Source organism: Gossypium arboreum, chromosome 3 (genome assembly GCF_025698485.1).
Source record: "Gossypium arboreum isolate Shixiya-1 chromosome 3, ASM2569848v2, whole genome shotgun sequence".
Taxonomy (NCBI): domain Eukaryota; kingdom Viridiplantae; phylum Streptophyta; class Magnoliopsida; order Malvales; family Malvaceae; genus Gossypium; species Gossypium arboreum.
The window spans coordinates 31173706-31240170 of record NC_069072.1 but is presented as its reverse complement, the minus strand read 5'-3'; the positions used below and the strand labels follow the sequence as shown (position 1 = coordinate 31240170).

Genomic DNA, 66465 nt, shown 5'->3' with positions numbered 1-66465 from the left:
TTTAAGAATTCTTACACTTAGTGCTTTAATGGTTAGCCGAAGCTGAAACGATCCCGCACACTTAGTGCCATCTCAAATAACAGAAGTTTTCTTGGTATCATACACTTAGTACCTTATATAGCCGAAGCTATTCTATTTCGCACACTTAGTGCTATTTATAGCCGAAGCTATTTCAAATCTCACACTTAGTGTCGAACATAGTCGATTTATCATCTTACTCAAACCATAGTCAAATATATATACAATTTATGCATTATCAAAACATTAAAACTTACTTGTAACATCATTTATCACGTACGAACTTACCTCGTACTCGGAATTGACGATTCGGATCATTTACTCGATAATCTTCAATTTTCCTCGATCTAAATCTGAATTTTTCTTTTCTTGATCTATATTTATTCAAAATTAACCCTTTTATTCAACAAATCATTCAATTCAATCCATATACACATATTTAGGGCATTTTACAAATTAGCCCTCACATTTTCACATTTTAACATTTTAGTCTCTATTTCACAAAAACACAAATTACAAGAAATTTCCATACACACTTGCTTAGCCAAATATACATGGTGTTCATGTAAGCCCACACATTTTATTTATTTCACATTTTAGTCCCTTAAAATCTCATTTTTACAATTTAGCCCAAATTACTCAAATTCATCAAAAATTCAAGGACAAAACATGTTAACCCAACATCAAACCTCCATATACTATCATCAAACTTCATAAAACTCATAGTTTCATCAATGGCTCAACTCAAAATCATCAAAAATTTTAGAAATTAAGACATGGGTTTGATAGAACATTAAGCAACAATCACAAAAGCGTAGAAATCATCAAAAACCAAGCAAAACTCATACCTTAATAAAAAAATTCTCCTATCCAAAACCCTAAAACTCTTTTCCTTTCTTTTCTTCTTCAACTTTCGGCAACCATGGATGATAATGGCTTAATTGATATTTTGTTTTAATTAATAAACATTAATAAGCCATTTACATATTTAGCCTTATTATTTTCATTATAATTCCACTATCTCATGTCCATTAATGTCCATGCATTAATTCAATGGTATAATTGCATCATAAGGACCCACATATATAAAAACATAGCAATTTGACACTTTAGCCATTAGAACACATCCTTTGCATTTTCTGTGAGTAGGTCATTTTTGCAAATTAAGCACACAAACGATAAAATTTCCATACGAAACTTTCACACATATCAATTCACATATTATAAACACAAAAAATAATAATAAAATAATTTTCCAACCTCAAATTTATGGTCTCGAAACCACTATTGCTTCTAGGGTCTAAATTGGGCGGTTACATGAGAGCTAGTGTAAGACCATGTCTGGGACATGGCATCGGCCTTGAGATATGGGAGCTAGTGTAAGACCATGTCTGAGACATGGCATCGGTCTTGAGATATGAGAGCTAGTGTAAGACCATGTCTGGGACATGGCATCGGCACCGATAGATGAGAGCCAGTGTAAGACCATGTCTGGGACATGGCATCGGCCTCGATATACGAGAGTCAGTGTAAGACCATGTCTGGGACATGGCATTGACTTTGATGTGTGAGCCAGTGTAAGAGCATGTCCAGGATCTGGCGTCGGCATCTTACCCTGTGCTTGAGGCTAATTGAATATCCTGTAGTATTCTAAATGGTTCAGCGAGAAATTAACGGTTTATGTCGGAATAAGAGAGGTTATGACCATGATGTGAGTGATACAGGTACTTACATGAAATTCATGAAATACGTGCTCAATGTATGTTATATGATTAGTAAAGAATGAAAATGAGTAAGCTATGTTTATGATCATGTTGAAAGAGTACAGGTATGTACTAAAAATTCATGAGTGATGAGCTCCATCTATATTGGACTTTTGGTAAGAATGTAAATGAGTAAGTCATACCTATGAGAATGACTTTGTGATGACCTTGTAAATATTAGGTCGATACCTATGGTGTATAATTATGTGGTAAATTTGATGGATGATTATGTGTGAGGCTTTTAGGTCGAATTAAATTGGGACATGATATGTTTATCCCTTCACCTTGTGGCCTAATGAATGTGAAAAGAGAAATTAATTGGCATGAAAGCCTAGTTAAAGATAATTAAGAAAGGGTAAAATTAGCATTGAAACAGTTTTGGACAGCAGCAGCAGTCCAACTTTGAAAATACACCAAAAATTGTGGAAATCTAATTAGAGGCTGAATAAAATATTAAATTAAATCTTATTGAGTCTAGTTTCATATAGAAGAAATGGTGTAAGAAAAAGAAGTTCATATTATGAGATATTTTAATTGTTGCGAGACAGAGTCAGAATGATTTCGAAATCTCCTGTTCTGATTTGGGAAAATCATTAAAAATTGTAAAAAAATAATTATGGGTTATAATTTATATGATTAGAATCCTTAATGAGACTCTTTTCAAAAGAAACAAAAGAAAACATCATGAATCCCGTATGAGAAGATAATTAATTTTTAGTGAAGAGGGGTCGAAATTGTCAGACAGTGAAACAGGGGTGACTTTAAAGAATAAATTGTACTTATTAGCTTGACCAAAAATTTTTAAAATTTTATGGTAAGAAGATATGTGAGTCTAGTTTCAGGAAAAATTAGCAGATCTTAATTTAGAGTTCTGTAGCTCTAGATATAAATAATTTAGTGACTACAACTCGAGAAAATAGTTTGACTTGAACATAAGCAAAAGCGCAAATATTGTGGTATTACCTTGAGAAGCAAGTTGATAAATTGCTTATTAATTTCATATGGTCTTACTAAGCTATAAAGCTGACTCCCTTCCTTTTCTTTTCTTTAGTGTTGACAGGTTAGCTTGGGGTTGGAGGTCGTAAGAGGCAGCACCACACTATCAAACCATCATTTTTGGAATATTGATATATATATATATGCTAAGCGCCTTCAAGTGGGTGGCATGTATAGGGACTTGGTTTTTTTTATGATATGTGTTAACATGACTAGCCAAATGTATTGGCCTATATTGAGTTATTTGTATATGGCCATGAAGGGTGGCTCATATTGATTATGGTTTGTAAACCTATCTATCTATGCTATGTTCTAATGCTTGTGATGTGATTATGCTTGTTGGTCATATATGGTTGGTGTTATGAAATATGTGCATGTTGAATGTTTTATGACCAATTTAAATGGTCAAGGCCATGAATTAAATGTGTAATATGGAAATAAAGATGTGAAGGATTAAGGGTAACTTAAAGGCTTGGAAAATAGCCTAAGTGTTGGCCATACAGGCTGAGACATGGCCGTGTGTCTCAACCGTGTGGGGGACACGGCCTTAGCACACGGGTGTGTGGCTTGGCTGTGTGGTCCAAATTATTCGTTGACGTCATAGTTAGAGAGTTACACAGCCTGAGGACACGGGCGTGTCCCTGTGTCTACACGGGCGTGTGACCTTGTGTCATGGAAAAAGTTTTTAAGTTTTCCCAAAACTTTCTAAGGTTCTCGGTTTAGTCCCTAACTACTTTCAATACACGTTTAGGGCTTCGTAGGCCCGTGTATGGGACATTATGCATGTGTATGAAAATTTTTGATATAAATGAAATTTTGTAGCCCGGTTTTTGCATGTTTGTCAATGATTAAGTCTGGTAATCCCTCGTACCCTGTTCCTGTATCGGACACGGGTAAGAGGTGTTACATACTGACCTGATTTTTAAGAAAACCTCAGATGATACACGGCCGTGTCGCCAGGTCGTGTGTCTCATATGACTAAGTCACACGCTCGTGTCTCAGGCTGTGTGAACCCAAAATTACCTAAAATCAAGCCATTTCAAAATCACTTCATGCATAAACATTTAGACCAATTATGCACACTTTAAAAGCACTAAAAATCATCTAAACACACATATATTTGCCATTTCCAAGATTCTATTTTAATTAACCAATATGCCATTCAAAACCCATAATTAGTATCCAAACATCACATACTTAAACAATTTCATATGACTCATTTCATGTATATAAATCTAGTACGTTTAGGTACTAAAGCATACCACATTTAACCATTTCCAAACCTTTCAAGACATACCATAAGAGCCTTATTCTATTATGTACCTAAAAAACATCATAACTGACCATTTTTAAGCTAACAAATTGTACCAATATGTCATACACATCCATTATCAAAAAGTGACCGAAAGGACTTGCCTAAACAAGCATCATAAATCTATCAACCATACATGAACAACAAAGCACAAACATATCAAGTTACATGTTCATATACATGTTCATATTGCCATTTCCATACAAGCTAACCTAGTTCAAATATGAACTGAAACATGCCACAAGTAACCATTTTAAAACCATCATCAACACGCCAAAAGAACCTTATAAACAGGCACTTTAAAGCTACAAAAATCACATAACTTGGTAAGGCATCAAAATGAACCAAATCAACAAAGCTTTCCAAAGCTTATACATGTCAAGACATCATTAGCACATACACCACAATATCATTACAAAGCACCCTATACATGTCATTATAAACCTTAGCCAAAATACTCAAAAACTACCGAATTGTCTACTGGATAGTGTGATAGATCTCCCACGAGCTTCCAATTGATCAAGCTTCCGATAATCTATAAAATGAAAGAAAATAAATACATAAGCAATGAATGTTTAGTAAGCTCATATAAACTTAAAACATAACCTACCATTTCAATAAAAAAATTTATAGAATAAGTACAAACCGTTACCAATGCCATAAGCTTAGTAAAAACCTATATACCACCATTAATCTCACAAGTAAGAATATCTATTTATGTATGAAATCAATCATGTATAAACATAACATTTAATTCATCATTATTACCATACAACCATGGTTCATTCCATTTGCTTACTTACCGTTTCCAATACCATGAGTTTAATATAAGCCTTTCAAACATCATCAAGCTCACATGTTAGTAGAGTCATTATCAATCATATAAACTCATTTATAGCATAAATAGATTTCTTAAGATACATTACATAAGCATCAACCTTTTCATATAGTTATGAACATTTCCATTAATTCACTTACCATTCCATTCATTTTCTTACCTTTTGAACCATCTTGAATTACATCGGATACTCGAGAAAGCTCACATGAAGTGTGCCTTTACATATAATCGTAGTCTTTCTTTTATATCATTGCTCACACGAGCTGTGAAATGGGCCTGCTCACATGAGCTGTGGGTCGAAATGTAAGTTACACGATACGACTCACATGAGCTGTGGAGAATCCACAGCATATGTAAGACCTCAGCCATCGGTAGGACATTCAAGACCAGCATTCAAAACATGAAATCCCTAATGACCTGTCATTTGTATCCTAAGAATTCTTAAAGTTCAATCAGGACTTGTTATCCATCAATTCATCATAGCATTGATACATTTGTATATTGATTCATTTAGATCAAAACAACATAATAAACATTCAAATATAATTAACATTAAAATGATTACGATTCATACGAACTTACCTAACTAAATCACATCAATGACTAAGTACAAGGGCTATTTGGTAATTTTCTCTTCTCCTTAATTTCCAACTCATTCTTGATCTAAAATAATAATTCCATTCAATTCACAAATTCTAATAGAAAAATAAATTCATTTTATGCAATTAAGTCATTTTTGACATTTTTACAAAATTGCCTCCAACATTTTACTTTTATACAATTTAGTCCCTAAACCCAAAACACGTAAATTAACCATTTTATTCAATTAATCTCATTCCAAAATTTAGAATAATTAATTTAGCTTATAACCAATAATAATGAAAATTTACAAAATTACCCTCAAAGTTTACCCTTTGTGCAATTTAGCCCCTAAACTCGAAACTTGCAATTTCATCATTTTTAATTAAAATTCATGCTAACCAATTTTTACCTAATTTCATAACAGCCCATATTTATCATTAATTTGTAATATTTTCCTTTAGTTTTATCATTTTCATAAATAAGTCCCTAAACTTGAAAATCATCAAATATTACTTAACAAAATACTTATATTTAACAACCAAGCTTAAAATTCTACCATAAACTTTCAAGAACATCACAAATTCATCAATGACACATTCCATAACATTCGAAAATTTTACAAATTGACCCCCGGACTAGCTAGATTAAGCTAATACGAGCCTAAAAACATAAAAATCATTAAAAACGGGATCAAAACACTTGCCATGCATCAAAATCAATTTGGCCAAATGTGTTTCTCCCCAGAAATGGAAGAATCGGTTTTGCTTTGAGAAAATAAGAAGATGATAGCATTTTTGGGCATTTGGTTTCTTTTAAATTTTTATTTGAATTATAAATTTATAATTTTTCCATTGTAAAATTAATCAAATTTCAAGCACTTAATTACCCACAACCATCCACTAATAATACAAGTGGTATAATTGCAATATAAAACCTCCCTCATTTAATACTTAATCCATATAATCATTGCAATTCAATAGTGACTAGGTTTTACACCTTTTACGATTTAATTCGTTTTATTTAATTAACTATCTAAACATTAAAATTTCTTAATGAAACTTTAATACAACCTTAATATCACTCCATAAATATTTAATAAACTATTTACAGCTCGATTTATAGAAACGAGGTCTTAATATCTTATTTTCTAAAACCACTTGACTTTAGGGACATACCACTTGAACCGAAATATTCATTCAAATAACATAAATTATCAATTCAAAATTTATTTTAATACCATATGTAACTCATAAATATTAAATAATAACATTACGAACTTACTCATTGGATTTGTGCCCCGAAACCACTGTTTCTGACACCACTGATAAATAGGCTGTTACAAAAACCTAGAGTAACTAAAGCCTATTTATAGGTTGAAATCCGCAGCATTTATGAGTAGAATATCCCTAGGTTAATCAAATTTTAAGTGGGAAACTAAAACAAAATTTAACTAGAGAAGAAAGCCGAGAAACTTGAGGAGCACATCGTGACATGGCGTTTGGTTGTTCAATTTCAAATGAATCCTTCATCTCAAACTTAGAGTCAAGTATGATTTTAAGTCGTTTAATTTCAAATGGATCCTTAGCCACAATCAACATATCATCAACATAAAGAAGCAAATATATGAATGAACCATCATCAGTACATTGTAAATATACACAACTATCTTACTTGCTTCGTGAAAAACCAATATTTAACATGAAAAAGTCGAACTTGTTGTACCACTGCCGAGGAGACTACTTTAGATCGTACAACGATTTTTGAAAAAGGCAAACATGGTCTTTCTTACCTTCAGTTCTGAAGTCTTCCGGTTGTTGCATGTGTCTGTCCTCCTCAATGTTAACATGAAGGAAAGTAGTATTCACATCTAACTGTTCTAACTCAAGATTGTTTGATGCAACAAGAGCTAAAACTGCTTGAATGGATGCATGTTCTACAGTGGTAGAGAAAACATCATAAAAATAAACTCTCTTTACTTGATTGTAGCCTTTTTGTGACCAATCTTGCCTTGTATCTAGTTTTGTTTGGACCAAAACCTTCCTTCTTCTTAAACACACATTTGCAATTAACTATTTTCTTATTGATAGGTGGTTTTACTAACAGCCAAGTCTAGTTCTTTTGAAGCGATTCCATCTCTTTTTCCATATAAATGAGCCATTTTTTAAAATTGGAAGTCTAAACTACCTCCGAATAGTATGAAGGGTCAATCGAATTGATGCTCTCTGCAATACTTAGAGCATATGCCACTAAGTTTCCTTTACAATATTTCTGTGGTGGTCAGATTTCTCGTCTTTTCCTGTCACGAGCCAACTTATAATTAATTAATTGAGATGGTGAGGGTACTTGAAAGTTAGATGAAGTCTCAACCTTATCCGAAATAGCTTCAGCTTCACAAGAACTAGAATTTCATCGCGTTGTCGCGACGTTGTGTGTTTGCTCGTCGGGATGACGACCCTATTCGCCATAACATTGCAACGTGGCTTTTTAAGTCATCACGATGTCACGCCTTGTTTCTTCTTTCGACTCTATCTTGCTTGAGACACTCTGATTTGTTGTGTCTTTAAAAATAAATGACCTTTTTCCAAACGAATCATGGTTGTTTCATCGAATTTAACATATATACTAATAATAGTTTTGCTGGTTTCTAGACAACATAGTTTAAAACCTTTCGTATCGGATGAGTAACCCAGATAAATGCACATTATGTCCCTTGAATCGAGTTTTTCCTGGCTAACTTTAGCATAAGCAAGACAACCAAAAATTCTAATATTAGAATAATTTAGAGGATTACCTAACCATATCTCTTATGAAACTTTACCGTTCATTGCTAGATGTGGGGATTGGTTTACCAAATAGCTTGCCAAATTTACGGCTTCAACCCAAAACTCCCTCCCTAAACCTACGTTTGAAAGCATGCAACTCGCTTTTTCCAATAAGTTTTTGTTCATTCTTTCTACAACTCCATTATGTTGCTGAGTACCTACAACAATACGATGTCTCTCTCTATCACTTCCTCTTTGCAATAGTCATTAAACTTGGATGATCAAATCCATTGTTCGTTCTCAACCACTTCATAGACTTCCCGGTCTATTTTTCTAAAGTTTTCTATTGCTTAAAGATTCCGAAAACTTTATTTTTCTATTTCAGGAAATAAACTCAAACTTTTCTAGAATGGTCAATAATAAAAGTTACGAAATATTTATTACCTCCTTTTGAGATGTCAAGAGTCGAAACCCATAAATCAAAATGGACATAGTTAAGAGTCTATTTTGTTCTATGCACTGTTGAATTGAAACTTACTCACGTTTACTTCCCGTAAGATTAGTGTTCGTATAAACCTAACTTACTAATTCCAGTGTCTCTAAGAAGACCTTTTTTATAAAATGTTGACATACTTTCTTGCTTATATGAGTGAGTTACATGTGCCAAAGTTTGATTGAATCAAAATTTGTAGAGAAAGAATCACGTCGCATCGTCGCAAAATCAGTTTGGTTTTCATCGGACGTAGCAACAGTTCCTGCTCTTTTTTAGTATTTGTAGTTGCACTAGTAACCATTGACCCTTTCAAAACGCATAGGTTGCCCTTTTTTCTATCATTTCATTACAATGCAAGTTGTACGAGAAACATTTAAGCTATTTGACTCAATAATTATCCTACAACTGTTAGAATCCAAAATTCCCAATGAGATAAGATTTTTCTTTAAGTCAGGTACATACTTGATATCTGACAATGTCCAGATTATTCCGTCGTGCATCATGACTTGTAGTGTTCCGATGTCGGTTATCTTACATGGAGAATTATTCTCCATCAGCACTACTTCACCTTCAATTGAATTGTATGTGGAGAACCAGTTATTGTTAAGACACATATGATAGGAGCACCCTGAATCTAGGATCCATTTGAAAGTAAGCTTGGAGCTTTCACTCGTCGACATTAACAAGAAATCGTCACATCTATCCTTGGCTATACTAACATCAATAAATTCGGCTTTCTGCTTATCTTTTTGTCATTTTTGGCATCCCTTTTAATCTTATTTTGAAGTTTGTAACATTTTGACTTGATGTGGCCCTTCTTCTTGCAATAGTTACATTCTGTCTCGATTTCTGGATTTGGATCTCGCCCTAGACCTATTTCGATATGGGTTTTCTAATTGTTTTCTTCACCTTGCAACTAGAACTAAGGCTTGCCCATCTGACATTTTGTTTGGGCCTAACTCATTGTTGAGTTTATCCTTACTCAATAGATTCCCCTTCACGTCCTTAAATGAGATATGATCTCTCCCAAAAATCAGAGTTTCTTTGAAAGTTTTATAAAAAGAGGGCAAAAAACATAACAATAACAAAACTTGATCTTTGTTACTAATCTCTGTTTCAAGATTCTTCAGGTCATTTAGAAGGGTAACAAACTCACTAATATGAGCTCTAATAGACTCACCTTCGGCCATTCTGAACGTGTAGAGACGTTGTTTTAACACTAACCTGTTGGCCAATGATTTCGTTATATACAAGGCTTTCAGTTTCTTCTATAACGTATATATTTTTTTCTCCTTCAAAACCTCCTGTAACACATTATTTGTTAGACATAATTGAATTATAGATAGGACTTTTTTATCTAACCTATCTTATTCTGATTGATCCATGTCTGCGGGCTTATTCTCTGTAACAATCCTTTCAAGATCACTCTGAATTAGTATTGCTGACATACGAACTTGCCACAGACTGAAATTTGTGATACCGTCAAACTTATCAATATCGAACCTTGATGCTGCCATCTTTGAACGAGTTAAATGCGGAAATCTAACTAGCTTTAATATCAGTTTGTAGGGAATTAGCCCGTGTATGCAATGAATAAGAAAAATAGCTAAGAGATTGAAAAGATCAACACACAAATTTAACGTGGAAAAACTTCTCTAAAGAGGATAAAAAACTACGGGTAAAAGCGGATTTTACTATAATAATTGAATAGTACCAGAGGAGAGAATTAAAATAAAATCTGAAACACCAAAAGAAAAATCCTTCAAAAAAAAGAATTCTCTCAATATAAATATTTTTGTTGTTGTGTATCTAAAACCTATAGTAACTAAGGCCTATTTATAGGTTGAAATTCGAAGCATTTATAACTAAAATATCCTTAGGTTAATCATAGTTTAAGTGGGAAGCTAAAATAGAGTTTAAATGAGCGAAGAAAGCCGAGAAACTTGAGGAGCATGTCGCCATGTCGTGATGTGACGTTTGATCGTCGGAACGAGGGTTTTCTTCTCGTCGTGATGTTAGCTGCTCGTTAGGACGAAAAGCTTCTTCTTCTTGCGACGTCCCGCACTATTTTGGTCGAAATGTGATGCATACTTCCACACTGATTTTTATTCCGTTAAAATTATGATAACTTTATCATAAATAATCTACAAAAAATATATATTTAATTTTTACATTCAACAGATTCATAATAATCAATTGATTTAATTTCATTTTCAAACTTAAATTATTTAATTAATAATAATTTAAAATTATAATTATTTCTCAAATTATTTCCATAATTAATGAGAAAAACACATTTGTTTTCAAATATTTTCCATTTCTTTAACTTTATCATTTCTATCGAAGAGTAGAATAATTTTTCATCTACCCCATAATGTTTCATGAATAAATAGTTTATGAGTGAATTTTTTTTTCTTATTTTGGTAACGAATCAAAATTTGATTATTGGTTAATTAACAAGGTTGTTAAAACCAAGATCTGATAAGGTCAAAAGAAAAAAAAATCAAGATCCGATGGATATTATAAATTTGAGTGACATTTAACGGGTTGAAAGAAAAGAGTGAGAGGGTTGGAAGCAAGTCTAAACCTCAAAGGTGTTGAAATGGAATACATGGCTTCTCCAGAGAGTATATAATTATAATGTGATTGTAGGACCACCCAAATCAAGATAGAAGAAAAAGCAAATCCTGAAATTGAAACTGGAAAAAAAAATCAGCAAATGGCTCGCATCGCTTCAAACCCTCTTTCTGTTCCCAGATTTAGGCCTTACTTTCAAGTTTCTGACACCGCCCTCCTCTTCAAATCTCCTTCCCTTCCTCCTTATAGAACTCCCAAGTTTCAATCCATCATCTGTCATACAAATCCACTTCCCACCCAAACACAATCCTCCGACGAGGTAACTCTCTACTCTTTCTTTATGTCTCTGCTTTTATTTTTGCATAATCTTCATTTCTATAAAAGGGTTGCTGTTAATTTTTCCTGAGAGCAATTACGATGAGCATAATTTTAATCTACTTCTGCCTTGAAGGGTTGTTCTAGTATTAGAATAAGATAATCTCTTAATTTCCATAATTTAAGCAAACTAAATGTAAGTATGAATGAATGAAAATCAAGGTGCCATAATCTAGTGAACATTTTGTAGGTTTTGCTAACAGGCTTTTTCATAGCTCTTTTTAAGGTGCTGTGACTGTAAAAACTTCTTTTTTGTGCACTAAACAAAGTAATTGATGTTTAATCTATAATACTCAATTCGTTGAATGAGAATATTTCTTTTAATGGTAGCTTCTACTAATTTCCTTAGGGAACTCATAAGCAAATCCATTCATTTAACTGCTAGATTGAAATTTATGTAAAACTTATCATTGGCATAGCTAATTGTTTTTTTTTTCAATATAAATGGGGTTATCATGAGTGTGTGGATAGATTTAAATTTGGTTTAATTGAACAGGAGATACCTAATTTGATTTAAGTACGTAGATCGATGGGTATCTAAATTTTTATTCCATTACATATTAATATTAAATAAAATACAAAAATACATTCTTCCACCTTGACCATTAGTTCTGATAAAATAGTTTGAACTCTAGAAGATGGAGGGAGAGGGAGAGGGAGGGGGATGGTAGGGGATGGATTTTTTTAAAATATTAATATAATAATTATTATTTATTATTAATATAAATATTAATATAAGATTATTTTTTAATTATATTTTAATGGAATGATGATGTGGCAAAATTTGATTGCCTGACATTTTTTTTAACGGCATTAACGACAGGTACCAACTTCAATAACGGAATCAAAGTTTAGGTACCTAGATTAATCAAAAAATGGTTTAGGTACCTAACTCAAACAAATCCAATAGTTTATGTACCTCTTTTTCATTAAAGCCTTTATATTTATGTTGAGTATTGTTGGCTCTGAAAATTTTCTCCTTTTCTCTCTTATGCTGGCATGGTCGGGCTATGTTTTACTTTAATGCTTGATAAGTGAGAGAATCTAATTGAACCCATCTGTAAAGTCCAAGCGAGTTTGCACATACTAGATAATGTTTTCGGTTCATGGTATGCTCTTGGATGGGTCTGCATTAATGCATGCTTCTGTGGTCAGTGTTAAAACTTATGGTACTTAGACTCGATTGTGAGAGTCGGATATAAGTATGTTCAACATTTTCTATGTTTTTTCATATATTTGGAAGGTCTTTTGAGTGTCATATCCCTATTCCCATGTTTGAATATGTGTTGGATATAGATTTTAGACACGATTACTCCGAAAAAAATAAACAGTCAAAAGTAACATGGGCTAAAACCACATGCTGCAAGCCCAGCTTAAAAATGTCTTGGGGCCTCTTGTATTCTCACTTAATACATTATATTTCTTCGTTTATTAATACCATACTTCTGCTCTAGCATCATCTTCTTCTTGGATCAGAGAAAGGTACTTACTGAGCCTGATTCAGTATGGTAGTACCAGCGAAGCTACAACTTCCTCTGTTGGAGGAGGATTTTCCGAATTTCCAAACAAAAATATAAATAGGCGAATAGTAATAGGTTCTACCCTTGCAGCGGTGGGACTTTTCATGTCATCGCGATTAGATTTTGGTGTTTCTCTGAAGGACTTATCTGCTCACTACAGCAAAACAGGTTTTTAGAGGTGTTTGAATGAAAAACGCCACTAAAGAATGAGCATTAGCGGCGCTTTTTAAAAACGCTGCTAAAGATTGAGTATTAGCGGCGCTTTTTTAAAAATGCTGCTATATGTAGACCTTTAGCAGTAGTTTTTAAAAAACCCGCTAACGCCGCAAAAAAACCAAGCTTTTAGTGGCTTTAGCGGCGTTTTTTAAAAACGACGCTATATGTACATCTTTAACGGCCCTTTTTAGAAAACGCTACTAATGCTTGATCTTAAAAAACGCCGCAAAAGAATTTTGCAAAACGCCGTCGTTTTGTATTGAGCTTTTAGTGGCTTTAGCGGCGCTTTTTAAAAACGTCGCTAAAGATCGAGTATTAGCGGTGGTTTTTTAAGAAACGCCGCTATAAGTACACTTTTAAATTTATATGTTAAATATTTTCTTATATAATTGTGAAAGAGATAGTATTAATTTTAAAATATTGAATTAATTATCATTATAGTTTAGGGTTTACGGTATTTGGTTAAGGGTTTAATGTTTATGAGTTACTATTTTAAGGTTTATGGATTATGGGTTTAGGAATTATGGTTTAAGGGTGGTTTAATGGTTGGGGTTTAACGTTTAGATGTTAGGGGTTAAGGGTTTATGGTTCAGGATTTATGTTTTAAGATTTATGGTTTAGGGTTTAGAGATTAAAGTTTAGGGTTTAGATTAATTAGTGTTTTTTAATTTAATTTATATGATAAATATTTTCTTATATAATTGTAAAAGAGATAATATTAATTTAAAAATATTGAATCAATTATCATTATAGTTTAAGGTTTACGATTTAGGGTATATGGTTAAAGGTTTAAGGTTTATGAATTACTATTTTAAGGTTTATGGATTATGGTTTAAGGGTTGTGATTTAAGGTTTAAGGGTTAGGGTTTAGGGTTAATAGTTTATGTTTTAGGATTTTAGGGTTTAGAATTTAGGGATTAGGGGTTTAAGGTTTAGATTAATTAGTATTTTTTAATTTATATATTAAATAATTTCTTATATAATTGTAAAGATATAATATTAATTTTAATATCTTAAAATTATGATTATAGTTTAAATTATTTAAGAGATGATAGATAAACTTTATATATATTAAATGGTTTAAGATTTATGGTTTTCTTGATATTTATTAAATGATAAAATTTTTACAACCAATTAATACTTTTATTTTCAAAAATATTTAATTTAAACCATTTAATATATTTAAATATTAAATTTAAAAATATTGATAACAAATAAAAATAAAATACAAAAATAAAATGAAATATAAAATAAAGATTAGTGGCGTTTTTATGAAAAACACAGGCAGAGACATGCAACAGCGGCGTTCTTTTGCAAAAAATAGTCGATAAAAAATATGGCACCGTTTTATCCCCAAATTTCCCCCTGAAACCCCTAATTTAAACACCTCCGCCGCTTTTGCTACTTTCCAATTTTCCCAGGTAAATAGTTCTCTTTTAAAAATCTTGAATTCTTCTTGCATTCCTGTGCTCCACTGATCTGAAACTGTCATGCTCTTTCTTTTTCATTGACCCATTGCATTATTCCACTTCACTTTGTTCTAAATTTTCAGATTTCCATCTAGGCTTTTATCTTCCCCTGTTTTTATTTTTTGGGTTTTTGTTGTAATAAGTTTCAATCTGCAGCCATGGGAAAATAAAAAAAAGGCCCCCAAATTTGTTGGCATGAAGAAAATAGTCACTCAAAAAGCTATTAAACAGCAAGTGTTTTTTCCCCGTTTTCCTAATCCTCTTTTTTAAAATAAAAAATAAAAAAAATATTTTCCTTCTCTTTAATTTACTTTGGTTGATATAATTTTCAGGTAGTTGTTTCTTTAATTTTCAGGTAGTTGTTGCTTTTCTTTCTCTGTTTGATTATCGAGAAATTACTTTTTTTTCCTCTCTGTAAACAAACGGGATTTTGGATTTAAGATTTGTTTTTCTTATTTTTTTATGTAGAGTCTATACTCTATTAGATCTGTATTTAATTATTAGATTCTGTTTTCTCCTTCTTCTTTTTCTTAAGTTGAATACGAAGTGGAAGTATTCTTACAAAACATGGATAGACACTATTTCTGACCAAGGAACTACCACTGTTGAGGTATGGGATAACAGTTGGGAACTTTGAAAGAACAAAGTAATTGATACTGTTGATTTGGTTCTATATTGGCTTTCACATTTCATTTTTGTTTAAATATTCATGAGTACAGAGATATAATCTTTCAAAGGTGAAAAAACTTTTGAAAAATTTAACATATTCCCATAGTTGTTTCAGTTTAGTTAAGCTCGAAAAGAAGGTTCTGCTTGAATAATTTATAATTTGTATGTTTTAACCTGTCCATGTTATAGTATTTTGAAGTTTTATAGTTGGGAAATTTACATAGTTTTTTCATGGTTATTTGAGATGCCATAGCCCATTATTAAGCCCCTCTTTATATGGCACTGGTTTTGGTTCATATCATCTTGCATCAAAGAACCTTGTGCTTATCCATTATGCTAACCTTTGCCTTGTCATAGTTTGATATTTATCAAATAATAAGTATATTAAAAGAACCAGTAACAAACTAACGTCTATTTAAAATTTTGATTGTTAGGATGGTTTGTAGACGTGATGTTTATATTTGCTGGTTCATAGGTTCTAGGCATGGTGGTGTGGCTTAAAGCGGCTGTTATAAACGAAGAAGGAACTCAAGCTATTTTTATCAGACTATGAATGTCATCTGAAAGATATCTCCATAAATGTAGATGGTGGAGCTTCTTGGCTTTATCAAGGATATGCTATCGTTGCCTATTCAGACAACTATGCCAATCCAACTCTTCATTTTTATTGAAGCATCCACGTCCAACATATGTTCAAACATAAGAATGGGGATATGATCCTTCAAGGACCCTCCAAATACATAGAATCAATCATTATTCTGTCATTAAACCATAGGGTTTTTTATAACTTGTTAATAGTATTCTACAAAACTAAATTATGCTTCAGTTAAAAATCACATACATGAATCTTTTAGGTTTACCATCTTGTTCTTTAGGTTCTGCTTGAGATACTTATCTTTCCTGTTATGGTACTTATTGTATTTATTCAACTTATTATCCAGGATCATTGATGCTTTCCGAGGGAAAATCATGTCTGAAGTTGAAGATACGATTATCAAGAAGATCAAAGAGGGAATAATAAAGCTTGACTCATTGTTGCAGTCGCTTCCAAAACAACTGCAAGTTAATAGTATTGTTGCATTGAATGTGACTTTCATGGATGACCCTTTGTTTACTAATTCTTCCGTAGAGCTTGAAATTAATGGTTTATTCAACAGAGCAGATGAAATTTCAGTTTCAAACTATTACAGTAAAAGAGCACGGAATTTCCTTTCTTGCAATGGTTTCTGCTTGGATTGTGCTATTTCTTTTGTCTCTTGGCATTTGTTGTGTTTAACAGTTTCTTATGATGTTCTGTAGGTTTTATCTGCCCTTAACTGTACAGATTTGTATTGATGACATAAGTAGCAGGTAAAGCATAAGTTACTGGTTTATTGAAGTTGAGAACTTAAGGCTTCTCTTTTTGCTTGTAGTGCATTTCTTGAATTAATGCTGAGTGTATGATATGTATTTGTCAGGCATGGTTATTGTTCCTTTACACTGGTTTGGCTATGCGAGAGAACGTATTGCGAGCAAATGGAAGTGATATTCGTCCATGGTGATTGCATCCCTTTTTTTTTTCAAATGTTTTCTGAAAGCAAACTTGTACATGTTTATACTAACAAATTACACTTTTTTTCTTTTTTTAATTCCAAACAACTTAGAGACTAACTTGAAATCATTCAAATTTAAAAATTTGGACGCACTGATAGATGTAGGATACTGTTGAGTACTCTAGTTTTGCAGAAACCCCATGGAGGATATAGCCAAGAGTCTCTTACGGTCTGATAATTTAAAAATTTGAAGACACCAAATTTGGTTTCATTTTTGGAGAGTCAAGTCCCTGCTTGCCTTTAAATTTGCCCCTCTAGTTAAATTTTTTTAATAAACTCAAAATTCGAATATCAAATCTTACTTTTGTACGAGAAGTTATGCATGCATGTATATAATTTTGCTTATAATTCTGCAGCAACATAACTTGGTTGTTGATAATGTTTAACTCGCAGAACCAGCTTATGGTTGAATCAATTTCTGAGCTTCAGAAAAAGGTATGCCATGGTTTCTCTTATAATGTATATCTATGTGAATACTAATAAGGCTTGGAATTTTTTCTAGTAGTATTGCTTTGCAGTTATCTGTAATATATCTATGCGGTTTGTTTTATCTTTGTAGGGCAATGAGATTGAATGAAAGTGATCTTTTAAGAGAGTACACTGGACAACGATATGAAATTGAGATGCCCATGACGGTGATAAACCATTTAACTGTTCTTTGATTCTCTAGCTATACATGAAATCGCTGCTTATGAGTATTTTATAGAATAACTATGAGGTGGTTGTAAAGTTGCTTTATTTCGATAGCCATGGATTAGTTCACTTTGTACATGTGTTTTGATGTATATGCCCTGGTTTTTGTGAAAACCATAGTCCAAAGTATCCACTTAATAATTGAATTAACTGGAAATGATGAGGTTTATGTCAACTTAGCAAGATCATAGTTCCTGTTGTAAGAATTGCCTTGATCACTTGAATCTTATATAATATTAGTATGTGGAGTTTTGTTAGTAATATCTTTGATTAAATATTAAGACTATACCTTTCCTTGATGTTCTGAGAAAAAAAAGTGTGAAGAATAGAGACCATTGCGCATGTCATAGGCATTGAAGCATGTTTGGTACTTTGGTGTTGGGTAATCTGTATGTTTTGGTTCCCTATTAATCTCCTTTACTGTTTAAACTTGTGATGCAGTCTTGGGTGGGTAAAATACCAGAGTATCCTCATCCAGTGGCATCTTCCATATCCAGCAGAGTGATGGTAGAGCTTGGAATGGTAACTGCTGTAATTACTGCCGCAGCAGTTCTTGTTGTAGGGTTTCTAGCAGCTGCTGCATTTGCTGTCACCAGTTTTAAATTTAAATGTATTAAATTACATATTGAATCAATGTTTATGTATTAAACTTAAATTCATTAATTTTATATTTAGTTTTAAAGTTAAAATTTTAATAGAAAATTTAATTTAATTAATATTTTTTATTTATCCTTAAAAGTATATAGTTTAAAGTTTAAATTTCAAAATTAAACATAATATAATATTTATCATAGAAATAAATAATAAATATTATTTAATTAAAATAATTTTTTAAGGTCTTGTTCTTTAGCGGCATTTGTGAGAAAAGTGCCGCTAAAGGTCTACTTTATAGCGGCGTTTTTTGTGGTTCTTTTAGTTTTAGTGGCGCTTAAAAGCGACGTTATAGGCCTAAAAAAATGTTGCTAAAAGTCAGTTTTGCTGTAATGGTTGCAGCAGTGACTTATGAAGAGGTTTGATTTTCTTAGCTTTTCTACTCAATAGGTATATCATTTTGTAGGGTCTAGGTCTCAGGTAAATCCGTGATTGACAGGCTAGTTTGAAGTTGTGAATTCCATGTATCTAAGGCTAAGCTAACATGCCAACGACGCCTTGTCTCCTTGGCAAGGAAGAGGCTGCTGGGTCCAAAACCATTAGGCCTCTCAGGTTTAAGTCTCGTTATACGGGTTTGGTCCGGCTTTACGTTGGACTTTGCCAAGTAACATGTTGGTTTGTTTTGTTTGATTTGTTTGATTTGTTTCATTAAAGTACTATATGGGATGTAACAGTTGATTGTAATTGTAATTTGTAACTTGCTTGACATAAAGAAGTTGCATTGTTGGATGATGGCCTTCCTTCGTAGACAAGACATTTTTAGAGAGGCCGGGCTAATATAGTTTTTCGTCAACTGACTAGATATGTATTGTAGTGCAGTGCTAAAATCATTTTAAGATTTTAGTTTGTTTTGGTATTATAATAAGGGTTTGAACTTTCAGTCGATTAAGACAGTAGTCGGAGGAGACAAATGTTTGCTGGAATATAGAGTTGAAACATGATCTAACACTAAAATCTTTTGTTGGCTGGATTTAAAGGCTCTTTCAAATGGAAAGCCAACTGTTGTAGAGTTCTATGCAGATTGGTGTGAAGTATTCAGGGAATTAGCTCCGGATATTTACAAAGTAGAGCAGCAATACAGGTAACTGCTTCACTTTGTTACTATTCTTATTTACTCGTATGATTCCTTGGTGTTCTTTTTCATTTCTTTATGAATAAAATTGCTTTCTGGTTTCTGAATCATTTTCTAGAGATTGAGTCGGTCTCAGTTGTAGATTGATGAATTTGACACATTTGTAATCCCTGTGGAAACTTTCTGTGTTCCTAGTTCACTTCACTTCTTGACACCCAATCACCAATTTCGGTTCAGGGATCGTGTAAATTTTGTAATGCTGAATGTCGACAACACGAAGTGGGAACAAGAACTTGACGAGTTTGGCGTGGAGGGTATTCCGCATTTTGCATTCCTGGACAAAGATGGGAACGAGGAGGGAAACGTTGTAGGCAGGCTTCCAAGGAAGTACTTGCAGGAGAACGTGGACGCTCTTGCCCGCGGGGAGGCATCAGTTCCTCATGCTCGTGTGGTGGGACAGTATTCAAGCGCTGAATCGAGGAAGGTGCACCAGGTTGTTGATCCCAGAAGTCATGTGTAGATGTTATATTGTTTTGAGATTAAATTCCCCAAGTATTTCCTGACTTAGTTTTATTGTATATCAATGCAGCTATGGTTTGAATATAGAAGGGGTAACCCTTTGCTTAGCATGATTAATGTGACCAAATCTTCCACTATAATTTAAAAAGAGCCAGATACTCGAACTTAATTAAGTTTAAAACATAATTTGAGTTTTAACTTAATTGCTTTGAATTTTTACAGATGAAAGGGCATCCATCACACCATTAATATACATACACGCATAAGCTCAATTTTGAAGGAATTCTTGAACCTGCGGATTACTTTTTATTTAGATTAGTACACATTCCAATAATATTTTCTATTATCAAATTTTAAATATTAAAAGGTATTATATTAAAATGAAATTACACTTTTGCATATATATTAAATTTTATTCTAACTATAATTTAAATTATTCAATATTTTTTTGCTATAAAGAATAGGGATCTCACTGTTAGAATCAATGTCAAACACTCATTCCTTTATATAAGTAAAGACAATTGTTCAATTTTGAATTACATTTTTATTGATATTTTAATCATATAAATTAAGACTTAAGAAATATATGTTTTGAAATTCAAAATCCCAAATTGTGATCTATTTCATTGGGTATTTATCATACCTAAGAATAGTGATGAAGGTTTTTTGCACCAGTTTGGGAAAAACCTATCAAGAAACAATTGAGACATATCAGTCCAAGTATTAATAGATTCTGAAGGTAAATAAAACAGTCATTCTCTAGTTAAGTCAACTAATGAAAAAGGAAAAACTCTTAGTTTGATTTGATCATCGGTTACTCCTTCTGGTTTCATGCTTAGACAAACCATGTGGAACTCTTTCAGATAAGTATGGGGGTTCTCATTTTTCAAACCGTGGAAAGTAGGCAATAAATGTATTAGACTTTAACTCAAATGGTGTTTCACCTGCTGGATAAGTTATGCATAACGGTTGTTCATTTGGTGTAGCTGTAAGTTGGTGTATAGTTTGATCTGCCATTTCTTCTGAATCTTTGGATGAATAAATATCTTCGGTGTAAGATCCTTCTTCAAAGTCGAGTTGTAGTTGTTTACCACGTCGAATAGCTTCTCTTCAAAATGTTTGAGCCAACTTTTCGGAGTTTGATGCGGTTCTCACTCTGGCTTCCTTTTCGTCTGAGTCTCTTCCTCTACAAAAACTTGTCGATGTACTCATGGAATTTGAGAGCCGTCAAGCTTGTGCGGTGACCGATGCGTCCTTCCATGCGCACCTGGTGGAGGTTTCCTTGTCGATATCGGTGGGAGAGCCTGTGTGTGGTGGCCATCCGTCGTAATCTGGTCATGGGCGAGGGTTCCGGTCCCGGCTTCAATGTCAGATATGTAGTAGGTATGGACATGTGGCGTAAAAGTGCTATTATCAGTTTGATCGAGATGATGGTGGTTCATCCATTCCGGCCATGGTGTTACCGCCATCTGGGCTGGCTGGTTATGCTTCACGTGACCACGTGGCTGACGCAACTGGCTGGTATTCATCGACGGGTAGTGGTTTGGGATCGTACTCGGGTCCTTCGATGATGCATCCGTTCGCATCTACTTAGAACAAGAGGCTGCTGAATTTTGCTACAATAAATCAGCCTTCTGCTAGGGTTCCTAATTTTTTTAATGGTTGTGATATTGGTGTAGGCCAAGGGGGACAATCGGTTGGGCCGAATGCTGGAGCAGGCCCATGTTTTGGCGCAAATATGCCACGTGCTGTGGGTCCACAATTTGGGCCTTCCTCTCTTGGGCATGTTGCTGCATATAAACTGCCCACTACATCTCATGGAGTTGGGCCATATAGTAGGCCGTCACCTATGAATCAGATTCTTGGACAATCTCCTGGGCCGAATGCCACTTGGTTGGGCTTGCAATGTTGGTAATTTTTAGGCACAAAATCATGGGTCTAATGTGCCGTGGCGCACTAAACCAAGGGCGCGTGTTCATGACATTGATGCCTCGCCATGCGTAGGGTTGCCTCGTCTCCCTAATTTTCATGCATCCGATTATTTGACCACCTCTGGTTCCAATGCCTCAAAGAAAAAAACCAAGATCCGATAAGGCCAAAAGAAAAAAAAAACAAGATCTAATGGATGTAATAAATTTGAGTGACATTTATTGTGTTGAAAGAAAAGAGTGAGAGGGTTGGAAGCAAATCTAAACCTCAAAGGAGTTGAAATGGAATATATGGCTTCTCCAGAGAGCATATAATTATAATGTGATTGTAGGACTAACTCAAATAAAAATAGAAGAAGAAGCAAATCCTAAAATTGAAACTTGAAAAAATATCAGCAAATGGCTCGCGTCGCCTCAAACCCTCTTTCTCTTCCCAGATTTAGGCTTTACTTTCAAGTTTCCGACACTGCCCTCCTCTTCAAATCCCCTTCGCTTTCTCCTTATAGAACTCGCAAGTTTCAATCTATCGCTTGTAAGACAAATCCACTTTCCACCCAAACACAACCCTTCGACGAGGTAACTCTCTACTCATTCTTTGTGTCTTTGCTTTTAATTTTTGCATAATCTTCATTTCTATAAAAAGGGTTGTTGCTAATTTTTGCTGAGGGCAATTACGATGAGCACAGTTTTAATTTGCTTCTGCCTTGAAGGGTTGTTCTGGTATTAGAATAAGATAATCTCTTGATTTTCATAATTTAAGTAAACTAAATGTAAGTATGAATGAATGGAATGAATGAAAATCAAGGTTCCATAATCTAGTGAGCTTTTTGTAGGTTTTGCTAATAGGCTTTTTCATAGCCCTTTTTAAGGTATTGTCACTGTATAAACTTCTTTTTTATGCAACATAGTAATTGATGTTTAATCTATAATATTCAATTCGTTGAATGAGGATATTTCCTTTAATGGTAGCTTTTACTTATTTCCTTTGGGAACTCGTAAGTAAATCCATTCATTTAAATGCCAGATTGAAATTTATGTAAAACTTATCATTGCCATGGCTAATTGTTTTATTATATTTTTTACATTTTTTTATAAATCTAAAATAATTATTTTTTTTACAATCATTAGAATCATTCTATCAACAAAAAAAAAAAATCTAAAAACCAACGACACGGTCCTTCTTTTTCCCAGCGATCAAACGTCACGTCACGACATGGCGACGTGCTCCTCAAGTTTCTCGGCTTTCTTCTCTCAATTAAACTCTGTTTGGTTTCCCACTTAAACTTTGATTAACCTAGGGATATTTTAGTCATAAATGCTACGAATTTCAACCTATAAATAGGCCTTAGTTACTATAGGTTTTAGATACAGAACAACAAAAATATTTAGATTGAGAGAATTCTATTTTTTTTGATTTGAAGGGTTTTTCTTTCAAGCATTTGGGTTTTGTTTTGATTCTCTCATTCTCTTGTACTCTTTAATTATTATAGTGAAATCTCCTTTTATCCATGGTTTTTTATCCTCTTTAGAGGAGTTTTTTCACGTTAAATTTGTGTGTTGATCTTTTCAATCTCTTAGTTAATTTTTTGTTTGTTGCATATACGGGTTAATTCCCTACAAACTGATATTAAAGCTAGTTCAATTTCCACATTTAACTCATTCAGTGATGACAGCATCAAGGTTTGGTACTGAAAAGTTTGACGGTATCGCAAATTTCAGTTTGTGGAAAGTTCATATGTCAACAATACTAATTCAGAGCGATCTTGCGAAGATCATTACAGAAAATAAACCCACAGACATGGATCGGTCAGAATGAGATAGGTTAGATAAAAAAAGTCTTATCCATAATTCAATTATGTCTAACAAATAATGTGTTACAGGAGGTTTTGAAGGAGAAAATAGAGTACACGTTCTTGAAGAAACTGGAAGCCTTGTATATGACGAAATCATTGGCCAATAGGTTAGTGTTAAAACGTCTCTACACGTTTAGAATGGCTGAAGGTGAGTGATAGCAAGATAAATTTGTATTTTTAATATATTTATTTTTGGCTAATTATCGAATAAAATACTATTAAATTTGGGTTTTTCATATCAGGAATGAAGTTGATGTATTAAATTCAAGCTCTTACAAAGATGGGCTAAATTGGAACAAAAAGCAAAGAGGAGTGCTTGATTGAAAGAATGAAAATTTAAATATGACTGAATAAAGATTAAAGGGTTAAATATTTTTTTAAAAAAATGGCTGGATAAAGATTGGAGGATTTTTATTCTATAATTAGTTTAAATTTGATTTTAAATTTTAATTTATTTAGTGATAATATTTAGGATTATTTAGTCATAATATTTAGGAAAAATCTAAATAAATTTTAGCACTAGAAGTTTGTATAAATACCTAGCGGCTACAACCAATAAAACACACACTTGACTTTTGGAATCAATAAAATTCCTTAATTTATTTCCTTTCATGCGTCACTTTTCTATTCTGCTGTTTCATTCTTTTTTTTCTTTTACTTTCAACCTTTTGTTTTAATTACCTTCCAAGGCCCTTTCCCTTTCCACTTTCTTCAATTCTATTTGAACAATTTATTTTCAAGCATGATCTTTTCCATGATTAACTAAACCTTTTTTAGCCTTAGCCAGGTTATTGCTTCGATAGAGTAATCGTGAGATATGAACCCATACTAAATACTTTGCAATTCGCTATTTACTATCTCTCTAGTACATGAGATAGTAAAAATTCGTCCCTTAACATTGATTCAATTTCGTTTCCAAAAGCGCGCATTGGGTTGGAATCGTTTGGCTTATAGTTTTGAAGTTAAGTCGGTTGTGCTGTATTCAAAATCCTATGAACAAATTGGCGTGTTCAATTGGAAAAAGCTAGTTGGATTCCGTCAAGAGAGATAGTGATCGAATTTAAATGACCCACATGGTTGAGGCCGTTAATTCGAGTTGGGCTTTTCAAATCGAGACATATTAGTCCAAGTATTAATAGATCCTGAAAGTAAATAAAATAGTTATTCTCTAGTAGAGTCAACTAATGAAAAAGGAAAAACTCCTAGTTTGATTTGATCCTCAGTTACTCCTTATGGTTTCATGCGTAGTCAAACCATGTGGAACTCTTTCAAATGAGTTTGGGGGTTCTTATTTTTCAAACCTCAGAAAGTAGGCAATAAATGTATTAATCCCGACTTTAACTCAAACGGTGTTTCGCCCGCTGGATAAGTTATGCATAGCAGTTGTTCATTTGGTGTGTGACAGCCCTAAAGTGACCCTAGTCAGAAAGCGGTTTCGGGACCGCTAAACCGAGTCACCAAATTATTTGAATGTGATATTTATTGTCTAAAATATGTGAATATGAATGTGCGAAAATTTTAAGCTTCGATTTAGTTAATTGCATATGAATGTAGTACATAGGACTTGTGTGACACTTTTGAAATGTGATAGGCTAATCTATAAGGATCTAATAGTGCATGTAATCAAAAGGGAGGACTTGCATGTCAATTTTCCCCTAATTAGTAGTGGCCGCCATGAGCATGAGGGTGGACAAAATGTTATGGCTAAAACATGTCATAAACATGTTGGGTTGATGCTTTATGTTAGGAATAATAAAATAAAGAGCATGGGCAATAAAATATTAGTGTTAGTAGGAGGAGAAACAAAAAAAAAATGAATGTGTGTGGTTGTTTCCCCCCCCATTGCCGTGAGTTGAAGAAAAGAAAACAAAGAAAAAAAAAGTGTCCATCCTTTTTCATTTCTTTTGGCCGAAAGTTCTAAGGAAGAAGGAAGGAGCTCTTGCTTCATGTTCGACTTGGAAGAGGATTAGGAAGAGGTTCGGCCATACTTGTATCTAGGTTAAGGTATGTTTGATGTTGTGCCATGAGATTCATGCATGTTTTTAGTAGTTAGCTTGAGTTCTAACTAGCCCATGGTTCAAATCTTTACTATGTCATGGAGATGATATTCGGCTAAGGTGGATTTGTGTTGATGTCATTTGCATGCTAAAAGTGAAGCTTTGTAATGATGCATGTGATGGTGGATTGATGACTCTTGAATCTTCTTTTTAGCATTTTTGAGTGAGACATTAAGTTCTTTGTTTAACCATGACCAAAATTGAAATGGTATAGTGTTGTAATGCATTCGGCCATGGTAGGGAGTAGAAGAGAAATATGGTTGTTGTTCACGTTATTTGGATGAGAAATGGTAGTAAGGTGAAGTGCAAATGTTAGTGTTTGATTTACTAGTGTATATATGTGTATTGGCCAAGTTTTGAACTTGAAACAAAATGGTGCTTAGTCAATACAAGTGACCATACTTGTAGAATGTATTAAGTGTTGCAATCGGCCTTAACATAGACATGCATGTTCGGCCACATGAATGAGTACATAAGTTGATGTGTATGTTCGGCCATAGGTAAGCATATTGATGGTTTTATCTTGACTTAGAAAATTCGCTAAGGGAATATTAGCTAATATGTTGAATTTGATTCGTGATTTCGTACATATGTGACTCTAATGTCTAATGTATATATGGGCTAAGTACCTTGAGCTTCTCTTTTGATGTTCGAATGAATTGTATTAAATTGCTTAATGTGATTAAAAATGCGTATGACCATTTTGTATTTGAGCTAAAGGTGGCCATATGACCCATCAAATTCATTGTCATGTTCGGCCATAAGCTAGCATAATGAGACTTTAATAAGTTAAATTTGTTTGAATTAGCTCAAGAGCTTAGAGGACCAAAGTTGGATAAGGGAAAGGAAAAAGTGATCGAATAGCCGCCGAAATCGTTTGACAACATCCGAGGTAAGTTTTCGAGTAATGGAGCTTAGATTATGATTCGATTAGATTATGTCTTAAGTAAATCAAAATCATGCTCTTTGTATGTGGCTATTGAGCCGAAATTTATAAGTGTGATAAGTGTTTTGTGTTTGAGCTTTGGTAATGAAAATGAAATATGGATGTGTCATGATTTATTGATATATGTGCATGGTTATTCAATGATATCCGGCTAAGTCTCAAGGCTTTTGTGCTAGGTGACTATAACCGGACTAAGATCCGAAGGCATTCGTGCGATGCTATATCCGGCTAAGACCAAGTTGCTATATCCGGCTAAGACCAAGGCATTTGTGCTAGCGACTATATCCGGCTAAGTCCGAAGGCATCTGTGCTAGTGACCATATCCGGCTAAGACCAAGGCCTTGTGCAAGTAGTTATATCCGCTAAATCCGAAGATTACTTGAGTTTGGGAATGAGCGATCTGCTGTAATAATTTCAATTAATACGCTCGTAAAATCTCAACAACGAGGTATGTGTTGTACATGCATTGGATTAATTGATTCCTCTTAAATAGCATTTGCTCAGTCGATTAAGGAGCTTCTGGTTTTTGGTTAAGTTGATCCCTTATGTATGAAAATAAGGGTTGGAAATGTGAAGTAGGACTGATTTTTGAGAATAGATGTGTATATGAAATTATCCGTTTAGTTATATGAATGCTATACTTCAGTGGAGCCTAATTTCATTGCTCAAAACTTACTAAGCATTAAATGCTTACTCCGTTTCTTTGAATCTCTATTTTATAGATTTTGGTTTGTCAGCTATCGGACTCGGGAGTGTCGAAGTCGAAGTCGCCCACACTATCAAAGCCCCTTTTGGTACACTTTTGGTTGAACTTTGAAATGGCATGTATAGGACTACCCTTTTTGTTGTTGGTCATGGACCCTTTGGTTTTGTATAAATTTGGATAGCCATGCGAAAATGGCTTATATACACTTTGAGCTTAATATTATAATCGTCTTGTATGATGTTCATTAAGAGGTATGGAAATGTTTGGGAACGATTAGCCATTGGAATGGTTAATCATGATCATATTTTGTGCTATATATGCTAAAGGGCTAGTTGAATCATGGAAACTATGTAATAGGTAAAGTCTATCTTAAAAATAGATGCTGATAGCAGCAGTGATGTGAATGTGAAAAATAACTAAAAATAGTAGGAATGGAATTAAATAGTGAATAAATTATGTAATCGAACCTTGATGAATCTATTTTCATAGGAAAGTAACGAAATGATCATATGAAGAGTATATTATGAGATATTTAAGTTTTCACGAAACAGGGCCAGAACGGTTTCTGGATTCCCTGTTCCGACTTTTGAAATTCATTATTAATTAACCAGAGATAATTAGAAGTCATTCCATATATGTACAGATTCCTTTTCAAGTCTAGTTTCTATAGAAACAAATGTCATCAGTATTGAAGCCCTGTACTGGGAGATATACAAGTTGTAATGCGCAAAGGTCAGTGTAGTCAAACCCTAAAACAGGGGAGAATTTAACTAATAAACTGTACTAATTGGCTCGACTAAAAATTCAAGAAAAAAATTTGTAGATGAACATATGAGCCTAGTTTCAGGAAAAATTTACAGAACTGGTTTTCAAGTTTTGGAACTCGAGATATGATTTTTAAGGTGACAGTGATGCAGCTTAGCCACTCGTCTGAAATGTAAAATGGATTGCAAATAAGTGATTTAAGTCTGCGAACCCCTCGTGTCGACTCCAAGAACGGTCTCGCACGGGTGTTACAATTTTATTGGTATCAGAGTTACGGTTTAGTTGATTCTAGGACTACCGTAATACGTTTGGGTCTAGCTATACATGCCATTTTGTGATTATTCGATAGTGTGGTGATTTCTGACATTGCAAATGTGTTTATTTATAGTAATGGATCCCGATCCCGACAGAGCGGTAGCTGATGATCTTGAGAGTGTAGCGCCTGCTCCCGCACAAGGGATAGCGCCGGCGGACTCTCAACCTATTGCTAGCAATCCGAATGATGAGGCTAGGCAAGCTTTTTATAGCATGATGAATGATTGGTTCAACCAATACATTCGAACTAATACGGCTGTTCCACAACCTCCATTCCCGACAAACACAAACCCCGCACCTACGATACCTCCGGTAGCTGACCAAATAAGGTCAAATAAGCCCCCAGTTGACAGAATCCGAAAGCATAGGGCTACTGAATTTAAAGCTACGGACAGCGATGATGCCGAGCAAGCTGAATTTTGGTTGGACAACACTATCCGGGTACTCGATGAGCTATCTTGCACACCCGATGAGTGCCTAAAGTGTATTATCTCCTTGCTACGTGATTCTGCCTACTATTGATGGAATACGTTGACTTCTGTTGTGCCCAGAGAGCCAGTAACTTGGGAGTTTTTCCAAACCGAGTTTCGGAAAAAGTATATCAGTCAGAGATTCATTGATAAAAAAGGTTCCATGTCGGTTACCGACTATGAATGAAAATTTGTAAGGCTTAGCCTGTATGCGCGAGAATGCATTTCTTCAGAAGCAGTGATGTGTAAACGTTTCGAAGATGGACTGAATGATGATATAAAGTTGTATGTTGGTATTTTAGAAATCCGAGAATTTGTGGTGCTTGTCGAGCGAGCTTGCAAAGCCGAGGAGCTCAGTAAGGAGAAAAGGAAAGCTGAGGTGGGAGCAAAGGAGTTTCGTAAGAGGTCTTCGGGGAAGCCCTTCCCACAATCATCGAAGAAATTTAGAGATGGCTTAGGCCGGTCTAGAGACACTTCGGGCTTATCTAGACGAGATCGCGATCGACCCCCTATGAGTGCACGAGTCACTTCAGTCGCCAGTGTAGGAAATGATCGTCGAGATAGAACGGAGTGTCAGTATTGTGGTAAATGGCATTCGGGGAGTTGTAGATTCCATGACCGCTCCTGTTACAAGTGCGGGTCAGTTGACCACTTCATTAAAGATTGCCCGAGGTTGTTTGAATAGAATGCAAATCAGAGTGGGAAACCGGGTGCTACCACTGCTCGAGGTAGACCATCTAGAAATACGGGCAATGCTAGTGGTGGTCAGAGAGGATCTAGGGATGCTACGACCAGATCTAAGGCTCGTGCTCTGCTAGGGCTTATGCTATACGCCAGCGCGAGGATGCTTCCTCGCCGGATGTTATTACCGTACTTTTACTCTCTTTGATACTAATGTGATTGCTTTGATTGACCCTGGTTCTACTCATTCTTATATATGTGAAACCTTAGCATCCAGTAAGACTTTACCTATTGAGTCTACTGAGTTCGTAATTCGAGTGTCAAATCCCTTGGGTCGTTACGTGTTTGTCGACAAAGTGTGTAAGAAATGTCCCTTAGTAATTCGAGGTTCCTGTTTCCCGGCGGACTTGATGCTTTTGCCGTTTGATGAATTTGATGTTATCCTCGGTTTAGATTGGTTGACCGTGCATGATGCGGTTGTGAATTGCAAAAGTAAGACTATTGATTTGAGGTGCGCAAATAACGAGATAATCCGAGTTGAGTCTACGGACTTAAAGGGGTTGCCAGCTGTAATATCATCAATGTTGGCCCAGAAATATGTATGAAAGGGGTGCGAAGCATACCTTGTGTATGTACTTGATGACAAAAAGTTAGAAAAGAAGCCTGAATCTGTGCCAGTGGTTTGTGAATACCCGGATGTTTTTCCCGAAGAATTACCGGGTTTACCACCTGTTCGGGAGGTAGAGTTTGGTATTGAGCTTGTACCTGGGACTACGCCGATTTCGATAGCTTCGTATTGTATGGCACCAACCGAGTTAAAAGAGTTGAAAGCTCAGTTGCAAGAATTGACGGATAGAGGTTTCGCTCGACCAAGTTTCTCACCATGGGGTGCACTAGTATTGTTGTGAAAAAGAAGGACGGAACCATGAGGTTGTGCATCGACTATCGTCAGCTGAATAGAGTGACAATAAAGAATAAATATCCATTACCGCGTATTGATGATTTGTTTGATCAACTAAAGGGAGCCTCGGTGTTTTCAAAGATAGATTTGAGATCGGGTTATTATCAGTTGCGAATTTGAGATTAGGATATACCCAAAACTGCTTTCAGAACGAGATACGGCCACTACGAGTTCTTAGTGATGCCGTTTGGGCTCACTAATGCCCATGCGGTATTTATGGATTTGATGAATCGGATCTTCAGACAGTATTTGACCGATTCGTAGTTGTGTTTATTGATGACATTTTGGTTTATTCGAGAAAAGAAACCGATCATGCTGAACACCTGGGATTAGTGTTGCAAATTTTACGGGATAAGCAGTTATATGCTAAGTTCAGTAAGTGTGAGTTTTGGTTAAGAGAGGTTAGCTTCTTGGGTCATGTGGTATCCGCATCGGTATTCGAGTTGACCGAGCAAAATTTCAACCATACTTAACTGAAGCCTCGAGAAATACTCACGAGGTTCGAGCTTTTTGGGACTTGCTTACATTACTACCGACGGTTTGTGAAAGGTTTCGATGATAGCCACACCAATGACGGCTACTTCAAAAGATGTTAAGTTCGAATGGACGGAAAAATGTCGAAAAGTTTTGATCAACTGAAAACTTATCGACTAAAGCTCAATTCTAGTGCAAACCCGAATCGTGCAAAGAGTTTGTCATTTATAGTGATGCCTCCCTACTTGGGTTGGGTTGCGTATTGATGCAAGAAGGTCGAGTTGTGGCCTATGCATCGAGACAATTAAAGCCACATGAGAAAAATTATCCGACCCATGATCTCGAACTAGCTGCCATCGTATTCGCTTTGAAAATATGGCGACACTACTTATTTGGTGAGAAGTGCCATGTATATTCGGATCACAAAAGTCTCAAATATTTGATGACTCAAAGAGACTTGAATCTGCGACAAAGACATTGGCTCGAGTTGTTAAAAGATTATGAGCTTGTCATTGACTATCACCCGGGAAAGGCTAATGTGGTTGCGGATGCCTTAAGTCGTAAATCAATGTTTACTTTACGAGCGATGAATGTACACTTGTCTGTTCTATCCAACAATGTGTTAGTGGCAGAATTAAAGGCCAAACCATTATTGATTCATCAAATTCGTGAAGCTCAGAAAGTCGATGATGAATTGGTTGCAAAACGGACTGAATGTGTTCCGAATACGAAATCAGAGTTTCAAATTGATGATGACGATTGTTTGAGGTTCAGAAGTCGTTTGTGTGTTCCAAAGAATTCAGAACTCATTTCGATGATTCTGAACGAAGCTCATTGTAGCCGAATGTCAATTCACCCGGGGAGTACGAAAATGTACAACGATCTGAGACGTCAGTTTTGGTGGCATGGTATGAAACGAGACATTTTCGATTTTGTTTCGAAGTGTTTAATATGTCAGCAAGTAAAGGCGGAACATCAAGTGCCTACAGGTTTACTTCAGCCGATCATGATACCTGAATGGAAATGGGATCGAGTCATGATGGATTTTGTGTCTGGGTTGCCATTGTTGACAAGTAAGAAAGATGCGATTTGGGTTGTTGTTGATAGACTGACTAAGTCGGCTCACTTTATCCCCGTACGCACGGATTTTTCATTGGAAAACTAGTTGAATTGTATATTTCTCAGATTGTGAGATTACACGGGGTACCTATTTCTATCGTGTCGGATAGAGATCCGAGATTCACCTCACGATTTTGGAAGAAATTGCAAGAAGCTTTGGGTACCAAGTTGCATTTTAGCACCGCTTTTCATCCCTAAACCGATGGTCAATCCGAGCGGATAATTCAGATACTTGAGGATATGTTGAGATGTTGCATCCTCGAGTTTAGTGGTTCATGGGAACGGTATTTACCTTTGATTGAATTCGCTTACAACAATAGTTTTCAATCAAGTATTAAGATGGCACCTTACGAGGCTTTGTACGGGCGTAAATTCCGTACGCTATTGTTTTGGACCGAGCTCGGTGAAAGTAAAATTTTCGGAGTTGATTTGATTAAAGATGCTGAACAGAAAGTAAAAGTAATCCGTGAAAGTCTGAAGGCAGCCACAGATCGCCAGAATTCGTACGCGGATTTGAAACGAAAAGACATTGAGTATCAGGTGGGAGACAAAGTGTTTCTTAAAGTTTCACCTTGGAAAAAGATACTCAGATTTGGCCGTAAGGGCAAGTTGAATCCGAGATTCATTGGGCCGTACGAAATCTCTGAACGAGTTGGTCCAGTTGCGTATAGATTGATTTTGCCCCCTGAACTTGAAAAGATTCACGACGTCTTTCATGTTTCGATGCTTCGATGTTTTAGATCTGATCCGTCACACGTGATTAATCCATCAGAAGTTGAAATTCAATCTGACTTGAGTTATGAAGAAGAACCGATTCGTATCCTAGCTCGTGAAGTGAAAGAGTTGCGAAACAAAAGGGTTCCGTTAGTAAAGGTGTTATGGCTCAAACACGGAGTCGAAGAAGCTACTTGGGAAACCGAGAACTCTATGAGAGAACGATACCCAAACCTATTTACCGGTAAGATTTTCGGGGACGAAAATTTCTTAAGTGGGGGAGGGTTGTGACAGCCCTAAAGTGACCCTAGTCGGAAAGCGGTTTCGGGACCGCTAAACCGAGTCACCAAATTATTTGAATGTGATATTTATTGTCTAAAATATGTGAATATGAATGTGCAAAAATTTTAAGCTTCGATTTAGTTAATTGCATGTGAATGTAGTACATAGGACTTGTGTGACACTTTTGAAATGTGATAGGCTAATCTATAAGGATCTAATAGTGCATGTAATCAAAAGGGAGGACTTGCATGTCAATTTTCCCCCCCAATTAGTAGTGGGTTGATGCTTTATGTTAGGAATAATAAAATAAAGAGCATGGACAATAAAATATTAGTGTTAGTAGGAGGAGAAACAAAAAAAAAAATGAATGTGTGTGGTTGTTTCCCCCCCTTTGCCTTGAGTTGAAGAAAAGAAAACAAAGAAAAAAAAAGTGTCCATCCTTTTTCATTTCTTTTGGCCGAAAGTTCTAAGGAAGAAGGAAGGAGCTCTTGCTTCATGTTCGGATTGGAAGAGGATTAGGAAGAGGTTCGGCCATACTTGTATCTAGGTGAAGGTATGTTTGATGTTGTGCCATGAGATTCATGCATGTTTTTAGTAGTTAGCTTGAGTTCTAACTAGCCCATGGTTCAAATCTTTACTATGTCATGGAGATGATATTCGACTAAGGAGGATTTGTGTTGATGTCATTTGCATGCTAAAAGTGAAGCTTTGTAATGATGCATGTGATGGTGGATTGATGACTCTTGAATCTTCTTTTTAGCATTTTTGAGTGAGACATTAAGTTCTTTGTTTAACCATGACCAAAATTGAAATGGTATGGTGTTGTGATGCATTCAGCCATGGTAGGGAGTAGAAGAGAAATATGGTTGTTGTTCACGTTATTTGGATGAGAAATGGTAGTAAGGTGAAGTGCAAATGTTAGTGTTTGATTTACTAGTGTATATATGTGTATTGGCCAAGTTTTGAACTTGAAACAAAATGGTGCTTAGTCAATACAAGTGACCATACTTGAAGAATGTATTAAGTGTTGCAATCGGCCTCAACATAAACATGCATGTTCGGCCACATGAATGAGTACATAAGTTGATGTGTATGTTTGGCCATAGGTAAGCATATTGATGGTTTTATCTTGACTTAGAAAATTCGGCTAAGGGGAATATTAGCTAATATGTTGAATTTGATTCGTGATTTCGTACATATGTGACTCTAATGTCTAATGTATATATGGGCTAAGTACCTTGAGCTTCTCTTTTGATGTTCGAATGAATTGTATTAAATTGCTTAATGTGATTAAAAATGCGTATGACCATTTTGTATTTGAGCTAAAGGTGGCCATATGACCCATCAAATTCATTGTCATGTTCGGCCATAAGCTAGCATAATGAGACTTTAATAAGTTAAATTTGTTTGAATTAGCTCAAGAGCTTAGAGGACCAAAGGTGGATAAGGGAAAGGAAAAAGTGATCGAATAGTCACCAAATCGTTTGACAACATCCGAGGTAAGTTTTCGAGTAATGGAGCTTAGATTATGATTCGATTAGATTATGTCTTAAGTAAATCAAAATCATGCTCTTTGTATGTGGCTATTGAGCTGAAATTTGTAAGTGTGATAAGTGTTTTGTGTTTGAGCTTTGGTAATGAAAATGAAATATGGATGTGTCATGATTTATTGATATATGTGCATGGTTATTCAATGATATCCGGCTAAGTCTTGAAGGCTTTTGTGCTAGGTGACTATAACCGGACTAAGATTCGAGGCATTCGTATGAATATCCGGCTAAGACCAAGGCATTGCTATATCCCGGCTAAGACCAAGGCATTTGTGCTAGCGACTATATCCGGCTAAGTCCCAAGGCATCTGTGCTAGTGACCATATCCGGCTAAGACCAAGGCCTTGTACAAGTAGTTATATCCAGCTAAATCCCAAAGATTACTTGAGTTTGGGAATGAGCGATCTGCTGTAATAATTTCAATTAATACGCTCGTAAAATCTCAACAACGAGGTATGTGTTGTACATGCATAGGATTAATTGATTCCTCTTAAATAGCATTCGCTCAGTCGATTAAGGAGCTTCTGGTTTTTGGTTAAGTTGATCCCTTATGTATGAAAATAAGGGTTGGAAATGTGAAGTAGGACTGATTTTTGAGAATATATGTGTATATGAAATTATCCGTTTAGTTATATGAATGCTATACTTCAGTGGAGCCTAATTTCATTGCTCAAAACTTACTAAGCATTAAATGCTTACTTCGTTTCTTTGAATCTCTATTTTATAGATTTTGGTTTATCAGCTATCGGACTCGGGAGTTTCGAAGTCGAAGTCGCCCACACTATCAAAGCCCCTTTTGGTACACTTTTGGTTGAACTTTGAAATGGCATGTATAGGACTACCCTTTTTGTTGTTGGTCATGGACCCTTTGGTTTTGTATAAATTTGGATAGCCATGCGAAAATGGCTTATATACACTTTGAGCTTAATATTATAATCGTCTTGTATGATGTTCATTAAGAGGTATGGAAATGTTTGGGAACGATTAGCCATTGGAATGGTTAATCATGATCATATTTTGTGCTATATATGCTAAAGGGCTAGTTGAATCATGGAAACTATGTAATAGGTAAAGTCTATCTTAAAAATAGGTGATGATAGCAGCAGTGACGTGAATGTGAAAAATAACTAAAAATAGTAGGAATGGAATTAAATAGTGAATAAATTATGTAATCGAACCTTGATGAATCTATTTTCATAGGAAAGTAACGAAATGATCATATGAAGAGTATATTATGAGATATTTAAGTTTTCGCGAAATAGGGCCAGAACGGTTTCTGGATTCCCTGTTCCGACTTTTGAAATTCATTATTAATTAACCAGAGATAATTAGAGTCATGCCATATATGTACAGATTCCTTTTCGAGTCTAGTTTCTATAGAAACAAATAGAATCAGTATTGAAGCCCTTTACAGGGAGATATCCAAGTCGTAATGCGCAAAGGTCAGTGTAGTTGAACCCTGAAATAGGGGAGACTTTAACTAATAAACTGTACTAATTGGCTTGACCAAAAATTCAAGAAAAAAATTTGTAGATGAAAATATGAGTCTAGTTTCAGGAAAAATTTACAGAACTGATTTTTGAGTTTTGGAACTCGAGATATGACTTTTAAGGTGACAGTGATGCAGTTAGCCAGCTCGTCTGGAAATTTAAAATGGACTGTGCAAATAAGTGATTTAAGTCTGCGAACCCCTCGTGTCTGACTCCGGCAACGGTCTCGGGTACGGGGTGTTACATGGTGTAGCTATAAGTTGGTGTATAGTTTGATCTACCATTTCGTCTGTATCTTTGGATGAGTACATATCTTCGGTGTAAGATTCTTCTTCAAAGTCGAGTTGTAGTTGTTTTCCACGTCGAATAGCTTTTCTTCGAAATGTTAGAGCCAACTTTTCTGAGTTTGATGTGGTTCTCACTCTAGCTTCCTTTTCGTCTAACTCTCTTCCTCTACAAAAACTTATCGATGTACTCATGGAATTTGAGAGTCGTCAGGCTCGTATGGTGACCGATGTGTCATTTCACGCTCATTTGGTAGAAGTTACCTTGTCGACACCGGTGGGAGAGCCTGTGCATGATGGCCATCCATCGTATTCTGGTTGTGGGTGAGGGTTCCGGTCTCGGCTTCAATGTCAGATATGTAGTAGGTATGGACGTGTGGCGCAAAAGTGCTATTATCAGTTTAGTCGATATTATGGTGGCTCATCCACTTCGGCCATGGCATCACTGCCATCTGGACAGACTAGTTATGGCTCGCGCGACGACGTGGCTGATGCAACTGGTTGGTATTCGTCGACGGGTGGTGGTCCAAAATTGTACTCGGGTCCTTCAATGGTTCATCCTTTCGCATCTACTTGGGACAAGTGGCTGCTGACTTTTGCAATGGTAGATCAGCCTTCTGCTAGGGTTCCTAATTTTTTTAATGGCTGTGATATTGGTGTAGGCCAAGAGGGACAATCGGTTGGGCCGAATGCTGGAGCAGGCACATGTGTTGGCCCCAATATACCACCTGCAGTGGGTCCACAATTTGGGCCTTCCTCTCTTGGGCATGTTGGTACTCATAGACTGCCAACTACATCTCATGGAGTTGGGCCATATAGTAGGCCATCACCTATGGATCAAATTCTTAGCCAATATCCTGGGCCGAATGCCAACTTGGTTGGGCTTGAAAATGTTGGTAATTTTTTGGCACAAAATCATGGGCCTAATGTGCCGTAGTACACTAAACTGAGGGCGCATGTTCATGACATTGATGCCTCGCTATGTGTAAGGTTGCCTCGTCTCCTTGATTTTCATGCATCCGATTATTTGACTACCTTTATGTTGGTAATTTTTCAGAACAAAGTCATAGGCCTAATGTGCTATGGCACACTAAACTGAGGGCGAGTGTCCATGAAATTGATACCTCACCATGTGTAGGGTTGCCTCGTCTCCCTGATTTTTATGCATCCGATTATTTGACCACCTCTGGGTCCAATGCCAATACTACTCAATATGTGTCAAATTTTGATAATGAAAACTCATATATTCCTATGCCTGTAGGGACCACATCTTGGTGTCCTGACTCTAGGGCTACACACCATGTCTGTCAGGAGGCTACCGTCTTGCACGAGTCTACGCCATACTCAGGTATATCTCCTCTCTTTATGGGTGATGGGACTCCTACGAAAATATCATGTGTTAGGAATTCTAGTTTACCTACAACAAGTAAGATGCTCTATCTATCTAATGTTCTGTGCGTTCCAAGTATCAGAAAGAATTTGTTATATATATCTTAGTTTGCTAAGGACAACAATGTATTTTTTGAATTCCATCCATCTTATTGTATTGTTAAGGACATCTCAACTCGAAAAATTTTGCTGCGGGGCCACACTCGTGACAGTCTCTATTATTTCTTGCCGGTCCTTTTGGGTTCTTCACTCAATGATCTTTCTTCCCTCAAAACTAGTCTTTCAACTTCCAACATTGTTGATAATGTGTTTGCCATATGGCACCGTAGACTTGGTCATCCATTTTCTTCAATTGTTAAAATTATTCTTGATAGATGTAAAATTGTCTCTAATAAAAAGTGCCTTGATAATATCTGTACTCCATGTCAAAAAGGGAAGTCGCATAAACTGCCTTTTTTGAACTCTGCTACTAAATATAATGATTTTTTTGGCTTGGTTGTCTCTGACTTATGGGGTCTGACATTAGTTGCATGTGGCATTAATTTGTATTATATTTCGTTCATCGACATGCATAGCAGGTTTACTTGGATTTATCTCATTAACTGTAAGTCTCAAGAGGCTACTGAATTTTGCTACAGTAAATCAGCCTTCTGTTAGGGTTCCTAATTTTTTTAATGGTTGTGATATTGGTGTAGGCCAAGGGGGACAATCAGTTGGGCCAAATGCTAGAGCAGGCCCTTGTTTTGGCGCAAATATGCCACGTGCCATGGGTCCACAATTTGGGCCTTCCTCTCTTGGGCATGTTGGTGCACATAAACTGCCCACTACATCTCATGGAGTTGGGCCATATAGTAGGCCGTCACCTATGGATCAGATTCTTGGTCAATCTCCTGGGCCGAATGCCAACTTGGTTGGCTTGCAATGTTGGTAATTTTTAGGCACAAAATCATAGGTCTAATGTGTCATGGCGCACTAAACCAAGGGCGCATGTTCGTGACATTGATGCCTCGCCATGCGTAGGGTTGCCTCGTCTCCTTGATTTTCATGCATCCGATTATTTGACCACCTCTGGGTCCAATACCAATACTACTCAATATAGGTTAAATTTTGATAATGAAAACTCATATATTCCTATGACTGTAGGGACCATATCTTGGTGTCCTGACTCCGGGTTTACACACCATGTCTGTCGGGAGGCTACCGTCTTGCACAAGTCCACGCCATACTCAGGTATATCTCCTCTCCTTATTGGTGATGTGATTCTTACAAAAATATCATGTGTTAGGAATTCTAGTTTACCTACAACTAGTAAGATGCTTCATCTATCTAATGTTCTGTGTGTTCCAAGTATCAGAAAGAATTTGTTGTCTGTATCTTAGTTTGCTAAGGACAACATTGTATTTTTTGAATTTCATCTATTTTATTGTGTTGTTAATGACATCTCAACTCGAGAAATTTTGCTATGGGGCCACACTCGTGACGGGCTTTATTATTTCTCTCCAGTCCCTTCGGGTTCCTCAGTCAGTGATCTTTCTGCCCTCAACACTAGTCTTTCAACTTCCAACATTGGTGATGATATGTTTGCCTTATGGCACCGCAGACTTGGTCATCTGTTTGCTTCAATTGTTAAAATTGTTCTTGATAGATGTAAAATTGTCTCTAATAAAAAGTGACTTGATAATATCTATACTGCATGTCAAAAAGGGAAGTCGCATAAACTTCTTTTTTCAAACTCTGCTACTAAATACAAGGATTTTTTTTGACTTGGTTGTCTTTGACTTATGGGGGGTCCGGGATCAGTTGTATGTGGCATTAATTTGTATTATATTTCATTCATCAACACGCATAGTAGGTTTATTTGGATTTATTTCATTAGCCGTAAGTCTTAAGTAGTTGAGTGTTTTCTTCAATTCCAGAAGATGATTCAAACTCAATTTAGGAAAGGCATTAAAAATTTTCAAAGTGATTAGGGTGGCGAATATCGTGCGTTCACGTAGACTCTCACTAATCTTGGGATAATTCATCGTCTGTTATGTCCATACATGTCAGGGTAGAATGGAGTGGCTAAGCAAAAACACAGGCACATTCTGGAGACTGGTCTTAGAGACTGGTCTTACTCTCTTAGCTGAAGCAAATCTGCCCATGGAGTACTGGGGCTATGCTTTTTGTAGTGCAGTGCATATCATAAATCGTCTACCTACTCTAGTGTTAAAAAGACAATCCCCATATCAGATTTTGCGTGGTCATGAACCTACATGTGATCATTTTTCAAACCGCAGAAAGTAGGCACTTAATGTTGTTAAAGGCCAATTTTGGGCCATCCTTAAATTACTTAGCCCAATACATTAAATCCCAACAATTTTGAACCCAAACTAAACCTACCCATTACATCAAACCCCAAGACCTAAACATCTAACCCAAACCCGGTTGGCCCACTAAAACCTAAACCAACCACTACCCAAACCTTAACCCATCAGACCCACTAACCCATTTACAACATTAACCCATTAATCCCAAAACAACCCACTAAGCTAACCTTACCCAAACCCTAAAACCCAACTGACCCTAGCCCAAACATAAGAGGCCCAAATCCTTGACCCAAATACTGACTTAGGGTTTCAGTTTTTGAAACCCTAACTTGCCATCTGTCATCACCGACCCTCTGTCACCCCACCTGCCTCTGCCAAGGTCACCTCCACCGTTTTCCCATCCCCTGCAATCAGACAAGATAGAAAATAAAATAAAATAAAATAAAATTGTATGGCTATATAAGTCGATTAAGAGCAAAACCAGGGGGGCTCTATCTTTTTTTCGGCTAGATCTATTCGGCTATTGCTATCAATACAAAAACAGTGTGTTTCCAGAATACAGAAAGAATAATCTCCACAATATTAAAAATCAGATTCAACAACAAATCGCAGACACGAAAGGTTTATTATTTCTTTCTTTTCTTTGAAATCACGCATATATTGATAAGTGTTTCATTTTTCTTATATATACACATAAAATATATTAACAAATACCAAAAAATAAAAAGCAAAAAGAAAAAATAAAAAAAAATAGGATTTTTACCTTTTCCGACCACCGTGCACGGTGGCCAGCGCCGGCGCCGACGGTGGTCCGGTGACGGACCGGTGACCGGCTCCCCATCGGATTTCCCCCGTTCCCCCTCTTCTCCCGTTCTTTCTTTTCTTTTTTTTTTCTTTCCTCGGTGTAAATGAATTTTTTCAAAAAAATTTATCTTTTATAGAGGACCAAAACGCACCGTTTTGGTCCACCCTGTTATAACAAAAACGACGTCGTTTTGGCCCCGGGTCGGATCGACCGACCCGCTCCGACTAGAATCCGCGTGTTTTTTTAAGAGAGGGGCTATTTGCGCAATCGGCCCTTCCGCTTTTTCAAGCCTTTGCAATTAAATTATTTGTCATTTTTTTTAATTCGACCCCATAATTTTCCATAGTTTTCAATTTAGTCCCTATAATACTGTGCGTTTTGATCAAAGGGGTTTATTTCATTTTTAGTCCTCCTACTATTTGCGCTGTTGGAATAGGTCGTTCTCTTTCCTTTTTATTTCAGATTTTCCCTAAACTTTGTTTTTAATTCGAATTTAGTCCTTTTGTCATTTTTGCTCTCAAATTAAATTTGTAATATTAATTCTATTTAATATTATTATTATTATATTTACTATTATTATTTATAAATATTAGTGTACTTTGTATGTATATATTATTATTATGTATATTTTAGTATGTATATATATTTTATGAAGTATTATTACTAATTGTTTATAACATTATTATTTTTAATATATTATGCATATATTTTAATACTATATTATATATATACATCTTTATACTATGCATACATACTTTTAATATTATATTTCATATGTATACTCTTCACATCATATTATTATATATATCATGTACAAATTTTAATACTTTATTACATATATATTCTTATATATTATGTATATTTTAGTACTATGTTTTATATATCCATGTTTTTAATACCCTACTATGTCTATATTATTTATATTTATTATTAATATTAGTACATATATTTTATTACACGATATAAACTTTTTTTAGTATTGTTTTCAGATATCATATTATTCATTATTATACATGTATATATATATATATAGATATTTTTAGTACCTGTTATAATATTCCCTTATTATATTATTGTGCATATTATTTTTACTCATTTCTTCATTATTTTTATTTATATTTTAATACTCCTATATTCTTATATTATGTATATTATTATTTTTATTATAATGATTACATGATATATGTTCTTTTAAAATATCATAGTATTTATGCATTTTATTATATATGTATGTTGTATATGTTCATTTTAAATATATTATGTATATATATATATATATATATATATATATATTAGTACCTATATTTAGTATTATTATGTAAACATCTTTCATTCCATGTACATATTTCTATATCATCTTATGTATATATATTTGCATGCATATATTCTTTTATATATCGTGTACATACACTTTTAATATATCATAGGTATATACTTTATTAGTTAGTTTTATATACTAATTCATGAGTATATTTCTCATGCTATTTCATATATGTATTTTTATATGATGCTTATTATTGTTATTAATACTATTATATATTTCATTATATATGTGTATATGTATACATAGTAGTTTTCATTATTTCATTTCAATATTTTGTATTATTTGCTTCTTTTTCTTTTATAATATCATTATACATATTGGTGTATATATCTCTTATGTGTATATATTTTTCAATATTTATTTTATATATATGTAAATATTACATATATATTTTAACATTACAAGTTATTTTTTTTACTATCTTCAGATATATTCAAATGTTATATATAGTATATCTTTAACACTATTATTACCTATATATATATATGTGTTTTGTGTACATGTTCTTAATATCATTTTTATGTATGTGTATTCATTGTTTTCTCATATTTGATACTATTATTACATTTAATCTCGCATGCACCGTTATTATTTTCTTTTAATATTATTGTCATATTCGTTATTTGCTTCAATATATTTCTAGCTCTCTTATTTATTTTTATTCCATATCAGTTTGCTTTGCATTACCTCGAAAATCATATTCTTGTTTTTTTAATTAATTTCAATAATCAAGGAAATGTAACGATTTAACATTAAGTCATCGAATTTCATCGCTATGTTGGATGGAATTTGTCGGCTCGTGTTAAAACATCATGTCTTTCTTAAAAAAAATAAAAAAAAATTGAAAATTCTTGTGTTTTAACCGGATCCTGGCTAAATGTTACATTAAACTCGTATTTTTGAAAATCAAGATAACAAGTGTTTATAAGATACCAATTTTGGGTGTCGCGAGGTGCTAATACCTTCATCGCAGAATCAACTCCGAACCCTAATTTTTTCTCCGGATTTTGACATAGACCTAAGCTTGGCCTTCTTTTTGTTTTAAAAAATAAATTTATTAGGTGTCCGATCACACCTATAAAAAGGATCGGTGGCGACTCCCCTTTTTATTTCAAAATCAAACTTCAACTTTCAAGTTTTTACTAAATCGCCACAATTAGCGACCAAGCTAAAAAATTAAATTTTTACGTCGCTACAGCTGGCGACTCCGCTGGGGATGTCTTTTGAGAGTCATGTCTGGAATTAAACTCACGTTGTCAAAATTTTCAAAATCCTTTGTTGAAATTAACATTTAGTCGTGATCCTCAAATCTTTGTTTTCAAAAAGTCATGCATTCGCATTATGGTGTAAACGTTTTTCTAACTTGCTTTGTCCTTTTTTTTGTTTTGTTTTTCAGCTTTAAGTTTTATGGTTTTAGTTTTGTAGTTTTTTTTAAATAAAACGTAAAGGTTTGTGAGTTTCTCCTCACACACCGTGCACCTGCATTTTGCATAACATGAGCTCTCTACCCGAGCTCCGTCTGTTTAAGTGAAAGTAAATGCTATGCCTGCGTGAGTTAACTCGTCCCTCCGTACAGGCTAGTGAATACTTTTGGATTACATATGACTTGTGCTTTCGTGAGTTAACTTGTCCTTCCGCATAGGCATAACTAAATGTAATCCTTCGAATTGAACTCGTGAGCTTGTGATGGGCTACGACCGAGGCTTCGTACTAATCTTAGTAGATGACAGTACGGACAATTCGAGTACCTGTATAGAACCGAAACCACATATAGTGAACCGTACGAGCTACCTAATTAGAGCCATGCCGAACCTCCGTCCGTTAATAGTCACCAAAATAAGTACATGGGAGAAATGCCTCTTCCCTTTTATTTCTTTGACATTTACACTTTCTATTTTGATTTTCCGTATTTCATGTTTATTATACTAACCAAGATATTTGTCTGTGTTCTTATTTTGCATCATGCATTATAGGCATCATAGTAGGAAGGTGTTGACTAGAGATCAGTTGCCAAAAAACTGGTTTCTAATGGAAGAGTTAATTATACAAACAACCGAGAAGAATGCTGTGGTTCGAGACTGGTCTCTAAAAACTCAGAAAGAAAAAGGGGATAGTCTAATAGAGGGATGTATTGCCAATCTGCCCGAGCACGTAACTGTGAATGTTCGCCAGAATAACCTTGAAGATTTGGTTCGGGTTTGGAATCAGTGGGACTCGGACACTAGGGGTATCTTCACTGAAAGATATGGGGACATAGCCAACTTGATTGCTATCAATGTAGACGAACGATTGATCCAAACCATGGTCAGATTTTGGGATCCGGCTTACCAATGTTTTACTTTCAATCAAGAAGATATGACTCTGACTATAGAGTAGTACGTTGCTTTGCTTCGCGTTGAAAATGCGCAATTCTATAAAGTATATGTGAAGGAGCCTAAACCGATGACCTTCAAGAAAAAGTTAGTAAGATTGACAGACATGACTAACGCATGGGCTGAAAAACAGATAAAGAAGAAGAATGAAACCATTTGCATTCCATGGTCTTCCCTACGAGAATTGGTTCTGAACCATCCTGACATGTTGAAAAGGGTAAACCTATTCGCTTTGGCCATTTACGGTTTGATCATCTTCCCGAAAGTCCTTAGACACATAGAAGTTGCGGTGGTGGATTTCTTCGAAAAATTAAAATAAGGAATCAACCCTGTCTCGACTATCCTAGCCGAGACCTTCAGATCCCTGAGTAGTTGTCGAAGGAAAGGGGAAGGACGATTTATCGGGTGCGCGCAGTTACTTAGTGTCTGGATTTTGAGCCATTTCTGGAAAGTAGAGCGCACACTGTACCACATGTTTTCAAAAACCTTCGCCCCATTGGAAGCCTATATTGAGAGAGAATGGCCAAAGGATGTCACCGAAGAACATTGGGTTTTATTTTTTCAGAACTTTCGAGCTGAAGATGTAACTTAGAGAGCACCGTGGATCCGCCCTTCGGTTCTATTATACAAGGTTGGAAATCAAGATTGGGTACCACTACTCGGGTTATGGGGAGGAATTGGATACGCTCCGTTAAAGGTCCAAAGGCAATTTTCTTCACGACAATTCATACCTGCCACTGGAGGATTAGCACAATCTGAGTTTGCTTTTGCGGGTGAGGGATATATGAAGAGGGTTCGGGGCGTTGCAAAATCTTGGAAGGAAGTTCATCTGATGGAGTTGGCCCTGTATGCTGATACTCTCACTCAAGATTACGACATATGGAGAATGCAACGGGTGAATAGTCAGCGAGTTTTGTCAATGAGTTACGCCTTTCAGAATCCCTTCTTAAAGGAAATGCCGTCTGAGTTAGAAGTGGCAAAACAGGAGTTTGAACGCGAAAATACCAAGATGTCAAGGGACCTTAGTGCTCTTCAAGAAGAAAATTATTAACTGAAAATTGACGTTCAAATTGAAAGATCCAGAACTGAGAAAGTGCAAAAAGAAGCTGAAGTCGTAAGAAATGACTTAATGGACCTTTATTTGGAAAATAAGAAGTTAAGAGGCACAATAAAGAATAGTGGGTTGGGCAAGTCATCAGCGGAATGGAAGAAGGAAATTAGCAACATCAAATGAGGGATGGAATTCTGGAAAGGGAAAGCAAAGAAAGAAGAAGAAAAGGCTACGCGGGCTATGATGGAGCTAAGGAAGACGAACACCGAATATGAAGCTGTGTCTGCCGAGGTAATTACTAGTCGATCTAAATGTCAAGAACTAAAAGAGAGGATAGAGAGTTAGAAGACATGCTGCAAGATCGTCAGCAACAGCTAGATACTCTCTTGGAGGCTTTGGAAGAAAATAATAATCAGTATGATAGAGACATTCATGCCTACGAAGAGGGCCTCCACTTGATTAATGAAGTTCGTGGGGTAGCCATGCACGTGGTATAACTATCGGAAGAAGCTGAAATTCTCATTTGCCAATTCCCTCCAAGTCAAAGATCGAACATATCGAAATTCTTAGCACGAGTAAAGAAATATGGAGATATAGCTAGGAAGTTTGTGTAATAGCTGAATCGAAAATGGCAAAATGTTTTGTAATGAACTCTTTTGATGAATGAAATGCCTAAATAGAGGCTATCTTGAAATCAATACCAACTTCTTGCATTTCTTTCACGACTAACATTCATTTGACATTTATGCATTCATTCATTCATTCATTGCATATCCCATAATCGTTCACTGAGGTTAAAACATACAATTCACAGTTGTAATACCACAAGACTGGAACCACGTCATTCGTATAGAACGCGCCGACAAGCTAGAGTAATGGAGGCCGAATTCAATGAAAGGATTGAAAGGATGGAAAGAATTCAAAATGAATTACAAGAGTAGTTGGCCAAGTCACAGCAAGAAATGAGGGATCTGATGGTGAGATCTCGAGAGGAATCGCTTGAATAGAAGGATCAAATGGCTACGATGATGGAAATGATGTCGACTCTGGTAAAAGGAAAGGGACCTATGAACCCTGACGTTGTGGAACCACAGTTAAGGGCTAATCATGATCAGGATCCGCCCCATCCGCCAGGATTTACTCCACCGCATGCCCACGCAACACAAAGAGGGTACGCTCAATGGGAACCTACAGGCCTGGAGCAACGACCTGCGCCACCTGCTAATCTGGGGCAAATAATGTTCGTATCAAATCCAGGGGCTAGTCCTACTCATCCACTCGTTCTAGATTTGGACGATCCAGCAGAAATAGCCAAGTTGAAAACCGATGATCACGAGGCTCAAGAGAAGTATAGGAGCTTAGAGGAAAGACTCAAAGTGATAGAAGGCACTGAAGTCTTCTTCGCACTAGGTGCTAAAGAACTCAGTTTGGTACCCGATCTAATTCTGCCTCCGAAGTTCAAGGTGCCTGATTTTGAAAAGTACGATGGGACAAGGTGTCCAAAAGCATATCTTGTCATGTTTTGTCGAAAAATGACTGGTTATGTGAACAAAGATAAGCTACTCATACATTGTTTTCAGGATAGTCTAGTAGGATCGGCTCTTCGGTGGTACAACCAGCTTAGTAGAGAAAAGATCCGATCCTGGAAGGACTTGGCATCAGCTTTCTGTGAGCAGTACAAGCATGTATCGGATATGGTGCCTGATCGAATGACCCTACAAATGATGGAAAAGAAACCAGCAGAAACCTTTAGACAGTATGCGCAAAGGTGAAGAGATATCTCGGCCCAAGTGGAGCCTCCACTGACTAAGACTGAGATAACAGTCCTTTTCATCAATACTCTGAGAGCACTATTCTATGACAAGCTGGTGGGAAGTGCTACGAAGGATTTTTCGAATATCGTAATATCCAGAGAACTTATTGAGAATGCCATCAAAAGTGGGAGGATGGAAGGTTCATAAAGTTCAAGAAGGGTAGCGCCCATGAAGAAGAAAGAACCAGAAGCCCACATGGTGGGAATGGGAAGCCGTTATACTCCTAATCCGTATCTGAACCCACCCCGACCTCGAAATTATCCACCTCTGAATTTCTATTATCCCCCTCAAACCCCTTATTACCAACCACCATTTCTTTCCTACCCCGTATACACCACGAACAACCAAAGGCCCGTCACCACATTCCCACAAAACACTCTACCCGCTCAAAGCCAACCTAGAAATGAACTAAGACCAGCAAGGCCCAATCTTGAGAGACCGCAATTTACCCCTATTCCTGTGTCGTATGGGGAACTGTACCCAAAACTCTTGGAGAAGCAATTAATATCTCCTATTACATGGCACCCCTTAAACCTCCATACCCGAAATGGTACGATCCAAATGCTAGTTGTGCATACCATGCCGGAAACCTAGGGCATTCTACGGAGAATTGCCTTGCCTTCAAAAGGAGAGTTCAAGGACTCATCAATGCGGGAATTCTGCGATTTGATGGTACTGGCGGTACGGCCGGGAACCCATTTCCAAACCACACCGAAGGGAATGTGAGCACAGTGGGAGAGGAGGACAAACGACAAAGTAGAAGATGGGTTTCTGAAATAAGAACACCTCTGCAAAAAATCTGAGAGGTGCTAGTTGAAAAGGGGTTACTCTGTCATCTTGACAGAGTATTCAAAGGAAGAAATGCAAAAGGTCAAAGTTTTTGCGAATTCCATGGAATTGAGGGGCACGACATTCAATCTTGTGAGGAGTTCAGGAGATTACTGCAAAATATGATGGATAATAAGGAGATTGAGATTTTTTATAAAGGTAAAGAGGCCTATAGAGGAGAAATATGCGCCTCTAATAATCAATCGTCAAGTTTCCCGTATAGCGCCCACCGTTAATAATCTATTATGACGCAAAGAAGGAGCCGGTGAAACCAAAAGTGATAATCGAAGTATCATCTCCTTTCCCCTACAAAGACAATAAAGCAGTACCCTGGAAATACAACGTCAATATCGTCACACCTGAAGATGAAAAACCCAAAACCATGACTGGAAGTGTTAGGGAAGTAGGTCATTTCACTCGTAGTGGGAGATGTTATTCGAAAGAGGTCGAACCTGTAACACCCCGTACCCGAGTCCGTTACTGGAGTCGAACACAAGGTGCACACAAACTTGACTTAATCATTTCCACTGTCCATTTAAAAATTTCCAGACAAGCTGGTTACTGCATCACTGTCGCCTTAAAAATCATATCTTGAGTTTCAAAACTCGAAAATCAGTTTCGTAATTTTTCCCCGAAACTAGACTCATATTTCCATCTACAGATTTTTTTCTAGAATTTTTGGTCGGGCCAATTAGTACAGTTTATTAGTTAAAGTCTCCCCTAATCCAGGGTTTGACTACTCTGACCTTCACGCATTACGAATTGGATATCTCCCTATACAGGTCTTCAATACTGTTTCTGTTTGTTTCTATAGAAACTAGACTCAGAGAGGAATCTATACATATATGGAATGACTCCTAATTATCTCTGGTTAATTTACAATGAATTTCCAAAGTCGGAACAGGGGATCCAGAAACCGTTCTGGCCCTGTTTCACGAGAACTTTAATATCTCTTAACATATAACTCATATGACCGTTTCGTTTCTTCCATATGAAAGTAGATTCATCAAGGTTCATTTACATAATTTATTCACTATTTAATACCATTCCTACTATTTTTAGTGATTTTTCACATCCACGTCACTGCTGCTGTCAGCATCTGCCTTTAAGGTAGGCTTTACCTATTTCATGATTTCCATGATTCAATTGGCCCTTTTTGCATACATAGCACAAAGTGTGATCATGATTAACCATTCCAATGGCTAATCGTTTCAAAACAATTCCATACCTCATAATGATCAACATACAAACGATTATAGTACTATGCTAAAAACGTATATAAGCCATTTTCGCATGGCTATCCAAGTTTACACAAAACCAAAAGGTACATGACCTGTAACAAAAGGGTAGTCCTATACATGCCATTTCAAAGTTCAACCAAAATTGTACCAAAATGGGGACTTTGATAGTGTGGATGACTTCGACTTCGATGATCCCGAATCCGATAGCTAACGAAATAAATCTATAAAACAGAGAGCCAAAGCAACGGGGTAAGCATTTTAATGCTTAGTAAGTCTCAAGCAATGAAATCAGCTTTGACTAAAGTATTACATTCACATAGCTAAATGAATCACTCTATTAATACACATTCTCATAGTACTTACTTCACATTACCGACCCTTATGTTCATACACAAAAGAACAACTTAGCCAAAGACCGGTAGCTCGTTTATCAACTGAGCGAATACTCACTTGTAAGGACTCAACTAATTCAAGCACATACGAACATACCTCATTGCTGGAATTTTCACAAGTGTATAAACTGAAATTTTACAGCAAGATTGCTCATTTCCGAGTCACGTACCTTCGGGATTTAACCGGATACAACCACAAGCACAATTGCCTTCGGGTCTTAACCCGGATTTGGTAACTTGCACCATTGCCTTGGTCTTAGCCCGGATATAACAACTTCATACGAATGCCTTGGTCTTAGCCGGACATAATCACTAGCATAAATGCCTTCGGACTTAGCCCGGATATCATTCAAATGCTCATGTACACATATATCAATAATCACGACACATCCATATTTCATTTTCGTTACTAAGGCTCAAACACAAAATATTTATCAAACCTTTACAATTTCGCTCAATAGCCACACACAAGGAGCATGATTTCAATATAATTCAAGTAGGGTCATTATCAAGACTTACCTCGGCCGTGGTCGAACGATTTCGACGGCTATTCGACTACTTTTTCCTTCCCTTTATCGGATTTAGCTCCTCTTTTCTCTTGAGCTTAATTTAACAAATAAATTGGTTTAATCATTTGAGCATCGAAGAGGAATTCAAGGTACTTAGCCCACATATACATTAGACATTAGAGTCACATGTGCACGAAATCACGAATCGAATTCAACACATTAGTTAGTACTCTCCTTAGCCAAATTTTCCAAGCCAAGAATAGGCATCAATATGCTTGCCTCTAACCGAATGCATGCACACCAACTCCCCTCATGTGGCCGAATATGCATGTCCATGTTGAGGCCAATTATACACTTAATACCACACAAAAACAGCATACATTTTACTAACTAACGACATTACGTGTTGTAGCTCAATACACATCTCTCATTCACTTCATAACCAAACATCATCACAAGCAAATATACACCTTGAAATAGTATATATGTCATACCAATACATCATGTGCAAACATATATTCATATATATATGTTAGAGCCGAATCTCAAGTTGATGGTAACTAAACATGAACATAAATCCAAAACACAAATCTTACTTTCCATGCAATGAGCATAACTCATACTTATGGATGTACCATGGCGAATACATCACAACACCATAATTTTTGTCATGATTAAACAAAGAACTTAATGTCTTACTCAAAAATACTAAAAAAAGTCCAAGAGCCATCAATCCACCATCACATATATCATTAGCAAGCTTCATATTTAACATGCAATGGCATTAACACAAAATCCACCTTGGCCAAATACCATCCCCATGATATAACAAAGGTTTGAACCATGGGCTAACAAGAGCATCAAGCTATCAACTAAAAACATGCATGAATCTCATGGCACAACCTTAAACATACCTTAATCTTGATGCAAGTATAGCCAAACCTCTTCCTAATCCTCTTCCAAACCAAGCATGAAGCAAAATTCCTCCTTCCCTCTAGTATTTTCGGTCAAGAGAGAATGAAAATGGATGAACAAATTTTTTCTTTTCTCTTCCTCAATACACTGCAATGGGGCATGCATGAGACCATTTTTTCTTTTTTCCATTTCTTTATTACCCATGCTCATTAATTTATTTTTTCACCCATGATTCACCAACAAAACATGTCTATGACATGTTTTGCCCATATTCTTTGTCATGGCCGGCCACTAGCACTTGGGGGAATTTGACATGCAAGTCCTCCCTTTTGACTACATGCACTATTAGGTCCTTATAGATTAGCCTATCACTTTTCAAAAGTGTCACACAAGTCCTACTAACTGAATTCACATGCAATCGACTAAATCGAAGCTTGAAATTTTCACACATTCATAATTACATATTCTAGACAATAAATATTACGTTCAAACATTTCGGTGACTCGATTTAGCGGTCCCGAAACCACTTTCCGACTAGGGTCAATTTTGTGCTGTCACAACTCTCCCCCACTTAAGAAATTTTCATCCCCGAAAATCTTACCGGTAAATAGATTTGGGTATCGCTCTTTCATAGAGTTCTCGGGTTCCCAAGTAGCTTCTTCTATTCCGTGTTTGAACCATAATACTTTCACTAGCGGAACCCTTTTGTTTCGCAACTCTTTTACTTCACGAGCTAGGATACGAATCGGTTCTTCTTCATAACTCATATCGGCTTGAATTTCAACCTCTGATGGACTAATTACGTGCGATGGATCAGATCTATAGCGTCGAAGCATCGAAACATGAAAGACGTCGTGAATCTTTTCGAGTTCAAGGGGCAAAATCAAACGATATGCAACTGGACCGACTCGTTCGGATATCTCATATGGCCCGATGAACCTCGGACTCAATTTGCCTTTACGGCCAAATCTGAGTATCTTTAATCAAATCCACTCCGAAAATTTTGCTTTCACCGAGCTCGGTCCAAAACAATGGTGTACGGCATTTACGCCCGTACAAAGCCTCGTAAGGCGCCATCTTAATACTTGATTGAAAACTATTGTTGGAAGCGAATTCAATCAAAGGTAAATACCGTTCCCATGAACCACTGAACTCGAGGATGCAACATCTCAACATATCCTCAAGTATCTGAATTATCCGCTCGGATTGACCATCGGTTTGGGGGTGAAAGGCGGTGCTGAAATGCAACTTGGTACCCAAAGCTTCTTGCAATTTCTTCTAAAATCGCGAGGTGAACCTCAGACCTCTATCCGACAAATAGAAATCGGTACCCCGTGTAATCTCACAATCTGAGAAACGTACAATTCATCTAGTTTATCCAATGAAAAATCCGTACGCACAGGGATAAAGTGAGCCGACTTAGTCAGTCTATCAACAACAACCCAAATCGCATCCTTCTTGCTCGCTGATAATGGCAGTCCGGACACAAAGTCCATTGTGACTCGATCCCATTTCCACTCGGGTATCGTGATCGGCTGAAGTAATCCTGAAGGCACTTGATGTTCCGCTTTCACTTGTTGACATATTAAACATCTCGAAACAAAGTCGGAGATGTCTTGTTTCATACCATGCCACCAAAACCGACGCTTTCAAATCGCCAGACATCTTCGATTGCCGGTGGATTGCCATTCGGCTACAATGGGCTTCGTTCAGAATTATCGAAATAAGTTCCAAATTCTTTGGAACACACAGACGACTTCTGAACCTCAAACAATCGTCATCATCAATTTGAAACTCCGATTCCTTGTTCGGAACACACTCAGCCCGTTTTGCCACCAACTCATCGTCAACTTTCTGAGCTTCACGAATTTGATGAGTCAATAATGGTTTGGCCTTTAATTCGGCTATTAACACATTGTCGGGTAGAATAGACAAGTGTACATTCATTGCTCGTAAAGCAAACAGTGATTTCCGGCTTAAGGCGTCCGCAACCACATTAGCCTTTCCCGAGTGATAATCAATGACAAGCTCATAATCTTTTAACAACTCGAGCCAACGTCTTTGTCGCAGATTTAAGTCTCTTTGAGTCATCAAATATTTGAGACTTTTGTGATCCGAATACACATGGCACTTCTCACCAAATAAGTAATGTCGCCATATCTTTAAGGCGAATACGATGGCAGCCAATTCGAGATCATGGGTCGGATAATTTTTCTCATGTGGCTTTAATTGTCTCGACGCATAGGCCACAACTCCACCTTCTTGCATCAGTACGCAACCTAACCCAAGTAGGGATGCGTCACTATAGATGACAAACTCTTTGCCAGATTCGGGCTGCACTAATACTGGAGCTTCCGTCAAATGAGTTTTCAATTGATCGAAACTTTTCTGACACTTTTCCGTCCATTCGAACTTGACATCCTTCTGAAGCAGTTTCGTCATGGGTGTGGCTATCATCGAGAATCCTTTTACAAACCATCGGTAGTAACCGCAAGTCCCAAAAAGCTTGAACCTCAAGAATGTTTCTGAGGCTTCCAGCTAAGTATGGCTGAAATTTTGCTCGGTCGACTCGAATACCCAATGCAGATACCACATGACCCAAGAAGCTAACCTCTTAACCGTAACTCACACTTGTTGAACTTAGCGTATAACCGCTTATCCCGTGAAATTTACAACACTAATCTCGGTGCTCGCATGTTCGGTCTCATCTCTTGAATAGACCAAGATGTCGTCAATGAACACAACTACGAACCGATCCAAATACGGTCCAAGATCCGATTCATCAAATCCATAAATACCGCAGGGCATTAGTGAGCCCAAACGGCATCACTAAGAACTCGTAGTGACCATATCTCGCTCAAGGCGCTTTGGGTATATCCGATCTCGGATTCAAGAATCGATAATAGCCCGATCTCAAATCTATTTTTGAGAACACCGAGGTTCCTTCAGTTGATCGAACAAATCATCGATCGCGATAACGGATATTTGTTCTTTATTGTCACTTTATTAAGTCGACGATAGTCGATGCATAACCTCATGGTTCGTCCTTCTTTTCACAAACAACACCGGTGCACCCCAAGGTGAAAAACTCAGGCGAGCAAAACCTCTATCCACCAACTCTTGCAACCGAGCTTTCAACTCCTTTAATTCCGTTGGTGCCATACGATACGGAGCTATCGAAACCGGTGTGGTCCTGTACAAGCTCAATACCAAACTCTATCTCCCGAACAGTGGCAAACCCGTAATTCTTCGAAAAACATCCGGTAATCACAAACCACCGCACAGATTCGGTTTTATTTCTAACTCCTTATCATCAAGTACATACGCAAGGTATGCTTCGCACCCCTTTCTTACACACTTCTGGGCCAACATTGATGATATTACGGCTGGCAACCCCCTTCAAGTCCGCAGATTCAACTCGGATCATCTCGTTATTTGCGCACCTCAAATCAATAGTCTTGCTTTTGCAATTCACAACCGCATCATGCACGGTCAACCAATCCAAACCAAGAATAACATCAAATTCATCGAACGGCAAAAGCATCAAGTTCACGGAAAACAGAACCTCGAATTACTAGGGGCATTTCTTACACACTTTGTCGACCAAAGACGAATGACCCAAGGGATTTGACACTCAATTACGAACTCGAGAGACTCAATAGGTAAAGTCTTCTCGGATGCTAAGGTTTCGCATATATAAGAGTGAGTAGAACCAGGGTCAATTAAAGCAATCACATTAGTATCAAAGAGAGTGAAAGTACCGGTAATAACATCTGGCGAGGAAGCATCCTCACGTGCGCGTATGGCATAAGCCCTAGCAGGAGCGCGAGCCTCGGATCTGGTCGTAGCATCTCTAGATCCTCTCTGACCACCACTAGCATTGCCCGTATTTCCAGATGGTCTACCTCGATCAGTGGTAGCACCCGGTTTCCCACTCTGATTTGTATTCTGTTCAGGCAACCTCGGGCAATCTTTAATAAAGTGGTCGACCGACCCGCACTTGTAACAGGAGTGGTCACGGAACCTACAGCTTCCAGAATGCCATTTGCCACAATGCTGACACTCCGTTCTGTCTCGACGTTCATTCCCAACACTGGCGACCGAAGTGCCTCGTGTACCCACAGGGGGTCGATCACGATCTCGTCAAAAAAGGCCCGAAGTGCCTCTAGACCGGCCCACATCATCTCTAAATTTCTTCGATGCATGTTGAAGAGACTTTCCCGAGGATCTTTTACGAAACTCTCCAATTCCCACATCAACCTTTTGTTTTTCTTTTCTAAGCTCTTCGGCTTTACAAGCTCGCTCGACAAGTACTACGAACTCTCGTATTTCAAGAATGCCAACGAACATTTTTATGTCTTCATTCAGCCCATCCTCGAAGCATTTACACATGACAGCCTCGGACGAAACACATTCCCGAGCGTATCTACTAAGTCTAACAAATTTTCGCAGTAATCGATGAATCGACATAGAACCTTGCTTAAGCTCAAGGAATTCCTTCCGTTTTGATCAACAAATCTCTAATCGATATACTTTTTCCGAAACTCGCTTTGGAAAAACTCCCAAGTTACTTGCTCTCGGGGCACAGTGAAGTCGAGTGCTCCACCAATAGTAGGCGTAATCACGTAGCAAGGAGATAGCACACTTTAGGCATTCATCGGTGTACAAGATAGCTCATCGAGTGCCGGATAGTGTTGTCCAACCAAAATTCAGCTTGCTCGGCATCGTCGTTATCCGTAGCTTTAAATTCAGTAGCCCCATGTTTTCGGATTCAGTCAACTGGGGGCTTATTCGACCTTATTTGGTCAGTTACCGGAGGCATTGTAGGTGCGGGGGTTGTATTAGTCGGGAATGGAGGTTGTGGAACAGCCGTATTAGTTCGAATGTATTGGTTGAACCAATCATTCATCACGCTATAAAAGGCTTGCCTAGCCTCATCATTCGGATTGCTAGCAATAGGTTGAGAGTCCGCCATTGTCCCTTGTCTTGGGAGCAAAGCGCCACACTATCCACATTATCACTATCGCTCGGTTGGGATCGAGATCCATTACAATAAATAAACACAAATTCAAATGTCAGAAATCACCACACTATCAAATAATCACATAAAATGGCATGTATAGCTAGACCCAAACGCATTACGGTAGTCCTAGAATCGACTAAACCGTAGCTCTGATACCAATAAAATTGTAACACCCGTGCACTCGAGTCCGTTCGAGTCGAACACAAGGTGCACACAAACTTGACTTAATCATTTCCACTGTCCATTTAAAAATTTCCAGACAAGCTGGTTACTGCATCACTGTCGCCTTAAAAATCATATCTTGAGTTTCAAAACTCGAAAATCAGTTTCGTAATTTTTCCCCGAAACTAGACTCATATGTCCATCTACACATTTTTTTCTAGAATTTTTGGTTGGGCCAATTAGTACAGTTTATTAGTTAAAGTCTCCCCTAATCCAGGGTTCGACTACTCTGACCTTCACGCATTACGAATTGGATATCTCCCTATACAGGTCTTCAATACTGTTTCCGTTTGTTTCTATAGAAACTAGACTCAGAGAGGAATCTATACATATATGGAATGACTCCTAATTATCTCTGGTTAATTTACAATGAATTTCCAAAGTCGGAACAGGGGATCCAGAAACCGTTCTGGCCCTGTTTCACGAGAACTTTAATATCTCTTAACATATAACTCATATGACCGTTTCGTTTCTTCCATATGAAAGTAGATTCATCAAGGTTCATTTACATAATTTATTCACTATTTAATACCATTCCTACTATTTTTAGTGATTTTCACATCCACATCACTGCTGCTGTCAGCATCTGCCTTTAAGGTAGGCTTTACCTATTTCATGATTTCCATGATTCAATTGGCCCTTTTGCATACATAGCACAAAGTGTGATCATGATTAACCATTCCAATGGCTAATCGTTTCAAAACAATTCCATACCTCATAATGATCAACATACAAACGATTATGGTACTATGCTAAAACGATATAAGCCATTTTCGCATGGCTATCCAAGTTTACACAAAACCGAAAGGTACATGACCTGCAACAAAAGGGTAGTCCTATACATGCCATTTCAAAGTTCAACCAAAATTGTACCAAAATGGGGACTTTGATAGTGTGGATGACTTCGACTTGATGATCCCGAATCCGATAGCTAACGAGCGAAATCTATAAAACAGAGCCAAAGCAACGGGTAAGCATTTTAATGCTTAGTAAGTCTCAAGCAATGAAATCAGCTTTGACTAAAGTATTACATTCACATAGCTAAATGAATCACTCTATTAATACACATTCTCATAATCATACTTACTTCACATTACCGACCCTTATGTTCATACACAAAAGAACAACTTAGCCAAAGACCGGTAGCTCGTTTATCAACTGAGCGAATACTCACTTGTAAGGACTCAACTAATTCAAGCACATACGAACATACCTCATTGCTGGAATTTTCACAAGTGTATAAACTGAAATTTTACAGCAAGATTGCTCATTTCCGAGTCACGTACCTTTGGGATTTAACCAGATACAACCACAAGCACAATTGCCTTCGAGTCTTAACCCGGATTTGGTAACTTGCACCATTGCCTTCGGGTCTTAGCCCGGATATAACAACTCGCACGAATGCCTTCGGGTCTTAGCCCGGACATAATCACTAGCATAAATGCCTTCGGGACTCAGCCCGGATATCATTCAAATGCTCATGTACACATATATCAATAATCACGACACATCCATATTTCATTTTCGTTACTAAGGCTCAAACACAAAATATTTATCAAACCTTTACAATTTCGGCTCAATAGCCACACACAAGGAGCATGATTTCAATATAATTCAAGTAGGGTCATTACTCGAAGACTTACCTCGGCCGTGGTCGAACGATTTCGACGGCTATTCGACTACTTTTTCCTTCCCTTTATCGGATTTAGCTCCTCTTTTCTCTTGAGCTTAATTTAACAAATAAATTGGTTTAATCATTTGAGCATCGAAAGAGGAATTCAAGGTACTTAGCCCACATATACATTAGACATTAGAGTCACATGTGCACGAAATCACGAATTGAATTCAACACATTAGTTAGTACTCTCCTTAGCCAAATTTTCCAAGCCAAGAATAGGCATCAATATGCTTGCCTCTAACCGAATGCATGCACACCAACTCCCCTCATGTGGCCGAATATGCATGTCCATGTTGAGGCCAATTATACACTTAATACTACACAAAAACAGCATACATTTTACTAACTAACGACACGTGTTGTAGCTCAATACACATCTCTCATTCACTTCATAACCAAACATCATCACAAGCAAATATACACCTTGAAATAGTATATATGTCATACCAATACATCATGTGCAAACATATATTCATATATATATGTTAGAGCCGAATCTCAAGTTGATGGTAACTAAACATGAACATAAATCCAAAACACAAATCTTACTTTCCATGCAATGAGCATAACTCATACTTATGGATGTACCATGGCGATTACATCACAACACCATAATTTTTGTCATGATTAAACAAAGAACTTAATGTCTTACTCAAAAATACTAAAAAGAAAGTCCAAGAGCCATCAATCCACCATCACATATATCATTAGCAAGCTTCATATTTAACATGCAATGGCATTAACACAAAATCCACCTTGGCCAAATACCATCCCCATGATATAACAAAGGTTTGAACCATGGGCTAACAAGAGCATCAAGCTATCAACTAAAACATGCATGAATCTCATGGCACAACCTCAAACATACCTTAATCTTGATGCAAGTATAGCCAAACCTCTTCCTAATCCTCTTCCAAACCAAGCATGAAGCAAAATTCCTCCTTCCCTCTAGTATTTTCGGTCAAGAGAGAATGAAAAATGGATGAACAAATTTTTTTCTTTTCTCTTCCTCAATACACGACAATGGGGCATGCATGAGACCATTTTTTTCTTTTTTTCCATTTTTTTATTACCCATGCTCATTAATTTATTTTTTTCACCCATGATTCACCAACAAAACATGTCTATGACATGTTTTGCCCATATTTCTTTGTCATGGCTGGCCACTAGCACTTGGGGGGGGAATTTGACATGCAAGTCCTCCCTTTTTGACTACATGCACTATTAGGTCCTTATAGATTAGCCTGTCACTTTTCAAAAGTGTCACACAAGTCCTACTAACTGAATTCACATGCAATCGACTAAATCGAAGCTTGAAATTTTCACACATTCATAATTACATATTCTAGACAATAAATATTACGTTCAAACATTTCGGTGACTCGGTTTAGCGGTCCCGAAACCACTTTCCGACTAGGGTCAATTTTGGGCTGTCACAGAACCTGTGAAGAAGAATAGTGACTTGAAACAGAAAGGAAAAGCACCGATGCACGTGACCAAAGATGAGCATGAAACTGTGCCTGAACAAGAAGCCAAAAAGCCTGTGGACGAGGAGGAAGCACAGGAATTCTTGAAATTTATCAAGCACAATGAGTACAATGTGGTAGAATAATTGAATAAGCAACCAGCACGAATCTCGGTTTTATCTCTACTGTTGAATTCAAAACCACACGGAACGCTCTGCTGAAAGTGTTAAATCAAGCTTATGTGGCAAACAATATATCCGTTGAAAAGCTGGATAGGTGGGTGAACAACTTGAATGTGGATAATTTCATTTCTTTTAGTGATAATGAAATACCACCCAATGGTAGAAGCTCAGTGAAATCATTCCATATCACAACCAGTTGTAAGGGCAACATAATACCGAACGTGCTTATCGATAATGGGTCGGCACTCAATGTCATGCCTTTGTCCATGCTTTCCAGAATTTTGATGGATCTGTCCTATTTAAGGCCCTGTCATTCCACAGTAAGGGCATTCGACGAGACAAGGCGTGAAGTCATGGGAAAAATCGAGATCCCTCTAGAAGTGGGTCCCTACATATATGATGTCGAGTTCCAAGTCATGGACATTACACCCTCATATAACTGCCTTTTGGGAATACCCTGGATCCATTCAGCTGGAGCGGTCCCATCGTCCCTCCATCAAAAGGTGAAATTTATCATGGATGGCTGTTTGGTCACTGTCGAGGGAGAAGAGGACATTGTCACATCTATCTCTGCCAATGCACCGTATCTGGAAGTGAATAAAGATGCCATAGAATGTTCCTTCCGATCCTTTGAATTTGTCAATGCCACTTTTGTCGCTGAAGGAAACAGAACTCCGGTGCCAAAATTGTCGAGAAATACCAGAATAGGTGTCAAGTTTACTGTAGGAAAGGGAGTTCGAGCGAGAAGAGGTTTAGGGAGATATCTGCAAGGAATAGTTAGGGCTTTAAGGCCAGTACACCACAAGGCCCAATATAGTTTGGGGTTCCAGCTGGACATACGTCAAAGAAGAAAACAATGGAAGAAAGATCAGGAAAGAAGGATCACAAGAACCTTAGGCCGAGAAATAGAATAGGAGCCCATAACGTACCCTCTGTTTTCAAAAACATTTACATCTGCAGGAATGATATACCCCGAGCAAGACAATCTACGAAGCACACTATTAACTATTGAAAAGGGTCTTTAGAATGTCAGTATAAATGTCATTGACAAAGGAAGTGATGCAATTAAGGATGTTTCAACGATACGCCCTTGTCCTCTTGGATTTGGTTTGAACAATTGGACTACTGTGGAGCTCCTTGTAGTTTCTTAATCTTATCCAGAGTAATGCTCAATATTAACACTATTCTTTTTGTGTGTCTCTAAGTAAATAGAGGGATTCTTTTGTAAGAGCTTATGATTCGCTCTTTATCATTAAAATGAACATTAATCAGCCTGTCATTGCATATATCTCACATCTGCCTGTTGGTTCCAATACTTTGATGCTCCTCTATAGTTTTCTTTTCCATTTAACTTTCAGGTGCTCAGATATCAACGGCATGAACAAACCCGTTACGAGTCATGAAATCAATTTTGAGAAGGCTGTTTGTTTAGGAGAATTCGAAGCCGAAGAAAATGCTGAAGACTATGTCTCGTCTCCTGACTTGCTAAGAATGATGGAACAAGAGGATAAACAGATTTTGCCTCATCAAGAATCTGTTGAAACAATAAATTTGGGAATAGAAGAAAGGAAGCAAGAAGTGAAGATTGGCACCTCTATTTTAAGGGGCACCAGGCATAATTTGATTGCTTTGCTCCTCGAGTACAAAGATGTATTCACATGGTCATATCAGGACATGCCAAGATTGGATGAAGATGTAGTAGTCCATAAGCTCCCATTAAAGCCATAGTGCAAACCATTCAACAAAAGCTAATACGGATGAGACCTGAAATGCTGTTAAAGATAAAATAGGAAGTCAAGAAACAATTTGATGCTGGCTTCCTAAAAGCTTCCAAATATACAGAATGGGTGGCTAACATAGTCCCGGTACCAAAGAAAGATGGCAAAGTACTAATGTGCGTGGATTATCGTGACCTGAATCGAGCAAGTCCTAAAGATAATTTTCCCTTGCCACACATTGATACATTGGTGGATAATACAGCCAAGCATTCATTGTTTTCGTTTATGGATGGATTCTCGGGGTATAATCAGATCAAGATGGCTCTTGAGGATATGGAGAAAACTACCTTCGTAACAATGTGGGGAACTTTCTGCCACAAGGTGATGCCATTTGGGTTAAAGAATGCTGGAGCAACATATCAGAGGGCTATGGTGACATTATTCCATGACATGATGCATAAAGAAATAGAGGTCTACATCGACGACATGATTGCTAAATCCCAAGGGGAAGAAGAGCATGTAGTGAACTTGAAGAAGTTGTTCGACAGACTGAGAAAGTTCCAGCTGAAGCTCAATCCAGCCAAATGTATGTTTGGGGTTACCTCAGGAAAATTGCTAGGCTTCATCGTCAGTGAAAGAGGCATCGAAGTTGATCCAGATAAAATAAAAGCCATTCAAGAACTACCACCTCCGCGCATGCAAAAAGAGGTCAGAGGATTTTTAGGGAGGTTGAACTACATCGCTCGGTTCATTGCGATCCAATCTTTTGGCTTCTTCGAAAACATAACCCGGGAGAATGGAATGAGGAATGCCAGGTGGCCTTTGATAAGATAAAACAATATTTGTCTAGTCCTCCAGTGCTAGTACCGCCAACTCCGGGAAGACCATTGATATTGTATTTGACTGTGTTCGAGAATTCAATGGGTTGCGTATTGGGGCAACACGACGAGTCAGGAAAGAAAGAAAAGTCAATCTACTACCTCAGCAAAAAGTTCACTGAATATGAGGTAAAATATTCATCCATTGAAAAATACTGTTGCACTCTAGTTTGGGTAGCTCGGAGGCTCAGGCAATATATGTTGTATCATAGACATGGCTAGTTTCAAAGCTAGATCCAATAAAGTACATGATGGAATCACTTGCACTCTCAGGAAGAATGGCACGATGGCAGATCTTACTATCAGAGTACGACATCATCTATGTGAGTCAAAAGTTGATAAAAGGAAGTGCAATAGCAGATTTCTTAGCAGCTCGAACAACGGAGGAATACGAACCATTGAGATTTGATTTCCCGGATGAAGACTTGATGTGCATCACGAAAAAAGAATGCGAGTCACCAAAAGAGAAGTCATGGAAGATGAACTTCTATGGTGCATCGAATGTGTTGAGGTATGGGATTGGAGTAGTCTTAGTATCACCAGAAGGGAACCATTATCCGTTCACTGCTAGGCTGAACTTTTTCTGCACCAATAACATAGCAGAATATGAGGCTTGCATCATAGGACTTCGTGCAGCAATTGAACGAAACATCAAAACTTTAGAGGTATACGAAGACTCATCGTTAGTAATTTACCAAATCCGTGGAGATTGGGAAGTGAAAGATTCAAAATTAGTTAAATACAGTAGTCTAGTGGCAGGACTGATCAAAGAATTCAAAGAAATAACTTTTAATTACTTCCCACGAGAAGAAAACCAATTGGCTGATGCCCTAGCCACTTTGGCTTCAATGTTCAAAGCAAACAAAGAAACAGAAATAATGCCTTTTCAAATGAGCATATATGAAGTCCCTGCGTATTGTTTCAGCATCGAGAAAGAGCTAGATGGACAACCGTGGTTCCATGATATCTTAGATTATATCAAGAATCAAAAGTATCCCGAACAAGCAAATGAGAATGACAAAAGAACAATCAAAAGAATGGCAGCGAGAGTTGTTCTTGATGGGAACATCCTGTACAAAAGAGGAAAAGATCAAGTGCTCTTGAGATGTGTGGATGCTGCTGAAGCTAGAAAAATACTTGAAGATGTCCATGAAGGAATTCGTGGGACACACGCCAATGGTTTCACTATGGCTAGGAAGATTATGAGACTCGGTTAGTACTGGTTGACGATGGAAAGCAACTGCATTAGTTTTGCAAGAAAATGCCGCAAATGTCAAATTTATGGCGATAAGATTCATGTAGCCCCTTCAGCCCTTCACGTCATGACTTCTCCATGGCCCTTTTCTATGTGGGGCATGGATGTTGTAGGGCCAATTTCCCCAAAAGCTTCTAATTGACACCGATTCATTTTTGTGGTCATTGATTACTTCAAAAAATGGATAGAAGCCGCTTTGTTTTCCAATGTGACAAAAACTGTAGTTTTCAGGTTTTTGAAAAAGGAAATCATTGGTCGATATGGTTTGCCTGAAAGGATCAGTTCAAATAATGCCTTGAATCTGAACAACAGGATGATAAAGGAAGTGTGCGAGCAATTTCGAATAAAGCATCATAACTCATCACCCTATCGCCCGAAAATGAACGGAGCTGTTGAAGCAGCCAATAAGAATATTAAGAAGATTATTGGGAAAATGACTGAGACATATAAAGACTGGCACGAGAAGCTACCATTTGCTTTGTATGTATATCGCACATCGGTACGGACATCTACGGGAGCAACTCCTTTCTCTTTGGTTTATAGAATGGAAGCTGTGCTACCTATCGAAGTTGAGATCCCTTTTCTACGAGTCTTAATGGAGTCGAAATTAGAGGAAGCAGAATGGGTTCGAGCTCGATATGACCAGCTAAATCTTATCAAAGAAAAACGCTTAAAGGCAATCTGTCATGGGCAGATGTACCAAAAGAGAATGATCGCGGCTCATGATAAGAAAGTATAGCCAAGAGAATTCCATGAAGGTCAACTTGTGCTGAGAAAGATCCTCCCAATACAAAAAGACCTACGAGGAAAATGGGCACCAAATTGGGAAGGACCATACGTCGTAAAGAAAGCATTCTCGGGCGGAGCTTTGATTCTAACTGAGATGGATGGGAAGGAATTACCGAATCCAGTGAACTCAGATGCTGTGAAGAAATATTATACTTGAAAAAAGAAAATCAAGATGAAAACCCGAAAGGGGCATCTTAAAAAAAAAGGGGATCAAGGTGAAAACCCGAAAAGGGCGTCTCGATTAACATAAAAGATTAGGATGAAAACCCGAAAGGGCGTTCTAACGAAGCAAACACTGGGCTTGAAAAGCAAGGTGTTTTGAACGGTGGGTCAAACAGCGAGATTACAGTATTTGAAGCATTTCTGAAAGCTCGAAATCTTCTACGCAAGAGGCCGTGCTTGAAAAGATTCTTGATTGAGGAACGGGGAAGAGTTCATGCGTTGAATATCTAGAGCATTTGTATTCGTTGAATGCGACCCATTTTCTCTTTATGACACTTTTTACTATCATTGATTAACTTTCTTTGTTTGCTACATTTGAAATAAATAAATGTGAGGTAGCCTTTTTGCCCCTACCTAACCATTTTCATGCATCTCATTATGTGTTTATTTACATGATAAATAGTGAAATGACATATTCTAAACAAAAGAAATGTTAAGCATTACCTGGATGAAAATTTGACAAATACAAAAGCTTCAAATCAAGGACAAAGTTCAATCAGGGGAAAAAGAGCGATATTTGAGAAACACAGATTACTCATGAAACTTGTAGACGGGTACAAAGCATGAAGAGAAAGTCAAGAATCGAAGCAAGGAATGCAGATCATCACAAGGATCATAACAAAAGGACATACGACAAACACGCCTAAGGCGTGTTGCATAATCATGTAGGCATAAAGACATTTAAGACACATGTGCATATCATGATAACATCATGCATGACATATACAAGTACTCTAGTAGAGCAAGAGGAGGTGATGGTAGCTGTACTGAATCAAAGGAAAAGACACCTGAGTTCTACCAAATGACAGGTTTTGGTATTTTGATGTTTTATTTCTGCTTTCAGAAATCAACTCATATTGCGAGAGGTGAGTTGAGCCTTGTCTCGCATGCCGATGTATTTTCAATTTCTGTTTTTAATTCATGCTTTCAAAAATCAACTCATATTGCGAGAGGTGAGTTGAGCCTCAGGACACGCTGAGGTATTTTTAAATTCTGTTTTTAATCTGTATTTTTCAAAAATCAACTCATATTGCGAGAAGTGAGTTGAGCCTCGAGTCACATGCCGAGGTATTTTCAAATTCTGTTTTCAATTTCTATTTTTCCAAAATCAGTTCATATTGCGAGAGGTGAGTTGAGCCTCAAGACACGCTGAGGTAATTCCAATTTCTGGTTTTCAAAAAAATCAACTCATATTGCGAGAGGTGAGTTGAGCCCCAGGACACGCTGAGGTATTTTCAAAATCTATTTTTTTATTTCTGCTTTTTAAAATCAACTCATATTGCTAGAGGTGAGTTGAGCCTCAGGACATGCTGAGGTATTTTTAGTTTCTGTTTTTCAAATTTCTGTTTGTCAAGAATCAACTCATATTGC

At 36.9% G+C, this 66465-nt stretch overlaps 2 protein-coding genes across 16 annotated transcripts; both read left to right on the top strand.

The window, feature by feature from the left end:
* Positions 1-11238: 11238 nt before the first annotated feature.
* Positions 11239-18577, top strand: LOC108460530 (putative BPI/LBP family protein At1g04970). 15 transcript variants are annotated; one of them, XR_008280033.1, is made up of 9 exons: positions 11247-11660; positions 12540-12600; positions 16066-16178; positions 16532-16812; positions 16890-16940; positions 17048-17127; positions 17576-17617; positions 17742-17817; positions 18317-18577. XR_008280033.1 is itself a non-coding variant. In XM_053025641.1 (5 exons), exons 1-3 carry the CDS (start codon positions 11484-11486, stop codon positions 16887-16889), a joined length of 567 nt encoding a protein of 188 aa, XP_052881601.1. In that variant the 5' UTR covers positions 11241-11483; the 3' UTR covers positions 16890-16940; positions 17048-17127; positions 17576-17618. The 15 variants fall into 15 exon arrangements, 2 of the variants coding, with proteins under 2 accessions (XP_052881602.1, XP_052881601.1); XR_008280026.1 differs by having other exon boundaries at positions 11251-11660; positions 16532-16940; XR_008280030.1 differs by lacking the exon at positions 12540-12600 and having other exon boundaries at positions 11253-11660.
* A 433-nt stretch (positions 18578-19010) lies between these two features.
* LOC108458597 (thioredoxin-like protein HCF164, chloroplastic) lies at positions 19011-20244 on the top strand. Its single transcript, XM_053026253.1, has 3 exons — positions 19011-19130; positions 19468-19607; positions 19836-20244. Exons 1-3 carry the CDS (start codon positions 19011-19013, stop codon positions 20116-20118), a joined length of 543 nt encoding a protein of 180 aa, XP_052882213.1. The 3' UTR covers positions 20119-20244.
* Positions 20245-66465: the final 46221 nt, after the last annotated feature.

What these genes read in the sequence shown, in the direction of transcription:
- LOC108458597 (XM_053026253.1), top strand. Translation starts at nt 19,011, where the DNA reads ATGCCAACGACGCCTTGTCTCCTTGGCAAGGAAGAGGCTGCTGGGTCC. An exon ending in TTTACGTTGGACTTTGCCAA is followed by an intron (nt 19,131 to 19,467) that starts GTAACATGTTGG and finishes GTTGAAACATGA; the next exon opens with TCTAACACTAAAATCTTTTG. An exon ending in AAAGTAGAGCAGCAATACAG is followed by an intron (nt 19,608 to 19,835) that starts GTAACTGCTTCA and finishes ATTTCGGTTCAG; the next exon opens with GGATCGTGTAAATTTTGTAA.
- LOC108460530 (XM_053025641.1), top strand. Translation starts at nt 11,484, where the DNA reads ATGGCTCGCATCGCTTCAAACCCTCTTTCTGTTCCCAGATTTAGGCCT. An exon ending in AAACACAATCCTCCGACGAG is followed by an intron (nt 11,661 to 12,539) that starts GTAACTCTCTAC and finishes CATTAACGACAG; the next exon opens with GTACCAACTTCAATAACGGA. An exon ending in ATAACGGAATCAAAGTTTAG is followed by an intron (nt 12,572 to 16,531) that starts GTACCTAGATTA and finishes CTTATTATCCAG; the next exon opens with GATCATTGATGCTTTCCGAG.